Source organism: Neomonachus schauinslandi, chromosome 13 (assembly GCF_002201575.2).
Source record: "Neomonachus schauinslandi chromosome 13, ASM220157v2, whole genome shotgun sequence".
Classification (NCBI taxonomy): Eukaryota; Metazoa; Chordata; class Mammalia; order Carnivora; family Phocidae; genus Neomonachus; species Neomonachus schauinslandi.
Genome location: NC_058415.1, coordinates 8,648,519 through 8,720,206, shown reverse-complemented (window position 1 = coordinate 8,720,206; position 71,688 = coordinate 8,648,519). Strand labels below are relative to the sequence as shown.

The following is a 71,688-nucleotide window of genomic DNA, read 5'->3' as shown; positions in this document are numbered from 1 at the left end:
AAAACACACAATTAGCTTCCATGGTAGGGTTTTTTTTTTTTTTTTTTTTTGGTCCTTAGCCTCATCGCTTGAGGCCTGCAAGGATTTTATTGAGTCTTCCCACACCGGGGCGGGGGCGGGCGGGGGGTGGTCTGTGCTGATAATTAACAAGGAGAAACTAGGAAAAGAGGGGTAGAGCTCAGAGTGATGGGTTTTGGCTGGTTTCCTCCATGGCAAGCCAGAATAGAGCAAAGACCAAGAGCCTAAATGAGAGCACAGAGTTAGGTCTAAATGAGAGCCATCAAAATGAAGAAATCATTCTCTTGCCTCTCTGTTGATAAAGAAGATAACTATTACATGCCTACTTCCTAAGAATATGGAGAAGACTCATTAGTGGCTACAGTGTTGGCAGGAAGAATTCAGCAGCCCCTTTGCAATTGAGCACTGTCCCTGCCCCCCCACCCCCAGCCTGACCTTGGGGGATTTCAAGGTTTGACAGCTGATTTCTAGAATAAAGGCTGATCTTTTTGGTTCCACCTCCGAATGATAGGGAAGTCAGAACATCTCCAGAAAGACATGAAGAGTCAAAAAGGGACATATTCTCTTTCACCCACATCCTGATTGCACAGAGAACAGAGCCACCTCTCACCTAGAAACATGCAGAGACTATATTAGTAAGCCTGGCATGCAGGGTAGACCACAGAGATCCCTTCTGTGTATTTAAAATTAAGATGTCAGACAGAAGCTGGCACCTAGTTATCTGGCCACAAAGGAAGCTGAAAGTGAATAAGTGAATTAAAAGTAAAGATTCTCATTAGTAAGTGCCTTCTCTGGAAAAGGTCACTACATGAGCTCATGTGTCAGTCTGCAAAGGACCAGCGTGGGTTTTCCTCTGTAACCTTTTCCCAGGCACTTTGCTCAGGAAGTAGCATTTCGACATAGGCTTGCTTCTTCCCATGATCAATCTCTTCCAATCAGATGGAGCTAGGATCACGGTGACAAGGCTACGTGAAAAGGATGCTCCAGGTAGTAGGTAATATGAATTAGGCTCCCAAGAATGCTCTTTTTCATAGCTGCTTTCCTGGTCTAGTAATGTTACGTCTGAAAAAGAAGATCAACTTGATGATTCTTGGTTACAAATAAGCCAGTGTCTTTGTTTCAGAATTTTAGTTCAAGCGCAGAATTATAAAAACCCATTTTTTTTATTGCACTTTTACAGATTTATGATGACTTAGGTGTAGAGGGAAAATACTGACCAGGTCTGTAAATGCCTACACACTTAATAGAAACATATAGTGAATAATTAGAAAATGCCAAACCTGTCTAAAAGTTGCTTAGCCAAAAATTTGAAATAGGTAAAGCCTGTAATGATTATACAGAGGAAAGAGGTTCGATTTACTTTTATCCCCCCACTTAATTCAACTCTTGGCTATTGTAGCAATGACTGAACATTTGATGTATTTCTCTTTAACCTCAAACACGCTTGCATTTTCTTGGCCATCCCCTAGTTGAATGCACATAAATCGTATCTACTTGTGTTCGGTAAATATGTACATCACGTAGCCACTCAAGAATTTATGATGCTTCCGTGATTAATGCAAAATGCCAAAAGATTTTAATTGCTTTATATACCCAGTGCTTCAAGCTCACTCTAACAAAACCAATTAAGGCACTGGCATGACATTTGGCAGGACAGAATAAATAGATGTAACCTCAAACTGCATTCATTCCCAAATCGGTTTCAATCGTTAAGGGTGAGGGAAACTGTGCCAAAATGGGAGTACTACTGAGGATATTTAAAGCAAGAGGTACCGCTATCCTGCCTTAGACGTCAACCTCCTCACTTTATCAGGACAGTAGAAGACAGGCATCCACGAGAAGCGATAGCAAAGAGGAAGCAAGCAACTACCATGTGTGTTTGTGGGCCCAAAATCAAAGGGAAAAGCTGGAGAAGTCAGGATAGAGAATAATTCCCCCCCTTTTTTTTCTACTTGAATTAGCCTAAATAGCTTTAGCCTGAAGCCAGCTTGATGTACCAGCATAGGCAGAAACATGATCAGAGACAGACAACAAAGTGGTGACTTTCCTCAGTTCTTAGTCCAAGAACTGACCCAAATCGCACCATTACCCGAGGGAGAAGAGAATAAAAGGGAGGTATCAAGATAGTGAGTATTTGTCTCATTTAGGGATGGTCTTGACCTTTATAATTCAGCTCTTATATGGATGAAATAGGGGCGCCTGGGTGGCTCAGTCGTTAAGCATCTGCCTTCGGCTCAGGTCATGATCCCAGAGTCCTGGGATCGAGCCCCGCATCGGGCTCCCTGCTCCGCGGGAAGCCTGCTTCTCCCTCTCCCACTCCCCCTGCTTGTGTTCCTGCTCTCGCTATCTCTCTCTCTCTGTCAAATAAATAAATAAAAAATTTAAAAAAAAAAAATAGGAAACAGCAAGCTACGGGTCAGTGGCTAAAAGTGATCTTGACTAATACTTGGGAAGGAATAATAGCCAGGAATGCTTTCAGCGGACAGTAAGAGAAAACCCATCTAACACTGACTCAATTAGAATATGCTTTCTTCCCAAAAATGTCTGGAGGCAGGCAATGATTAGGATGAGTTCACCAGCTCAAATACAGCAGAGCCTGTGTCTCTGCTATTCTCTTGCTCTTTCTCTTAGGTCTGCGACCTCATGGTTGCAAGATGGCCACCCAAGTCCAGGCTAACAGTAAGGGAAAGGGGTTCCACTATCACTCACTGTGCCTTCATTCAGAAAATGAAACTATTCCCCAAGGCTATGGGCAGGGTTTTATTTACATGTAATTGGACAAAATTGTGTCACACGGCCACTTTCAGCTGCAAGTGTATGGGAAAATGAGTATTTGGGAAGTGGGAAAGGAAATTCTCCTTCTTGGAGAAGAGGAAAGGGTGAGGCCAGGGGCAAGACAGAAACAAAAAAATCAGAGCCTTTAAGGAGATCATCAGATTTTGAGGTAAGATCACTAGAGGTGAGAAGGAAACATTCTCTTCCCTTATTTCTGACACACAGGAAAATATTTTACTAAAGAGCCGAATATTTCACATCAGCTGATCCTAACAGGGTGAGCATAAAGGGTTTCCCTGCATTAACACAACCAAAAGCAGGACCCAGAAATGCCTGGAGCTTCATCAAACTTGACAGGCCAAACTATTCACAGGGCTTTTTAAATATTTTTATCAGGCTACTTATAGTCTTCTTTAGTATATTTTATCTACCAAACAACAAATAAGATAGGAAAATAAATGTAGCACTAAGACACAGTAAAAACCCTCATACTGAGAATGCATGGCCTGCTATCCAAAAATGCCAAAATAAATAAAACGTGTGACTAAAGATGGAAAGGCAAGACAATTGAAATTTACCACTTCCAAAAGCACCTCAGTGATAGAAAGTTTAGAGATGAAATGGGAAAACGCAGAAAAGAAAGTGTAAAACTTTTCTAAAAATTAATTGGGAAGATGGCCAGGTGATGGTGGGATTCTCTGTATGCTGAAGCAGAAATGGCCTCATTTTTTTCTAAGCGTATGAAAATCCACTTGGAGCAAAATATTTTGGCCAGGACCTTAATTACACAGTATGTTTTTCAAGCCAATGAGGCAAACATATACTACTTAGATTTTAATGGCTTTGATATCAAAGGGCTTTGAAGTCGAATATTTTTCATTTACACAACTAGCAAAGTTCTGAACTCTTTCTATCAACTAGACTCATTTGAGGTCTTTTAAACTTACAGATGCCTTGGCCCCCAATTCCTCAGAAATTCTGATTTAATCGGTCTGGGGTAGATTTCAGACATAGGCCTATTTTGTTTGTTTGCTTGTTTGTTTGTTTGTTTGTTTAAGGCTCCTGCATTGATTCCAAAGTGAAGCCAGAGTTAAGAAAAATTGGATCAAAAAATAATACTCAATGGCCTTGAGGGTAGAGTTAAGTCAGAGTGTACATGAACATGAATGAGTGAAAATTAGTATCATCTGTCCAAAATACAATTTGGAAAGGTGTCAGATGCTTAAACAAATTGACTCCCTTTCTAAAAATATATCCTAAAAAATGGGCAGAAAATCAAAGATTAATATACTGAAATGTTCACTGCAACATGAGTTATTATTGACAATATCCAATAATAGGTACAATTAAATAGTCTGACACATTTGTGCTAAATCATTTGCAACAAAAAACGTCAAAGGTAAGAATTCACTAATGAGGTGTATATAAAGGTAGGATAAAAGTGCACATATTATGGTGTGATTATATGAGAAATACACACACGCACAAAAAAACCCAAGAAAGTAAGTACACTAACATATTAACAGCAGAGTATTAACAGTCTCATGGTGGGATTACATTAGTAGTACTTATTTTTTTTATACTTTTCTGTATTTTTTCAAATAATCTATGGACACATGTTAATTTTACAACTGGGGGGAAAAACATTTCTTTCCAAAGCCTTTGGTTGTAGTATTTGTGGGGTCCCCATTTGGCTAGAATACCCAGATCTGATTACTGCCATATTCACTGAGTATAGGAGCTTCTGGTTTGAAGAAAAACCTCAGTCTTCATCATTAAATGATCAAATAAGTGGGAGAGGATATACTCAAAGCACTTTTTTAAAAAAGTTTCCATAGTTCCTGTATAAAATTAGCTTTTCTATTTTATGGAAAGTATAATTTAATCTTCAAAAATATAATTTTAAAGGAATAAAACTATACAGTCAGTATGCATAATGAGATTAGTCCAATTTTCTATCTCACTGTTGCCAAAGATATTAACCTCCTGGGAGAAATTTAACCATAACTGCTTCTTAATATGTTAAATATGTTTAGATAATCCAAGATCCAATAAATAACAGGAAAGCTGTGGATATTCTTTTATAAAGGTGTTCTCCCAGACCTGGATACTCTTATCTTTTTGCTTTCCTTCTTCTTAACATTTCTTTTTGTTCCCATGACCCTTTCCCCAAAAAAGAGAGGTAGTTGATTGCCCCTCTAAACTGAAATATTTATGAAACTTACACTTGCAATATTTGTAATATTCAGTTTTGTTTCATGGAAGCTCAGGGCTGAGGCAAGCACACTGCAGTGCTGGTTTCCAATTTCACATTTCCCCAGGGAAACAGCCGGCTTAATGTCATGGTTATTGAGTTAATTGCTATTTTGATGACTTGGGGTAATGACTTACATAACCCCCTAATTTAAGCCACTTCAGAAAATGTGCACAAGCTCTGCTGGGCGTGGACCGGAGTCCAGTCTGAGTCACTACGTTCTGGAGAGAGACAGCCGGTGCCCCGCTGGCTGACATGGTAGAAAAGGAAGCTGGCTCTGGTTAAAGGGTGAGGACCCCTCGCCACTTGCCTGTCAACCTTCCAGAAAAGGGATCCTTCTCAGGGGTTTGGGAGAGCCAGACTTGAGCTACGGTTCAAGCCATGAGACTTGAATATGCCAGAGGGAACGAGCATGGAGTTATCACTGGACACACAGAGGAATATTAGTTTATACGGATTAGGTTCAGCCAAATTAGTGCACAGAAGAAGCCAAACTAAAGAGGCCAGTAATAGGAGCTCCTGGGTGGCTCAGTCGGTCGGTTAAGCGTCTGCCTTCGGCTCAGGTCATGGTCCCGGGGTCCTGGGATCGAGCCCCGCATCGGGCTCCCTGCTCAGAGGGGAGTCGGCTTCTCCCTCTCCCCTTGCTCATGTTCAGTCTCTCGTTTGCTCACTCTCTCTCTCTCTCAAATAAATAAAATCTTTTAAAAATATAAATAAATAAATAAAGAGGCCAGTAACGATTAGAGAGGCTGCACTTGTAAGCGTTAAATGAGCTCAGGAAATCCTATAAAACAGGCTGTTGGACTACGGGTACTTCTCGCCACTCTATAACCTGGCACTGACACTGCTCCCCAGGACCCACCTGGGGTCCTATCTTTGCTTTCAAACAGTTGTCAGTTAACTCCCACTAACTCTGAAACAGCGAAGGGGTGGGCTGACTGGCAACACCCCAAGGGGTGATCCTCCTCAGGTCTATTTGCATGTTGGAGGGAGAAGTGAAGGCATGTGGAGAAGTCTGGACAAAAGATCCTACTTGATGCCTCGAAGGACTAGCGGTTTCCCTCCTTCCAGCCCCTCAGCAGCAGCTTCTGTGAAGGGGGCCTAGGACATCCCCGTTCCTCTGTCATCATCCTAGTGGTTGGGGGTGAAGTGGGGGCTGTAACAGAGAGAACTAAAGGGACCCTAGAGATCACTGGAGGCTCACTTAAATTCCAATGACAAATCAAGGCAGTAGGTCTTCCGTGAAAAGTCACTGAAGACTCATCTCAACCTTATAAGCGGTTTAGCCCAGCCCCATCTCGACTCTGCCAATACCCCAGAAATTAAGCAGCGATCTAAGACTTTGATCACTGAGAGACCATTAACCATGTTAGAATAACAAACAATTATTGAACATTTACTATGCTCCAATTTAAAACTTGAAAAGAACTTGGGTTATACCATCATCACCATCATCATCATCATCATCATCATCACCTCCCAGATACAGAATAACCTCACAAAGTGGAAGATTTTGTCCCAGCTGACAGAACAACAGGCGGATCCAAGGTCGATTCCAGGCAGCCCCATGACAGAGCTGTGTTTTGAATCACTCACTAGAGGAGGAAGAGGAGGAGGATAGGACGCAGAGGAAGAACAGTAATTGTGAGTCCGTCACACCCGAGGGCTGATTCTATGTCAGCTCTGTGCTAGGCACCTTTCATATACTACCTCTGCTTATCACAGCATCCGAAGATAGCCTTGTTTCATCTACTCCTATTTCACACATGAGAAAGCTAAGGTTCAAAGGGGTTAGATGTGGGGCGCCTGGGTGGCTCAATCGGTTAAGCGTATGACTCTTGATTTCAGCTCAGGTCATGATCTCAGGGTGGAGAGCTTGAGCCCTGCTCAGCGGGGAGTCTGCTTAAGATTCTTTCTCTCCCTCTCCCTCTGCCCCTTCCCTTCCCCCCACTTGCACAAGTGCTCTCTCTCTCTCTCTCCCTCAAAACAAATAAATAAAATAAATACAAAAACAAAAGGGTTAGATGATTTGTCTCTGGTCCCCTGGCAAGCATTAGAATCCAGCCAGCCAGGTGCCCCAGTGTCACTGGACCCAAAATTCTTTCTGGTACGAGGAAGAGGTGCTCACTGAGAGGTCTGGCTGGTACTTTGATTCTTGAGCATGTTCTAATTTCTAGGAGGATGAGGAAAGTTTGGATTTTGCTTTGTTTGATGTTTCATGTTATTTGGTTTGTTTCCCTGAAAAAGGCATGAAAAAGGGACAGGTAAGAGGGTCCTTGAGCATTATAACTTATCCTTGAAAAGAGATGCCTCAGCAGCCGAGAAAAAAGTGGATTAATGACTCTTTCTCGTGAACGAGTTTAATCACCAGGGAGCTCTAGAATCAAAAAACATTAAAAATGGTATATGCAAAATAATTGTTCTTCAGTAATATTATCTTTTCAAAGACTCTAAGTAGAAATTTTTTTCCCCAAAGCAAACACAATCCACAGCATGATTCCTGAATCTCAGAGGCCTGTGCGAGTCTATAACCCACCATATTATTTCCCTGGTATTTGATAAAAGTGAGAAGGAATGATGAAAATTTTGGCAGGCTTTATACAGGGTTGATCAATATTTTCTATTTTCCAGTTTATGTGCCACTACAATTCACCAACTGAGAGGATCAGTTAACGGGATATAGCATGAGAGAGACAGCCAAACAGACCCATACGTCAAGGCAAACGGAGAAGGAAAAATTAATGGGAAAAAGCTGGAAGAAGAAGGCTAAAAGCAGCACAGCATCAAGAAGCTCACAGAGCAGCTTGTGGACTGAGCACTACACATACAGAAGGGGGCGAAGCTAATGAGAAAGTTCCCTACATACACCCAGCCCTGGCCCAGCCTTATCAGTCTCGGTCTCCGTGGCACTGCCAACAATTCTCCCAGCTCTGAAAAGCACAGGTGTTGGGTGAGGAGACCCAGAAGAGAACCTTGGGACTAGGGCCAATTTCAACAAGCACTCCCTCCCCCCGAGATCTGCACTGATGGGCTGCAGGTGCCTGCTAGAGGTGATGGTGAAGCTTAGGCTCTAAGCTCCAGGGTCGCTGATGCTGCTGAAGTTCAGTGCCTTGCTTCCTGGGTCCCCTCTTACCCCTCTGAGGACTTGAGAGTTGACAGTAATGGAGCATAAGCTGTGCAGATCCAGGAACAAATTCACATCTTAGGCAGGGGGATTTCCAGCCCGTCCCTCCCTCTGAGCATGCTAGGGTGGTTAGGTGAGGAGCCTGAATCTGAGCCCACTGCTGGGTTTCTTCAATTAAGCAGAGCCTGGGGACAGTGTACATTTAAGAATATCAAAGCCAAAGCATCACACAACCAGGGGATCAGGAGACAGTCCTGAATCAAGGGTTAGAAATGTGGACATCTGGAATGGATAAAGAAGATGTGGTATATATATACAATGGAATATTATGCAGCCATCAAAAGGAATGAGATCTTGCCATTTGCAACGACGTGGATGGAACTGGAGGGTATTATGTTGAGCGAAATAAGTCAAACAGAGAAAGACATGTATCATATGATCTCACTGATATGAGGAATTCTTAATCGCAGGAAACAAACTGAGGGTTGCTGGAGTGGGGGGTGGGGTGGGAGGGATGGGCTGACTGGGTGATAGACACCGGGGAGGGTATGTGCTCTGGTAAGCGCTGTGAATTGTGCAAGACTGTTGAATCTCAGATCTGTACCTCTGAAACAAATAATGCAATTTATGTTAAGAAAGAAAAAAAAAGAAGAAGAAGAATGTAGCAGGAGGGGAAGAATGAAGGGGGGGAAATTGGAGCGGTAGACGAACCATGAAAGACGATGGACTCTGAAAAACAAACTGAGGGTTCTAGAGGGGAGGGGGGTGGGGGGATGGGTTAGCCTGGTGATGGGTATTGAGGAGGGCACGTTCTGCATGGAGCACTGGGTGTTATGCACAAACAATGAATCATGGAACACTACATCTAAAACTAATGATGTAATGTATGGGGATTAACATAAGAATTTTAAAAAAAATTAAAAAAAAAAAAAAAGAAATGTGGACATCTGAATTAAAAAGAAGCCAAGAGAACAATAAGTAGGGTTCCTGGGATGGAAAGGAGGTTAGGAGCCTTCACGAAGGATCTAGCTGCTGATACAGATGGGAGGCTAGGGAGACAGAGCTCCAGAAACAGCTCCTGGGCTTGCAAGGACCCGGCTGCATCTGCTACAGTCTCCTACACCTGATTCTTCCTCGTGAGTTTGCCCGTTCCATCTGCTTGTTTTCCCACACAATTTGGGTAAAAGTGGACATTTATTAAATTTGCTTCTGGAATACCTAGAGCCCTATCTAGTGCACAGCCCCCATCGACATGTAATAAACCAGTGACCCGAAGAAAGAGCACAGCTTCCTGTGAAGCTCCAGGTGACATCACCATGCAGACCAAGAAGGGCCACGGGATGAATGTTGGGTCTAGTGAAACACATCACACTTGATACGGGTTACCTCTAGGACAGGCAGGGAGGACTAGACGACCCGGTATCAAAAAGAACTTCTATTCCTATCTGCAATGTTTTATTTAAACGTGTTGTGAGGAGCACTGGGTGTTATACGGAACTAATAAATCGCTGAACACTACATCAAAAACTTATGGTATACTAGATGCTGGCTAACTAAACATAATAAAAAATAAAAAACCCTAAAATTTGGAGCTTAAAAGATTATGAATTTTGCATGGTAGAAATAAGTTATTATGCTTTTCTATGTTTTTTAATGTCTCAAAATAAAAAGAACCCCCCCCCAAAAAAGATGAGAGGTAGGACAGGAGGACAAAGGGGGTAGAAGAGAGGGGTGTAGAACTAGAGGGGAAATGGGGAAATAGTGGGGGCTCTGTAGGAGCGGAAGAGGAAGGGAAGAAACATTCATGGTAAAGGGCTCTGTGAGGCTAGTGAACCTCATGGTAAGCGGACACGGAAACCCAGCTCCATACAGCTGCTTGCACACACCCAAACTAAAGGAAGAATGAAGATTTTCTAGAAGCCCTGAATACAGAGAGACATTCTTAGAATCCAGGGAAAGACCCAAGGAAGTCCTTCTAGGAACAGCGCTACCCAAGGTCCCGAAGAGACTAAGAGTCCACAGGTAAATTCCACGGATGTTCACAGAATAATGGGGACCATCTGAACTCCCAACAGACATTCTCAATTCATTCCTATGGCACAGCATGGCCGTGTATCTCTGGCTTTAGAATAGAAGCCAATGAGAGAGGAGAATTCATTTGACACTTACATTCTGGGTCAATTTGTCAGGAAATTGGCCTTTTCTATGATGGAGTACCTATCTTGCATTTACATTTCTGAAACAGAAATACAGGCAGTAAACACGCCACCTGGTGACAGCCTACCTGTTTTGCTAGATGCACAAAAATCTATTCCCTTTTGGTATATGAAAGAAGCTGGGTCTTTTTTTTTTTTTTTTCCCTAAGACTTCAACATCCACTGCTAAAACTAGCAGCTTAAAAAATTTTCAGTGTTGGAGAGAAGAATACATTCCAAACATGTATTGACTGTTTCATTAACTGAATACTGGTAATGCAGGAGGATTCATAACTGCAGGCAAAACACATCCTCTCATTAATCCCAGCTGCTTAATTAAATCAATTCAAAGGTTCTAATTTTATTGTGTCTTTTCAAATACTTGCATGCATTTATTAGGATCGGGAGATTTTAGACAGCTAAAGTCACATTTGGCTGAATTTCCTCAGAAGAACTAGTCTTTTACTACAAAAGGGATTGTCTGAGACAATCCACTGACAGATTCCCTCCCCGTACTTTTTAAGGCTGTCAGAGAACAAAGCAATCATTCACAGTGGGAATGATTTCTGTAGGCCATATAGGATATAAAGAAAAAAGGTCAGGCTCTTTTCTTGACACTCACACTTCAGTCCCTGGAGAAGGTGGAATTGTATCACAGCATCTGGCCTGCACAAAACTATCACAATTTAAGAAAATGCATTTACGAATCCCTTCCTGGAACAGAAGCTAATTCAAATAAGAAACACAATAAGAAATCTACACAAGGTCAACGAGGGAATGTCAGAACCCAGAGGTCATTCAAGGCAGGACTTCAGTGAATTTGTGGTTGTTTCAGGCATTGGAAATGTTTTCTTTCTGGGAGGGAGAAAGGCAAAATTGAACAAGGTGAGTGGTAGATTACCGGGAAGTGCTTGCATATGTGTTTGCCTAGTTTGAATGTGAACACCAGTGTCTCCCCTATAATCAATAGATGACTTTTTGTCCCTTCCTCCCCAGAAAGAAAAATTCTTGACCATGAAAAAACAGGGACACCTGGAAAAGATACTTTAAAAGAGAAAAACTTGCCAAATATTACCACTACTACATTATTTGACCCATGTAATGTTCTATTTTTCTCTCCTTATGAAAAGGCATGATTATATTTTTTAAAATGCTATAGGAGATGCACTTGTTCCATCTTGAGGTATGCATGTATTTGGACCCCCAATCTCATAGTCAGTGGGGGGCCCCAGAAGGTCATAAGTCCTCTAGGGGGCTTATGATTTCACAGTCATATCTCCTGCTGATTCTCAGTTTCTGCTGAATTCCTCCCCACACTCAGGTCTCACCCCCACACCACACCACTGGTCTCTTTACTCATCACCAGTCCATTTAAACAGCTTCTTCTAATTTTCCCAAAGCGTTGCTTATTCATGGCATGTTGGTACATATCACATTTTATGCAAGGTCTGAAACCATGGTGGAAATTTCATCACAGCACGACACATGCCCCAATAATATAAAACATAATAGCTTATTCTGTGCTGCTTAGTTCAGTGAAAAGTGACACGAAATTACATGCAAATTCTGATTTTATTAACATTACCCATGATGAAAAAAGGAGGAAACCTACAAAAGTGTTAACAGTGGTCACCTTAAAGAAATAAATTTATTCATTTTTTTCTTCCCCCAAATTTCTAGATCTTCTTTGATGCACTTGCACCTCTACATTCAACCTTCTCTTCTGGCCCCCATAGCTTTGAGCTTCCTTTTCCTATCTGTAAAGAAACATCATCTCTGCCCCAGCTTACTGACCCATTTCAAGTCTTTGGCTCTGCACCCACCATTTGCAGAGAAGAATCACATTCCAGGAACTTATGAGAGATGACCTCCAACTCTTTGCTGCTCAATAGTTTGCAAAAGTTCAGATGGAGAACTGCGTGGAGGTTCTTTCTTTTCCTTTATACAATTAAACATTGGCAAAATGCCAACAATGAGGGACGTTCAATAAAGCAGTCCTATATGATTCAGTGGCAGTCACTGTGGGGCATCTGAGGAAATTCATCATCAGAGTTCAGAATAGCCTCTTTATGAGTACCTTCAAGAATACTTTTAATTCTGTTCCCAGAGCCAGAGACAAGGGAGCTCTTCCTAAGAAACTGCGTATTTTTTTAAGCAGTGACAGAAATCGCCTTTAAAAAAAAATTAAAGAGAGAGAACGCGCGCGTGCACGCGCACACACACACACACTAGTGGTGTGGAGAGGAGCAGAGGGAGAGGGAGAGAATCTTAAGCAGACTCCCTGCTGAACATGGAGCCCCACATGGGGTTCGATCCCAGGACCCCGAGATCATGACCTGAGCCAAAATCAAGAGCCAGACGCTTAACCAACTGAGACACCCAGGGACCCCAGAAACTTCATTTTTTAAAAATCATGTAATGACAACAGATTTTCCTCTTTGCCCTGCTCGCTAGGAAGCCCAGAGCCAAATTTCCCTTCTGCGGACACATATTTTCTATGCCTAACTTTATGCTATTTTTCTTTCTCTTCAGTCTTTATTATATTTTGCATCCTTATTTCTCAAATTGTCTTGAAGTTTTTATAAAACAGGACAACTCTAAGAAAGGCACTTTGCTTTAACGTTACAGAGGAACACAAACTTGGCAAGTGCCCAGGGAATGATAGCAGCTTATGATCAGAATTTCCTTTTACTCTTCAGTAAAAAAAAAAAAAAAAAGCCAACATCTTCTTTGGCAAAACAATGCTGACAAAAGAAATGAAGGACATTTCTTTGACCTTCAGTATTTTCTCTAACAATCCTGGGCTGCTTTCCGTCAGAAAGCTGGATCCCTTTAAGAAGTTCTGAGCTAGCAAAATGCTTCATTTAAATACATTCCAATAGCTTGTCTCTGTGGTTTGTCCCAGGAAAACGTGTGTGCAGGAGAGGGCCTGGTTGCCTGTCTTATATCACTATAAGCAGGCATTAATGTTTGCTTTTTAGGAAAAGAGTGTGGGTAAGGGAGAATTAGAGGAATTTTTGTTCCAGGTTCCTCCCGCACAGAGCAGTAACAGGTACTAACAGGGCTTGGCTGTGGATAAGTCAATATAAGATGACAAACCTGTAAATCCATGGCAACCTCCAGCCGTATAAAGGTTACTGTGTGATTGTCATAACGCCTTCATTACTCAGAGGTCCCTGGGACTCGGTATGAAGTAAGAGGAAAGAACACCCTGAAGGGGGCGCCTGGGTGGCTCAGTTGGTTAAGCGACTGCCTTCGGCTCAGGTCATGATCCTGGAGTCCCGGGATCGAGTCCCGCATCGGGCTCCCTGCTCGGCAGGGAGTCTGCTTCTCCCTCTGACCCTCCCCCCTCTCATGTGCTCTCTCATTCTCTCTCAAATAAATAAATAAAATATTAAAAAAAAAAAAAAAAGAACACCCTGAAGGGTTCAGTGTTAGATAGAAAGATGTCTGCTTTCATGTTTAAAACATCCCATGCAGTACAAACCAAAGCTTGCATGTTTTCCTCCTGAAATACTTTCTAGAACGACTCCCATCCCTTTTTGCTTAATACAACTGTACCTTCTCACAAAGCTGTTCTATGTAGCCTCTGTTGTGACCAATGCCCTTCTCCACAAAACTAAGACCTCAAGGATGCCTGTATTACCTGGGCAACATAGTTAAATGGAGTATGTTCTTACCATATGCCTGAAATCTTCCAAAGCTCTTTACTAAAGATCTCACAACTCCTCACCGCCAACCTTCAAAGGTGGTCTATCCCCATTTTCATGTTGAGGCTGAGACCATGAGTAACTTGTCCAGAGTCACACAGCTACCAGATGACAGAAATGGATTCCGAGCCAATATACACTCTGAAACATAACTTGATTGGATTCTGCTTGTCCGGAAGCACAGCAAGTCTAAATACTGGCGAGAATGTGAAGAAAATGGAACCCTTATAAGCAATCTACAGATTTGGTGCAATCCCTATCAAAATAGCAATAGCATTTTTCACACAACTAGAACCAATAATACTAAGATTTGTATGGAACCACAAAAGACCCCAAATAGCCAAAGCAATCTTGAGAAAGAAGAACCAACCTAGAATTACCACGATTACAGATTTTAAGATAATACTACAAAGCTCTAGTATCAAAACAGTATGGGACTGGCACAAAAACAGACACACAGATCAGTGGAACAGAATAAAGAGCCCAGAAATAAACTCAAAATTACAGGGTCAATTAATCTACAACAAAGTAGGCAAGAATAGGCAATGAGGAAAAGACAGTCTCTTCAACAAACGGTGCTGGGAAAACTGGACAGTTACCTGCAAAAAATGAAAATGAACTACTTTATATACCATACAAAAAAACCCCTCAAAATGGATTAAAGACCTAAACTTGAGACCGGAGACCATAAAACTCTTAGAAGAAAACAAAGGCAGTCATCTTCTTGACATTAGCCTTAGCAACATTTTTCTAGGTATGTCTCCTCAGGCAAGGGAAACAAGAACAAAAACAAACTATTGGGACTCCATCAAAATAAAAAGCTTTTGTACACCAAGGGAAACCATCAACAAAACAGAAAGGCAAACTACTGAATGGGAGAAGATATTTGCAAATGATATTTCTGATAAGGGTTAATATCCAAAATATAAAAAGAATTTAAGCAACTAATACCAAAAAAACAAATAATCTGATTAAGAATGGGCAGAGGATATGAAGAGACATATTTCCATAGAAGACATACAGATGACCAACAGACACGTGAAAAGATGCTCAACATCACTCATCATCAGGGAAATGCAGATCCAAACCACAATGAGGCATCACCTTGTATCTGTCAGAATGGCTAGAATCAAAAAGGCAAGAAATAGCAAGTGTTGGTGAGGACGGGTAGAAAAAGGAACACTTGTGCACTGTTGGTGGGGATGTGAATTGGTGCAGCCACCGGGGAAAACAGTATGGAGGTTCCTCAAAAAATTAAAAATAGAAACACCATATGATCTAATAACTCTGCTGAGTATTTACCCAAAGAAAACAAAAAAAACTAATTCAAAAAATATATAGACACCCATATGTTTATTGCAGCAATATTTACAGTAGCCAAATTATGGAAGCAACCCAGTGTCCATCAGTAGATGAATGGATAAAGAGGCAGTGCACACACACACGCACGCACACATGCACACACGCACGCACGCACACGCACACATGCACGCACGCACGCGCACACAGATGCACGCGCACATGCACACACGCACATAATGGAATATTACTCAGTCATAAAGAGGAAGGAGAGAATGCCATTTGCAAAAACATGGATGGCCCTCTAAGAGGGCGTTTTGGGACTAGAAGAGCACATTTTGGTTGTCACAATGACTGGAGGTGTGTTGCTGGCCTTTAGTGGGAAGGACCAGGAATCCCAGACAAAGCAAAGCAGGTGACACATACTAGACATCAAGAAAAATGGCCCACATGATTCAAACATCCAAAGATATTCCACCAGACATTAAGGGCTTCTCCCCCGTTTATAATGATCTGAGCCTAGATCCTGGTTCTATTTTATATATAAGCACAACGTACCTGGGTGCTTTCAACAAACACCGCAATTTCTAGAAATGCAGCTACCGTGAGCGGTACAGAGAAGACCATTGTTTATGTGGTTTAGAACATTACTAATTTTGGCTCACCATTTCAAAACATCATATCCCTAAGAGCTATGCCCCTTGGGATAGGAGTCTCCAACTCATATCTAGCAGCTGGCAGATGTGCTCACCTGCCCATGCAGATGCTAAAGGGGCAGTGCCCACGCTAGTGTGTTGGTCCCCATCACAGAGGAGAGCTCCCTGCTCTGAAATCCCATGTTGCTCAGACAAGGGCCATTCTCTCTTTCCCAGAAGCTAGAGCTTCTGCGTATGCAACATCAGACTGCCGCATTGTATCTTCTGCTCTGGTTGGGACATATTGCTTTATTACAAGTTGTTTTTCTTTCCTTTTTCCTTTATGTTACGCTTAGGACATTATTCCAATGATATTTTGTGGGTTATATGCATGGATGTGATATTATCTATGATTTTCACTGCAGGATAGGGAAGGGGCATTTCAAGATTCTGCATAAAGAGAGCAACTGAGAGTGTTGAGAATCACTCCCCTCTCCCACCAAACAGAGTGCAGACTCCTGTCTGGGCCACACAGATCTTCAGGTGGAGGGAGGGAAGGCCTCAGTGTTATCTCAGGTGAGGGTACCCTGTGCAACGAGCAACTAGGGATCCCAACCAGCATCTCACTGAATTCATCCACTCAAGCCATTTGCTCAAGGCCAGATCCCTTGCTTTTGGAAACAAGTTTCCAGTATATCTTTGTATCCCCAGTACTTTTTTTTTTATTATGATTACGTGATGTTACTCACCATACATTACATCATTAGTTTTTGATGTAGTGTTCCATGATTCATTGTTTGCGTACAACACCCAGTGCTCCATGCAGAACGTGCCCTCCTCGATACCCATCACCAGGCTAACCCATCCCGCCACCCCCCTCCCCTCTAGAACCCTCAGTTTGTTTCTCAGAGTCCATCGTCTCTCATGGTTCGTCTCTCCCTCCAATTTACCCCCCTTCATTTTTCCCTTCCTACTTTTTTTTTTTTTTAACATATAATGTATTATTTGTTCCAGGGGTACAGATCTGTGACTCAACAGTCTTGCACAATTCACAGCGCTCACCATAGCACATCCCCTCCCCAATGTCCATCACCCAGGCACCCCATGCCTCCCAGCCCCCCCCACTCCAGCAACCCTCAGTTTGTTTCCTGAGATTAAGAATTCCTCGTATCAGTGAGGTCATAGGATACATGTCCTTCTCTGATTGGCTTATGAAATACAGTAAGATCTTGGTCCCCTTTCTCCCCGCAGGTCACCAAAGACCACCAGGAGGGTCACTAAAGTCCTTATGACATGAAGAGGATATGAAGAGACATATTTCCATAGAAAATGGAAACTCAAAAGTCCTTATACCAATGGACACTCAAAGTCCTTCATTTCCCATCCCCTTCCTTATAATTTAAAATTCTGACTATCAATACACTGTCACAGCGAGACCCTCACTGGATACTCCATGAAAACCACTGACAATCACTTATATGTACATTCTCTCTTTGGAGCCAGATGAAAGGCTGTAAGAGAGGTAGGGCGAAAATTGTCTTCTTACTACAGCTAAACAGAGTGAGGCTCAAGGACACCGAGCTCAGGAGTAACAGAGCCCAGATGCAAACCGCAGTTTCTGAATCCAAATGTCAGCACAGATCGCATCACATTCAAGTGATAAAAATGAAAAATGTTCGAAGCCATCCCAGGGTCAAAAAAGTCCCTTCCACAACTCCTTGGAAAATGTATCCTTGGGTTCTTAAACAAGGAAATAGAGTCACCCTCTAGACAAGCAGAGAGGATATTATTTACATTCTGGGTATATCTTATCACCAGCAGGGTCCAGAAATCCTTCTAACACACACACACACACAATCTCCTACCGGTTACTCACTCAGCCACTTATTAATGGAACATGTCCAGGCAACTTAAAATTTTACCTAGGGGCTGCAAATTTCACATTGGAGTTATCAAACACGACTGCTTATTGTCTCCCATGTTCCTGAACTCAAAGGTCCTATGGAGCCTGGGGAAGAACAAAAAGTTTCAAGAGTGCCACTTTTTAGTGTGTTGTTCCCCATCACAGAGGAGAGCTCCCTGCTCTGAAATCCCATGTTGCTCGGACAAGGGCTGTTCTCTCTTTCCCATATCAAGCATGGGCACCTCACCATTTCTCTGTGCGGGACACCTCTGCCCTCCTAGAGAGCTGGCCAGGTACTGGAGGAAGGGCTCTCCTGCACACCGCTCAGAGCTAACTCAGATCTGTGAGCACATGCAGCTCCATGAGTGAGAATGGCTGTGGGCTTCTGGGCCCCGGAAACTGGTGCTCAGGACCATGAACCGGAGCATCTCCAGGCTGCAGGCATAGGACAGACGTGCACCCCCAGTGCCTATCCATCAGAGCTCATACCTTAAGAATGGGGTATGTTGCCTTTCATCTGTATCACTGAACGAGTAGCACAGATCACATTCAGTGGTTAAAACTACACACAGCTGTAGCCTACGGTTAACTTCTTTCCATGGAGCCATTTTAGTGCAAGACAGGTGTGTCTTGTGTCCAGTCCCAGACTCTTCGATGCCAAGTTACACAAGGATTCCAGTATAAAGTGTCACGTCTAGGAGAGGCCCATGCTACGTGTTCCAAAGGACAGAACTTTATGAAGGCTTCAAATGTGTTGGGTCTGAGTTCTGATTCCAGTAGGAATTTCAGGAGGTTACAGGAGGTGTAATCACAGGGTATAGATTATCCTCATTAACCACCTAAGGGCCCTTCAAATGTGTACATGTTGCAGCCTCCTAGTTGTGTGGGTTCCATAGTTGTGACCCCCCCAAATTATAGGAATGTCAATGCAGTTGAAGAGACTGGATGGAGTCCTAAAAGTTTAAGAATACCAGAAGGAAGGAAAAGTTACATGGTGAACACATAGGAATGCTTTTATGATCCTCAACCTTCTCGGGTATGACATGTACATAATGGCAAAATTTTCATATACTCCCTCCCATGTGATACTACCAACCAGGGTCAAAGGTAAGCTGTGAGATAACACATGACTGTAGCAGGGCGTTCTGAGTAGGAAGAGGGGGTGATGAGCTCACAGAGATGGGTGGGGGGCAGGAGGTTCCAAGTGTCCAGCCTAAGGGGCCTAGCCTGTGGAAAGAAAGACAGTGGCAATTTCTCAACAAGTGTCATATGTACAACAGGGAAAGCTGAGAGGATGAATTTGGCAGTCCAGTTACAAATAAATGCCACAAACCAATGCAAATAAAGAAAAGATTCCCACCACACCCCCAGGAAGATTTTTTTTTTTTTTAATTAAACAAGGGAGTATTTGGGGCAAAAACCACAAAGAGCCCTTCAAAAATCCAGATCACCACATGAAAAGGCAGAGTCAGCTTGCTGCTGAGGTTGTAAACCCAGCACGCACACTTGCCAGGTCTAGACGCAGGACAGGTATTTATAGCTGAGCAAGATTTAAATGGCCAGTAACATTTCCTTCCAGAGACAGTTTGGTGATTAAGAAAATCAAGATGCTAACGGAACAGCTACTCTACCTGACAGGGAACAGACCTGTTAGCGGAAATAAACAAAGTACTGCCATTTCACATCAGAGTCCAAGGAAATGGGAAGAGAATTGACCCGACTGGTAAATAGTTCCTGCTTTCACCTTCAATTTCCAAATAATCCTTGTTGCAATATTTCCGATAATTCCTCCAGCGAATCTTCCCCTGAAGTGGACTTGATTTCAGGAAACACTACGAGAGCCACAAGGCACAGTTCCATTTCTCTTCATAGTCTATGAATTATCTCCCGTGGGCAGAACCTGCTGAGATTTCTTGAGAGAGCCATTCAGGAGGCAGGCGGAGATCAGATCAACGGGGCGGAGTGAAAAAAAAGGAAAAGCAGCAACTTGATTGGCTGTGATTAAAATTTCCTGGCAAAGACAGAAAACAGGACTTTACTTGCCACAAATTATAACTCCTGGTTTGTTTGTTTTTTCTCCTTCAAGTTATTAAGAGAATTTCTCACTGCTGCACTCTGCCACAAGATCCTAATCAAAACAACACAGGGAGATAGAATGTTTTCGTTTCTCTTTCCAATGACTCTCCCCTAAGACTCCGGGTTTTGCCTGCCAATGATAACACAGATACTACTTGGTATCTCTCGTTTTGTTCTGTTGTTTTGCTTTTGTCTGGCTCAAAAAAAAAAAAAGTTCATGGCCACCGGGGAGAAAAGAAGGAGAAACTATAAAAATGTTCAGTGTGCCTTTTTAAAGCCTGTGATGTAGAGTTCCTCAAGAGACCTACTTAAGTGGAGGCATCTCGCCACCTTTAGTGTGGATGCCCATCTTTCTGTATGTGAGATTTTTAACTCAAACAACCTGGGGACACTCACTTTAACTCAGAACGCTGATCTGTTCGCGAGCTCCTCCAGACTGCTGCAGGGGGATTATCCTCCTGAGCGTGGGTCCGCAGTCTCCTCCGGGGTGTAATGATGTCATGTTTGCCGAGTGCTTTGAAACTTCTCAGAAGAAAGGCAGTGCACAAAGTCAAGACATTCTTCACACACTATGTAAGACAGAGCCTTCGTTTTTTCTGTTTCATATTTAGAAAACTGCCCCTCTAGCCAGGCTATGCTATAAAAGGAAGAGAAGATCTTCCATGACCTTCCCAGATTTTCTCTTGAGTGTTCTGAATAGTCTTTATGCCAACCAGCCCTCTCTCCCTCGCCTCTTTGTTCTTTCTTGGCATCTTTGGCAAAGCCAAGAGAGCAATGAAGAAATGTAAAGAGACAAAACTAAACCACCCTCTGTCCTCTCTGCAGTCACTTCTTCCCAGAAAGTTGCCTCTCCAGAGTTCACCAAGAGAACCGAAAGAACCAGATCAAAAGATCTGTTCGTATATTCATTCCAATTCCATTTCACAAACATGGCAGGCCTTCTAAGTATTTAAACCATAATTTTTACCCTTCAAGGTGCTAACTTCTGATGACAGGAAAGGAGTAAGTTTTGATTGCAGAGAAGGGCGTTGGTGATACTGGGGTGTTCGTGTTAAGAAGGTGAAAGGTGAGATTAGATCTAGTGCAAATCTTGGGTATGCCTCTTCTCCCAAACCCCCTTATCCCAATTCCGGTACTATCCGCCTCTCCATCTCTATCTATAAAAGACCTCTGATCTTTGCTTCCAAATGGCCTTCCATTATCTTCTTCCCAAAGCAAAGCCAAGTCAATTTAGGAACAAGCTCTGACTGGGGTCATTAGCCATCCATCATCCTTCCATTTGGGTCAGTAACCAAGAGCCACCCCTCACCTCCAGAAGGAAGCCCCTCCCAAAGGGTGAAGCTTTATATTTCCTTCACGTGCGAGAATTGTCCATCCAGAAAAACCATCAGACCCAGCCCAGAAAACTGCTGTAATAAACACACCTCTGGAGAGAGTTCCATTTCTCCTGGATCAGGGGAAATAATTCTTCAGATCTCAAAAGAGAATTCTAATTTCTAGGAGGTGCTAATTCTAGTCCCACCGTGGTTAGCACAACTGCAACCTGTGCTTTGGGATCCTATCAGATGATCAGCTGAAATCACTATTCATTTTGTTCAAAAACATACTTTCTCTCCCACACAATTTATTCGAGGGTTCCCTTAAGATTTCAGCGGAAGATCCAGCTTCTGCTGGAAGTGCTTCTCCAATTACAATGGAGTCCCCTTAACTCTTGGATCTGTCTACCCATTTATTCCCGACTTCTGACTCCAGGAATCATTAAGTGGTCTTTCCTCTCTTAGATGGCAAACTCTGTCATGCCTCATAATTGAGTGGGCACTCGATAAATGAATGCTATAGTGCTCTGAGGAATAATACACTTCCTGTTGGCAGCAAATCCGGGAGAAACTTCCTTGGAAGAAAGCACTGTCAATTACCACTTAACAAGCCTGAATTTTGGCTCCCAGAGAAAAAGCAAGCCAAACAGTAACAACTCACCCCCTACGGTAGCCACATTGCTATCTGGCCCCTGTCCTCCAGTCACCTGGCAAGTGGCTGGCCCCATAGCAGGTCCTGTTGGTAGACTGACTCATAAAAGCAGGAGAATGGTGATACATAATCCATCACTGATATAGGTAGACGCCAGCTAGGTGCCTGACCGTCTGGCTCTGCGGAGCTTCTGACCTCCTGTGGTCCTCGGCTCTCTTACAGCTGGCGCATCTAGCTGCGATGAGAGATGTCAGGCCGGGAGCAGGATGCACAGAGAGGACGGGGAGGCCGTTCCGGAACACTGGCAGGGGATTCACCTCTTTCTTCTGCTGCAGCCACCCCAACTTCCCCGTCTCCCCGAGGGTGAAGCTTCTTCCAACTCGACTACACAGCCTTCCTTCTACGCTACCCTGGGCCAGGCTAGAGCTCCACGCTTGACACCAAGTGATTCACAATTAGAATGCCAGTCACCCAGGAAGTTCACGCCCAGGCCCCATTTCCAAACTTTGTCATCGAATTGGTCTAGAGTCCAACTTCAGTGTGGATATTCTGGAAAGCTCTCCAGGGGATCTGAATGTGCAGGCAGGGCGCAGGCCCGCTGACCTCCTTCATTCCAACCCCTCCGCCCGGACCTGCAATCTGGTCTTTTACAGGGAGTGCTGCTGATAACAACAACAATCAATATCACGTTTAATAATAGTACCTCACAATTCCTGAGCATTTATTCTAGGCCAGGCACTGTTCTAAGTGCTTTACTCCTACGAATGCGCTGAATTCTCATAAGAAGTGAGTGCATTTGGCATTCTTACGTTTCAGGTGAAAACACTGAGGCATAAGGAGAGGTTAAACCATTTGCCTAAAACTTCACAGCTAGTAGGTGGCAGTAGGAACCCAGGAAGACTGTCTCCAGCACCTTCTCTGTTAACCATTAACCTACACTGCCTCTCTGTATTGAATGCACAAAGGTTTTCAGCTACCACAGGGGTGCCCTCTGGATCCTGTATGGATATAATCATCTCCTCAGATAACCGTATTTCTGAATACACATATCTGCTCCCACTATCCCCTTAGCAAAAGCCTACAGAACACAGAACAGGCCCCTACAACAAAGAATGAAGGCAAAAGCCTTCTATGGCTTACTAACTGCTCGTGGGATAAAAATCCAAACAACATACAAATACACCTTCCTCGACGGGACTGGGCCACCCCTCTGGTATCTCCTCCCACCTTCACCCACTCTCCCTTCCAACGACTCCGAAGGACTAGCAGTCTTTCCATCCACCATAGAACCCTTGAGAACCAGGACTGCCCCCTCCACACTCTAGATATGGTTGCTATCGGCATTCGTACTGCTCATGAGTGTGTTTCTGAAACGATTTAGAGATGCAAAGGCAAAACCTCCCCAAAGAGCCAGGTTGGAAGGAAGCACATTCATTTAGAAACTCAGCCCTTCAAGGGTGCGACCAGCAGTCTAACATGAGTTTAAACCATACCTGTACCAAGAAAACATTGGATACATCAACTCTGCACCTTCACAAAACCAAAAGCTTAAAAATGGAATTATCATGATGAAATGATATACGCTTACGTCCATCAAAATCCTAAAGGAGAACACGGGCAGCAACCTCTTCGACGTCAGCCGAAGCAACTTCTTCCTAGAAACATCGCCAAAGGCAAGGGAGGCAAGGGCAAAAATGAACTATTGGGACCTCATCAAGATAAAAAGCTTTTTGCACAGCAAAAGAAACAGTCCACAAAACCAAAAGACAACCGACAGAATGGGAGAAGATATTTGCAAATGACATATCAGACAAAGGGCTAGTATCCAAAATCTATAAAGAACTCATCAAACTCAACACCCAAAGAACAAAGAATCCAATCAAGAAATGGGCAGAAGACATGAACAGACATTTTTCCAAAGAAGACATCCAAATGGCCAACAGACACATGAAAAAGTGCTCAATATCGCTCGGCATCAGGGAAATCCAAATCAAAACCTCAATGAGATACCACCTCACACCAGTCAGAATGGCTAAAATGAACAAGTCAGGAAACGACAGATGTTGGCGGGGATGCGGAGAAAGGGGAACCCTCCTACACTGTTGGTGGGAATGCAAGCTGGTGCAGCCACTCTGGAAAACTGTATGGAGGTTCCTCAAACAGTTGAAAATAGAGCTACCATATGATCCAGCAACTGCACTACTGGGTATTTACCCCAAAGATACAAAAGTAGGGATCCGAAGGGGTACGTGCACCCCGATGTTTATAGCAGCAATGTCCACAATAGCCAAACTGTGGAAAGAGCCAAGATGTCCATCAACAGATGAATGGAAAGAAGACATGGTATATATATACAATGGAATATTATGCAGCCATCAAAAGGAATGAGATCTTGCCATTTGCAACGACGTGGATGGAACTGGAGGGTATTATGTTGAGTGAAATAAGTCAAACAGAGAAAGACATGTATCATATGATCTCACTGATATGAGGAATTCTTAATTGCAGGAAACAAACTGAGGGTTGCTGGAGTGGGGGGTGGGGTGGGAAGGATGGGGTGACTGTGTGATAGACACTGGGGAGGGTATGTGCTCTGGTAAGCGCTGTGAATTGTGCAAGACTGTTGAATCTCAGATCTGTACCTCTGAAACAAATAATGCAATATATGTTAAGGAAAAAAAAAAGAAGAAGAAGAAGGTAGCGGGAGGGGAAGAATGAAGCGGGGGAAATCGGAGGGGTAGATGAACCATGAGAGACGATGGACTCTGAAAAACAAACTGAGGGTTCTGGAGGGGAGGGGGGTGAGTGGATATGTTAGCCTGGTGATGGGTATTGAGGAGGGCACATTCTGCATGGAGCACTGGGTGTTATGCACAAACAATGAATCATGGAACACTTCATCTAAGACTAATGATGTAATGTATGGGGATTAACATAAGAATAAAAAAAAATTAAAACTCAAAAAAAAAAAAAAAAAGAAATGATATACGCTTACGGACCTTGCTGCATTACTCATAACTTGCAGATTAAAATTCTTACGTCCTATTAAGCACTTACACTTAGCTGGCTCAGTAGGTGCCACAAAGCCCCCATTTCCTTAGAAACTCCCACTGTTAGAGTGTTTTAAACACTACAGCACTACATTCCAAGACCTCCTATAAATTGCCGTTACGGCGAATGAGAACAATCCAGTTTGGGGCCAGAATCTTAGGAATTAGTTCTCAAGAGTTCCTGGAAAATAGGGGCGCCTGGGTGGCTCAGTCGTTAAGCATCTGCCTTCGGCTCAGGTCATGATCCCAGGGTCCTGGGATCGAGCCCCACATCGGGCTCTCTGCTCGGCGGGGAGCCTGCTTCTCCCTCTGCCACTCCCCCTGCTTGTGTTCCCTCTCTCGCTGTGTCTCTCTCTGTCAAATAAATAAATAAAATCTTTAAAAAAAAAAAAAAAAAGAGTTCCTGGAAAATAAAGTGAAACTGGTCCAGCACTTCATTCCTTCACTGAAAAACGGGTAAAGCAAAACCCAACACTTTGCAAAATACAGGCCACCCATGAGTGCACAATGCAACCGGACTGGGGATGTCCTATATTGGTCTACTTCAATTAAAATGTAAACTACTTGTGGTTCGCTCTCCTTTTCCCAGGTCTATAAATCTCCCCACTACCCTCTGATCCCGCATTCGCATCTGTTTTTCTACTGGATAAGACCCAGTTTGTGCTTTCTTTGTTCAGAGAGAGAACATCTTTCTATTGGGCCACCTAAGTTCCAAATCACGTCCCCTGACCTTACTCATTAGGTGCTACACATTACAGAATCACTTGACTTCTCAGTCTAGCTCAGGATGTCTCAACCACGGCCCCAGTGACGTTTTAGACCAGACAGATCATTCTTTGTTGTAGGGGCCTGTTCTGTGTTCTGTAAGCTTTTGGTTTAACAGCAGCCCTGGGCTCTACCCCCTGCATGTCAGTCGTACCTGTCCCGGGAGGGGTCTCCAGACATTGCCAAACATTGCCCAAGGGCAGGATCACTCCCAGTCGGAACCACTGGTCTAGCCTCACACACAACCCATTTTGGAGTTTCACTCCCGCTGTAAACGCTTTCCCGTGTTTGGCCACGTTTTTTTTTTTTCCTTTCTGAAATTGTTCAAAAGCAGCCTGCAAAAACAGTCTTTGGCCTTGGGATTTCTAAGGTGGTTTTCTCAGAATGTAACCCTCAGTAGGGGCTCGTTTGTATTGAGTCCATATCGAGCATTTGATTTCGGTTGAGGTCGGGGCGCGGAGTTGAGAACTTGGCCACGACTCACAAGAAAGCAGCTGTTAGGACAGGCCTTCCTAGTACCTGCATTCCTTTTGTGAATCGCCTCCGGGAGGGGAGGGGCATGTTACTTCCGCTGGAAGATCACACATGGAGTTTTGCCTAACACCTTAGAGTAAGCACCCTACATCCCCCAAGGGGCCACCTCTCCCAGTCAGTTACTTGTTAGTAACAGAAAACTCAATCCAAACTGACATACCCAACAAGGAGAATTTATTGGCTCAGGTAAGTGAGAAGGCCTACAGAACCAGCACTTGCAGGAGAAGCCGACCTCCAGGTGGGCTGAAGGTCAAGTTTGGGTGCCATCTCTCTGAGTCTCTCAGCGTCTACTTCTCTAGGACTCCGTTGGTCTTCAAATCGGCTTCTGTCGTTGTGGTTCAATCACCGTACGAGTTCTGGTCCAAGGTCCATATAGCACATTGCTTCCAAGAGGATGCCTTTCTAATGAAGCAGAAGTCCTGAGCGTCATTGTAACCGGACAGACCTGAGTCATAGGCTTAGGGCTGAAGCATCCCATCCATGTGGCCAGGACAAGGCCCCGGGCCGATGGGTTGAGGCCCTCAAATCAGTCACAGAGGCTGAGGGAGGAAAGTTATGCTGGTGGGTTTAGAACGGTGCTTCTCAAAGTGTGTTCCCTCAGCAGTGGCATTAGCATTACCTGGGCACTTGTTATAAATACAGATCTTCAGGCCCCACCCCAGATTTGCTGAATCAGGACCTCTGGGGTGGGGCCCAGCCATCCCTGTTTGAATAAGGCCTCCAGGTGCTTTGGATGGAAGCTGAATTCTGTGACTGCTGGTTGAGACCCCATCAGGCCCTCCCCACGGAGCCTGGAGTGGGGTGAACCTGATGCACTTCACTGGGCTGTCACACCATCAAAAAAGGATACAGCGGAGGCCTCAGAAGTTACAAAAGCCTTTAAAAGGGGAAAGTTCATTTCACGTCTTCCCGTGGCACGGCTGCGGGGTAGAAAATGCAGTAATCAGAGCTTCAAACTAGCAACTGGTCTGACGATTACAGGGCTTGAGGCAAAGGAAACATCCAACATGGCGTTTGCATTTTCTGTGGGTCCTACCCCACTCACCCCGAAGAAACTGGACAAATACACGTATGCATATTTGAGAAAAGTAAAGCTACTTGGCCATTCAAACCGCATGGAAGAAGACATTCTCTAAGAAAGTTTCTTAATCATGGCTCATCCTAGGAATCAACTGGAGTAAGATTATGTACACAGCCCCTTGGGACAGACACGAGACCCACTGAGTTAGGATCTCCAAGGGAGGAGCTGAGAACCTGCACTTTTTGCAGACACTGCCAGGGAGCTTTATGGATTATGGGTGTTTCTCGAAAACACTGTTCTAAGAGATACATCCAAAGAACTGGGGAGAAAAATCTCAGGAAAGAATTATATGAATATTTCTCAGCTCAAATAACAGTTTCTTTCTCTTATTTACCTGTTCCCCTCACTACCAGAGCCCCCTAATTGTTTTTCCTCTCGACTTACCTGCTTCCCAACTCCATCAGTCTCCATACCACTGCCAGAGGGAACGTTCTAGAACGCACTGGCTATCAGGGCCCCAGTCAAAACTCATCACAACCGTGGCTTCCTCCAGGGAAGAGAACTAGATGCGTTCCCAGGGAAGGACTCAGCTGGGTGTTACTGCCAATATTCTATTACTGGGAGGCAGCAGTGGACTCATAGATAGATATATATATAGATATATATATATATATATTTACAGAAGTAAATTAGCAAATAAAGAGAGCCATAACTGTACTAATTATAGCAATGTCAATACAATTCTGGGCCCTGAGGATAAAACTAAATACATTTTTTTAAAGTAAAGAAATAGAATATGTCAATATCTCCGGGTATTCAGAGTATGCTTTTAAAAATTCTTTTTCGGGATGCCTGGGTGGCTCAGTCAGTTAAGCATCTGCCTTCAGCTCAGGTCATGATCCCAGAGTCCTGGGATCGAATACTGCATTGGGATCCTTGCTCAGCAGAGAGCCTGTTTCTCCCTCTGCCTGCAACCCGCCCCCCCCGTTTGTGTTCTCTTTCTAATAAATAAAATCTTTAAAAATTCTTTTTCTCTGCATTTTATAATTAGTCCTTTGTGAATCACATAACTTAATAAATTTTTTAAAATTAAAAAAAAGAGTCCATCACCAGTCCTCGCCATGGCCTACAGGATGAAGGCAGTGTCGCTATGACATACAGATCTCCACATAATCCAATCCCCACCTCTCCTCCTTAGCCTTCTTCCCCACCATTAGCCTACTTGAAACTCACACTTGAAACATTCTGCATCTCTTGCATTTCCTTGAATACTTGATACTCTCTTGCCTCTGTTCTCTCTGCTCACGGCTGCTTTTCCTTCCCCATTCACCCAGTGCATCAGCCAGGTTAATGCCACATCAGGCTGAGGTAACAAAATCCCAGTAGATGAACACAACACAGATTTATTTTGCACTCACTCTGTGTTAAGAGGCTACAAGCCGTTTTGTTTTTTTTTTTTATTCTCCAAAGACCCAGGTAGTAAATATTTTAGGCCTTGTGAGCAACATATGGTTTCTGCTACATATTTTTCTTCTTTGTTTTGTTCATTTGTTGTTTTTTGGGGTGGGGTTTGTGTGTGTGTGTGTGTGCGCGTGCAATCTTTTAAAAAACGTAAAAACCATTCTTATATTCACAGGCCATCCAAAAACAGGCCACTGGCCATTGGCTGACCTCTACTCTATATGACCATTGCCAGATACATGTAGACAGCAGAGAATTACTCATGTAGTCATTCACACTGGGTTCATGAAGCAATCAGATCTTGCACATTTCTTGTCATTAGACAGCAGACAAAAAGCGAGGCTCTTATTCAAGTAATTAAATGCTCCAGTCTGCAAATGGCACCCTGCGACTTCTCACAAATAACTGCCCCAAATTCGTCCTTCAGTCCCACCCAACCATGAAGGGGCCGGAAAGTGCAACCCTACCATGTGCCCAGCAGTAATAAGAACTGACATTACTTGGTCAAAATGATGACTCTACTCAGCTCAGAGTCAACTGTCCTGGAAAGCGTTTTCTGACGCCATAATTCCCCAGCCAGATTAACTACCCTTCCCCTATAATCTTATAGCACCTTGAACATCCCTTGGGCTGTGCTGTTTCTCTGCCTCCCCCCCCACCCCGTTCCTGAGCTTCCTCTTGTTGGCATCTCCCTATGCCCACTGCATAGCACAGTGCCGACCTCCCAGGGATGCTCAAAGCATGTTGCCTCAACAAAGAAATAAAAGTGGTGGACTGTGGGAGTGAATGGTTGCCTCTGCATCTACCTGAAGGCTTCTACATCTAGCATTGTCAACCCTTCTGAAACCAGTTGGTTCAACCACACCTGTCTCCACTCATGATAAATTTCTCATTTTGGTTATTTGGTTATTTGGTTATTTTCTGTATTCATTAGGTCCATTTCTTCTTATAACTGTTTTCTTTTATCAATGCTTTGCACAGAGCTGGTCCCTGAGGCCACAGAGCACTCGGACTCTATGTGGCTTAGTTTTGTTTTTAGTTTACAGGTCAGAGGGCAGGCACAGAGAGGCACAGTGATTTTCCTAAGTTACACAGCCAATCAGAGGTCCAGCTAAAAGTTATGCTTCGATTAAACAATAAAGCTACCAGATTGAACACAAAGCCTCAGCTAAGTTCACCAACAATTTATTTATATCCCTAGGAGAGGCAGAAAGCATAGTACATGTTCATCAACTGTAAATCTATTATACCATACCAGGGTTTAGCTTGTAGTACCCAGGTTTTTATCTCTGAGAAAAATATTAAACACAAGCCACATGGACTGTTTATCAACACTGTGCTTTTTCATATTGATTCCACTCATCCCTCTACCACCTTTCCTCGTCTGTAAAGTGACACAGCTCATTTTCAGATGGTCTTTCAGAATCCTGAGAATATTGAAGACGATGTGCCCTGGAGGTTTTACCATCGCACCTTAAAGCCCGTTAGGTGAACAACACCTGCATGCATTTTCACTACTAAACGGCGTAAGACAAATCTGAATTCAATTTCACATGCAACATGTGCATGGCTGCTGCAGTTGGTATCAAATGTACAATCACAGAGCAGGCAAAACGGTGTTCGAAATGAGCTCTAGTCTAACACTCCACCCACATACACAGCGTGAAGCCCCTTAATGCTTATCAGTCACAATCCTGATAACCTCTGGCCCCACCAAAGTGTATCCTGATCTGCAATTTTCCTTTTCTTGCCATCTCCTGGATACAGTAAGTTCCTAATAAATATCCCCTCTGATGGCTAGCCTTGACAAATGCCTAGAAGAACCAGGGCAAAGAGAATACAGCTAAGCAGTGCCCACCACGTCTCCGATCACCAGTAGAACACCGCTAGAACGTGGTCCTACTGAAACCTGCAAAGTTTGGGCCATTCGATATGAAAATTAAAAAAAGAGAGAAAAAGGAAAAGAATAACTTTTTTAAAAATAGGTAAACCGTTTATTGAAGAAGGAGAAACAGCTCAGTGTGCCCTTCAACTCTTGTTAAGTGCTAAATAGACCACAGGAGACAATGCACCTCAACGAAGGGAAAGTGTGCAAGAAAACTGAAGTAAACACACACACACACAAAACAAATTATAGGCTCAGGTCCTGCCAGGCACAAAACAAGAATCAATCCTTAATAGGAATCTTGCCTCTACTTCCTTTTTTCCTTAAGCCTTATAATTAACTGTTACAAAGTGTATCAAGAAGAACAAACCTAGGTTCCCCTCCCCCCAAACAAGAAAAGGTTAAGCTTTTAATTACAGGCCCTCAAACTATCATTTTGTGCAATTAGCAATTAACTATAATGGTCGATGAGAGAATGCAGGGCTGCACTAGCAATTTCCCTCCTCCCAGGCTGGGTTATTTTAGTCCCGTTCTATGACAGAGAACCAACCACAAACGCACGCACCCTCACAAACACTCTCTCATTTAAAAGCACATGTAATTTTTAGCGAAGACGGCACCTCGGCGTGCGATTGAGACAGGCACCCGAACCCCTCCTCAGAGCAGCCCGAACGTTTCGAGCCTGTCCACTCCATCACTTTCAGGTGGAGGGAGGAGGCCTGAGGAAGACGCTACCTACCAGCCTTACAGTACCAGCCTGTCTGGGGCGCAGGAGAGGGTGGCTGAGAGAGAGAGACAGAGATGCTTGTGGCCTTTGGCAGCCGCAGGTCCCCCCGGGCCGCCGGCCCCGTTAGCGGGCGGGCGGTGGCAACGGCGGCTGTCGTTTGCATCAACGCTCGCTGCCGCTGCTCCTCGCGGCCGCTGCATTTGCAGTCGGCGGCCACCGGGACCGTACGGTAATGACTGTAGGGAGCGCGCCGCTGCGGCGGCGGCGGCGGCGGCAGGTTCCCTAGATCAGGAAATTAGGGCAGGCACCGGGGATTGGAGGCGAGGGCGGCGCGCGAGCCAACCAGCGGCCGCCCCGGGCCCCCGTGAGCCCCCGGCGGACGCGCGGAGCAGCCGGGCCCCAGGAGCAGTCCGGCTGGCAGCGGCGGCCACGGCCACGTCCACGGCCACTCACGCACGCACACACACTCGCACACCCCCTGCGCAGGCACCTGGCTGCCCAGAGCTTGTAAGAGCAGCGCGTCGAGGGGAAAGGAGGGCTGAAGCCGCCGCTCCCCCCACCCCCCACCCCCGCACACACACCCCTCGCTGACCACTCCCCCTCCTGCCCCCTCCTCGCTGCTCACCCCGCGCTCCTGCAGCCGCCAGTGTGGGTGCTCCGCGGCCGGCTCCGCTCTCTTCTGCCTTCTCCTCTGCTCTCGGCTCCCCACCCCCTCCCCTCCCGAACCCTCCCCTCCTCTTCCCTCCCCTCCTCTGCAGCGCCTGCATTATTTTCTGCCCGCAGGCTCGGCTTGCACTGCTGCTGCAGCCCGGGGAGGCGGGTGGGTTGGCTGGTGGGGAGGAGATTGTGCAAGTTGTAGGGGAGGGGGTGCCCTCTTCTTCCCCGCTCCCTTTCCCCCTTTCTAACTCCTTTCCCTCCTCGTCCCCCTCCCCCCTCCCCCCTCCCCGCCCCCACCTCCTACCTCCTTTGCGAAGGGCTGGTAACTTGTTGTGCGGAGCGAGCGAGCGGCGGCGGCGGCGGCGGCACCGGCACCATCCAGGCGGGCACCATGGGCACGTCCGCGCGCTGGGCGCTCTGGCTGCTGCTCGCGCTGTGCTGGGCGCCCCGGGAAAGCCGCGCCACCGGAGCGGGTGAGTGAGGACGCGCCCCTCCGCCGGCTGCCCGGACCCAGCCGGGGCGCCAGGGGGCCCCGAGGCGCGGGTCTCCTTTTGCCCACCCCCCTCCTAGGAGGCGCCTCTCCGCTCTGCTCGCCTCTTTCCCTCCCAACCCTGGTGGCGCCTCTGAGCTGACTGTCAGCGCCGCGGCTACGGGGAGCCGGGCTTGGGGGACAGTGGGATTTGGGGTGTCCTAAAGCCTTGCCTGAACTAGTCTTCATTCCCTTACACTCTGTCCCCCAAAGTCACTGTTTTGCCTCGTTTTTCACCCCGCTTGGCCGGGGCTGGGGAGTGTGGGCTTCTGAGCCACTGAACAATGGTTCTGTCTGCTCTGCCAGGCGGAGTGTTAGGAAGGAGGCAGAGGGCCGGGTCGGGCCGAGCGGTGCGCGGGAGCCCGGGGCACGCTCCCGGGACTTGAGGGAGGGTGGGAGTGCTCGGTGGGCGAGGGTGGGCGCCTCCGGGGACGCGTGGCGCCGGGTGCGGGTCCCGGCAGCGAGTCCCTGGTGGCGGTGAGCGGGCGCACGTTCGATGGGCGGCAGCCGGAGGCTCCAGGGAGCCACTACCAGTGCGCAGCCTGCGCACCCGGACTGCGACTGCCCAGGCGCCCGGTGGTCTCTCTGGAGTACGGGTTAGAGGACGAGTGCGGTTTCAAATAGTACTCCCCACTGGGTGTTTCACCCCTTCTCCCTCCCCACCCCTCCCCCCGCCCCCACGCGCCGTGTTTGTAAACCTCTCGGGTCTCCAGTGTGGCTGAGCGGGGGAGGGGAGCGCAACGAAGACTTAATCAGGTTAGTTTGCTGATCTTAGTTCCCGGTGAGATTTCCTCGAGAGGAATTGAGTCCTAATCTAGTGACTGTGTAATTAGCCTTCATTCCAAACAATAGATCAAAGGGAGTAGCGCGAGAGCTGCTGTGTGACGCTGGGGACTACCGTCGAGTGCCCAGGGTCTGCCGCACTGGGCCCGGGAGCCCTGTCCTCAGTCACTCTCCCAGTTGGAGCCGCACAACTTTCCTGGGCAGAGGACAGGAAGCCCTTCTAAGGATTCGGTCAGAGTCCCGGCGCGTCCCTGAAGGGATCTTGGACGTTACTCAGAGGGGCTTGATGGCCAGCTCCAGGGAAGTGGGACAGAACGCTGCCCGCGGCCTGAGTACCCGTTCCAGAGTCCCTAGCTCCTGCCGCCGGGTGGCTTAGGAGGCCCGCCTGCCTGCAGTCACGTGTCTCCCGAAGTGAGCCAACTTTAAAGTGTGTGGTCAAGCAGCCTCTCGGGCCATACTTGGGGGTTTGAAGCCTCCCAGTGCCCCCTGTCCTTTGGCTCCGACTGTCCCGAGCAAGCGAGCGTGTGAAGCTGGGACGGGCTTTTCTGCCCTCTGCGATTGGCTGGCCGCCCGATCACGTTTGGGTTGGTCACATGTCTCCGCGAACTCAGAATATAGCAGCCTGAGAAGTATTATCTGTAAGGAAACGTGTAACACCCGACAGGCTCCTTCGCGCTGTTCTCTCAAAAGCTTTCCCCCCGACCTGGACCCCTTGAAAAAGGCGAGTCGTGGAGACAACCTCTGATGTGTAACAAACCTCAGAGCCTGGAAAAGGCCTGCCTACAAGAATTTTCAGACTGGAACATTAATCATTAATGGATGAGCAATACTAACTTATTAAATGATTTCTCAGAATAGCACCATGACTTGCATTATACTCTTCCTAACATTTCAAAAGACTAAGGTACACCAGAAACTATTGATAACCTTCCCGGAGGTGAGAGAAAGATTCATTTTTGCTGCATGTTCTCTCCGTATCCTTTTGATTTAACATGTAATGACTTTCCCTTAGAGGTTAACTTTATCGGATAGAATGCTGGGAATGCCCTTGAACTGTTGAAATGAGTTAGTGGAAGCCATCTGTTGGCCTTGTATTAGGTAGGTGCGGGTCCCTTTGGCTCCCCTCTGTCACGTGTGAAATATATGACATGCCATGAATAGTGAAAAACAGAAGCCCATGCAAGACTTAAATTCTTCAAAGGAAAGGCGGCGCATCATTTTTCAACTGGATAGAATCTGGGGTTGGCTGGCGAGGTATTGATCTTAAGCCAACCCAGACTGACTCCTCTCTGAAGTTCAAAGCCCCAGGGTATGTGGGTTGACTTTCTGGTCCTGGTTTGGTATACATCCCTTCTTCCCAGCCCCTCCCCCCAAAACCCGCTCGTGGCACTGGTCTAAAATACTCGAGGACGGGGCAGGGATGTTCTAAGATCCTGACCGGAAACTTCAACCAGGCTAACAAGATAAGTTGAAATTCAGTAGGAGTATACCTGATTGCAAATCCCTGGGAATTCTAGTACATTTTCCTCCAGCCTAGGTAGTCAAAATTAGGGTGTGGGATACCACATATTCATTAAAGCCAAAGCCTAGAAAAACCAAGGTTTTAGGAGGGCTATTCAGATACGGCTAGCAGCTAGCAAAAGAGGAGACAGAAGCTTCTCTGACTGTGGGAGTAGGCTGATGAAGCTAGCAGTACGAGAGACCCGGAGGGAGAGGAGAAAATAAGCTTGACTTCCATCCCGTAGCACCAAGGGAAAGTGTGACAGCGAACCCAATCCGCGTTCAGGCCAAAGAACGAGCATGTGAGCCCAGATCCTTTAAAGGAGGATCACCAGGCAAGTGACCGCTTCCTGAAGTCTGAGCACCTCCCTTCCATGAATCGGCCTGTTGCTCCCTTCATGTGACATTTAGCTAGAATGTCCGTCCTGTGTTGTTTTGATTCTCTGCTTTTACTGCTTATGTCCCCAGATTCCTCATGCATGTATAAACGCCAGGCTCAGTAGCACAGCCCAATATTAAGACTTTACCATGATCAACTGCATGTTGAAGCACTAAGCATTGCTAGTAAGGTTAATTAGAGCAGTCTCCATGCTTCAAAGAAGTGAAGTGCTGATTTAAGTGTTTCTGCCTTTCATAAAATTGAATAACCATAACTTTGATTTCACAGTTTTACTACCATTTTAGAAGCGATGAAAAGTAGCTACAAGCCCCTTCGATTCCAGAAGTATCAAACTGGTAAGACTTCACAAGAACTCCCAGAGTAGAACATGGCCATAATCAAGGGAACAGGTAGCTCCCAGGCACATGGTTTTGGGTTTTGATCCAAAGGCCGAAAGACTCAGAGCACAGCATAGACATACAAATAACTCATGTTAAAAATCTAGATCGTTTTCTATTTCTTACAGAATGTGAATGAAGCTGTCCTTTTTGGTAGAAGGAAGAATGATCGAGGATAGGCAGTTACCTCTTTGACTTCAAGTTAATTAAATTTACTTTGGGTACTGACTGTTCTTTGGAAAGCCACGTTCCTATACTAGCCTATGAGAAATCAAATGCCTCCAAAGGCTATGATAAGGTCTGCAATGATGTTTATGATAAATGTACCTGCCTTAGGAGCGCTGCTCAGGGTAGACTGCTCTCCAGATGGTTAGTCAATAGACTCAAAATTGCTTAGTATGTTCCCTTCTACTATAAGTTCATCCCAAGAGAGTTCTTAGGGCACAGCATGGAGACTACTTCCAAGATCAAGTGTCCAAAAGTACCTTCTGCAGAGGTGATGGATGAGATGTACCTGTTGAGCAGAAGTGGTCCAGGGACAATTTTTTGTGCCCAGCTAAAGAATTTTTAGCTAATAAATTTGAGGACTGATAGCTTTTTAACTTTCAGGCTGAGTGTGACTTAGCTTGAGCAGAATCTTACTTGATGATTTCACTCTGTATTTTTCAACCTGAATCGGTGTCTCTTTGCTAAGCTGTTCTGTTGGCTTAGCAATAAAAACTCTTAGCGTGGTTAATGCCACCTAGTTAGATACACTAGCCATGCTGCAGGAACTAAATCAGATGGCAGGTGATACCGTAAAGTTAGCATGCTTTCTCCTTCATGTGATGTGTCCTAGGAAAGCTCGGGCCTGCTGGTTATTCGGGGGCTCTAAGTTAAGCAAGAGCTTGCCTCCTGGGTACCACGAGATTAAAAAGGACAGATTATGCAAAAAAAAAAAGTGGGGGGTTTCTTAATGTTTGCTTGCAGAGCCTTTGACTACTTTGTATTTTAGAAATGCTCCTGGGTGGGTGGAATGGAGGAAGGATACGCATGCTCTTGCATTTAAGAGGTAACTTTGAAGGCAGAGACTTTAAGATGGGACCACTGGCTGGAGTGGTTGATCTTGCCACCAACTTGGGGCTTCTGGGTTGGGCCTACTGGCTAGGAGCCTTTATGCATATAGATGTGGTTTTGGGGGGCCGGGGCAGGGTGGAGCTTGCGATTTGCCAAGCAAGGGAGATGATAAAACCTTAGTGATAGACAACATTTGCAAATTACTTCCCGTGTTTACATGTTATAACCTAATACTTCCCCTAAACACAACATTCACAAATTACTTCCCGTGTTATAACTTAATTCTTTTCCCCCCAAACACAATGAGGTAATAGGGTTCCTATTTTATAGACTGCCTCTAATCTTTCATTTTCCTAAGAAGCCTTCCCAAGATCTGAGTTATTAACTGATCTGTAGGTTAACGAAGTAGGTGGTAGACTGATGTCAACATTTCTTGTACTTCTGCTTAAAACCACTTGATATCCATCTACTGAGCACCTACCATGTGCCATTTGGCACCACCAGGCATTGGGGGGGGCGGGGCGTGGACACAGTAACTAGGGGGTTGGTCCTTTCTTTTACGGCATTTGGTCTAGTGGGGAAGTCAAATCAAGAAATCAATGCGCCAAAGATAGCCTGGCACAGAAGCTCTGGAGAGGAGTGAGCAGATCCAACACTGAAGCCTTAATCATAAAAGAGGCAGATAGCAGTTGAAGGTTGCCTCAGTTCCCACCTGCTACCTCTGTTACACAATGTTTCCCAACTGTCACCAAGAACTTAGACTCTAACGTGACAAAGCCAGATGCTACTATTCCATCGCCACAGATGACCTTACAAAAGTGTTCGGATTCGAGCCAACGATGGGTTGCTATCAACATTCCCAAAGAGCACAAAAGCATATCCCAAGTGAAATCCAGGTCCCACACGTCAAATTTCTAACTCTACCAGTTAGCTGCTTCTGCTGTTCCCTGTGTACCGGAACCTCGGTCCTCACAGGAAAATGAGGCCGACACACCCACACGGACACACTCACTCTGACAGATCAGTATGGGAAAGCACACCGTTTTTAAATGATCGGGTGGCATGAGGATGATGTGCGAGCACCCCCACAGGCATAGGGAACAGTGGACTTTGTAACGTAGAGTCTTCCAAAGTTTCTAGCTGGTCAAACAACTGGTCACACGCTTCAAGTTCAGAAACGCTGGAAAGAATGCCTTGGAAAAAGTCTGTAGTTCAAACCAGCTTTATTAGTGAATTAATAAATCAGTTGAGTCATCCAGGAATACTCACTAGTGCCCAAAGACTCTTGAGACATCAGGAACCTGGTCCCAAGTTACAAAGATAAATTCCACGCCCTGCCTTACGGGGGATCTCCACTTGTAGAGATGGAAACGGGCAGCTAGGGCAAGCATCTCTCAAGGGGAGACATCTGTGCCAACTCCAGGAGAGAAGTACACAGGAATGACAGGAGCAAAGCAGGCCTGGGGAAGTGGGTGGGTCCCTGGGGGCACTCTGAGCAGATGGCTGGTGGGCACCAATAGGGAAAAGTTGGGGGAAGTCGGTGGGGAACTAGACTCAGCCCTGGGTAGGGCCAGTGAGAAGCCCAGAAGTGATCCCATCCTTGGCCCTTCAGGCCATTCTAGGTTGCCTGAATCACCGTCTTGATTTGGATAGAGAATGTGGCAGTCTGGAGACAGGAACAGGAAACAAATTTAGATCAAGTGACGGTTGAGAGTCTGGACAGGGCCAGGGCTTGATGACAAAACGTCAGGGGAGAAGAACCCGGGCTCTCTATGAGACCAAGGGTTTAGAGGAAGGGATGGAGCCCCTCAAGCATAGGGGCTTCTGGTGAAGACAAGACAGATTTTAGAAGAACCTCTTTATCGTGCATGCGTGTTAAGGCGTCGAGATACATTTTACCCACCTAATGGGTACAGAGGCTTCGCCTCATGTTATCACCATAAGGTCTGTTGTAAGCGTGGCATTTACCAGCCATGCCCATCTGGTGATGGGCATGCAGGCTTATGGGGGCCAGGACTATGTACTCTAACCCTGAAAATGACCTAGTCACTTCCATTGTGGGTAGAACCTTACACCTCCTAACCTTCGGGCAGTGCTTTCCAAGTATGGTCAGAGACCAGCAGCGGTCAGTACCATCCGGGAACTTGGAAAGGCAAGCTTGGGCCCCACTCTGCTCCTGCTGAATCTGAAATTCTGGGAGGAGGGGCCCAGCACAGGTTCTAACAAGCATTGTGGGGATTCGGATGCAAATGAGAACAGGAGCACCACTGACCTAGCAGTCTTCTACCCACAGAAACTAATAACTTCCCAATATGCTCCGACTTGACCAAGGTGCCCTAGACTAGAAAGCCAAGCCCTGTAGTCCTAGGAAAAACCTTGCTGAGGATACTCAGGTGGCTTTTTTTTTTTTAATGAAAACGGGCAGGGAGGGAAGACAGCCTTGTCTTTCAATAATAAGACTGTATTAGGATAGTATCATCTTGACAGCTGAAACTACCTAATTCTGGAATGATTTAAACGGACTCTACTACCCAAGTCACCAAAAGCAACAGAATATTCTAGCGGGAAGTAGCCCTGCGTTAGGTGCTCTAGGTTGTGTGCATGATCAGCGGTGTGGTATCTGGAGCCAGACCGCCCGGGTTCAAATTCTCATTCTGTGCAGGCTGATCTTGGGCAAGTACTATGCTCCCTTATCTATACTCCTCTTTCCTGATACATAAAAGGGGAACAGTAGTGCTCAGAGTGTAGGATTTAGAATTTAGGTGAATTAAAAGACTGAAGTCTTAGCGCCGTGTTTGGCCAACAATTGTAAGAACTTATTTACCCTTGATTCTTAAGATCACCTGCACCCAATGTCCGTGGAAAAACTGATAACTGAACTGTAAGATTCACTTATTTCAGTGAGTCAGAAGGATTAGCCAAAGTGTTTAACAGCTTCTGGTTGGTTCTTCCAAGTGCTTTAGAGGCTGACGTGAGGGCCAGAGCTCAGCCTTTGTGCCGACAGCTCCGGCCGTCTTCCTTCCTCCCTCCCACTCACTAACCTCCTCTCCAGAGAGAAAAACCACTCTGCTGACTCGCAAGTCTGCTGGTCCTAAAATGAGTTTTAGCCTATGAATAGAAAGATTGGCATTAAAGAAGCAGCAGAAGTGAGCCTGACTAAAAATAAATGCCCTTGGCGGCCCCGAAGTGGCAAACCAAGTGGACTGAAGAAATTCCTGTAGATAACAGCCGGGTGCTCCAGCAACAAGGACAGGGCAAGCCACTGGACTCCTCGGGCCTGCCAGTCCTGGAGGAGTGGCAGCCCGAGTCTCTCTGTGCAAGTTCAAGTTCAGGTCTGCACCTGATACCCGGAAACCTCTCTCTGGGAAATGCGTAGCCCATGTGGAAGGCTGGGTATTTACTGGAAGGTCTATGCAGTTCTCCACAGAAGCTTCCATATTGTTCTTCCTTGTTAACCCTTGCGGGGACAGTCCGACATCAGCAGGCTGACTTCTCTGTGCATGTAAACCGCTGAGTTTCTTGGAGCCAGTGACCTGCCAACATGGCTGGGCAGCAATGCTCACTCCTTAGGTAAGCAAGGCTCCTGGGACAAGGCACCTTGTCGTCAGTTTGCAGGGTCTGATGCCCGCCCCCCGCCCCAAGCAAGTGACAGAATTAGCAAGTCAGCCTCTGACACTTCCGGGCCTTCATTCAATACCAATGCAAATAGCTGTGATGAGGTACATATATGACTAGGTGCAAGGGACTTCCAACCCCCTGACCCAGAGGGGCAGGGATATTCATTCTAAGTATTAGAGCTGAAAAGAAAATGCAGATCGAGGCCAACAGTTTGGTTTCTTAAAGCAATAGAAAGAACCCTTCTCAAATGCTCACACAAAACTCTAGTATCGAAAAAGAAAGCCTTCCTGGTTAAACAGACAAAATACCCAAGTTTCCCCACTGTCACTTTCCCCCTCAACTTTAACCACCCTTTTGGCACTAAGGCATTCCTATGAAACCCTGTGGCTCTGAGAAACCTGCTAAAAATAACACTTTCTCCCAACTGTTCACCTTTCTGAGTAGATGGATCTGGGGAAACAGGCTGCCTAGAGCTTCTACTTCTGGGGTCATTTCTTGAGGCCTTGGTGGTCTTAGCTTAGTCTAAGAATTAAAAGCACCTTCGGGCAGGGAGCAGGCGCCTAGGTGGTGCAGTCGGTTGAGCATCCGACTCTTGGTTTCAGCTCAGGTTGCAATCTCAGGGTCATGAGATGAGCCCCGCGTTGGGCTCCGCGCTCAGGGCAGAGTCTGCTTAGAACTCTCTCTCCCTCCTCCCTCCCCTCCCGCTCTCTCTCTCAAAAAAAATTTTGAAAAAAAAAAAAATCAATAAAAGCACCTCGGGTAGAGATGATTTCAAGCTCAACCTGTTCCCTTTATGAAAGTAGAAGCTGAACCTGAGACTTAACTGTCATGGATGAAAATAGACTATGGGTCCACAGTCCTGTAATCCCCCAAAGCTGTGGAAACCAAAAGCTTCTTAACTTGTTTGGTGCTTTCAGTTCTCCTGGAGCTCTGTACGGCAGCATTCCCAGCTGAGCGCCGGAGGTGTGAGGGAGAATCTTTTTGAATCTTGGACAGAAGACCCACAGTGCTGCAGTCTGGCTGAGGTCCCAGCACCAGATTCAGGGCCCGGGGGCCCTGGCCACTCTGCACCAGGAGCATTTTCTGCCCAGGAGCAATCTCTCATAACAGAGTGCTTAGATAACAAGAAACTGAGGCACGGCCATAAGGCTTATAGTCTTTACTCACCTCTCTTTAAAGAGAGGGTCCTTTAGAAAGGCAGCTGGACAGCCTTAGCCCCCACCACCCCCACCCCGCTCCTCTCATAAAGGAGCAGCAACATTCAGTACCTTTCTCCCCTTCTAACCCCCATCACCCCGGTAATGCAGAGTCATGTGTGTGTCCCGGTAAAAACACAGCTTTAGGATAATCGGGCAGAAGCTTTAGGACAATCCGGCAGAAGTGGAAATACCTCAGATAAGAAGAGGTAGAAATTAAACTCCTTTTGGTCCTAAGGTATTGGAATAAACACTAAGAAAATGCTTTTCTCTGTCCTGAGTCTGCTCAGTATCGACTCTTGAAGCAATGCTGCTGGGATTTTAGTATCATTTATTACTGCTGATCGTTCCGTTTGCTACAACTATGTTCAGAGACCCTGTTGGAGGTGCTGGTGAGCTGAATGCCAGCCTTATTTTACCTGTGTCCCTGTATTTGATCCCAGGCCAGCTTGAGCATCTAGGAAATCTGTAGCTTCAAAAGTCATTTTTCAGATCTTCAGGACCTAACCCTGAAGTTGGAAAACCATTATTTAACACCTACTTTTATGTCCAAGTCTGATTATATGTCCAAGTCTGATTATATGCCTACCTTTTTGACAGTCTAGGTATCAGTGTCTGAATTTTTGTCTCTTTTTCACTGAACAACCTTTGGTACCGAAAACCTTTAAAAATAATTCAGAGCCTCCTACCTGCAGCCTGACTGTTCTTTCCAACTAGATTTCTATTGATGTTGTCTGACGACAAATTGTGCACTTGCTACTTTTCAAATGAAGTACTCTAAGTAGATTCTTACAACTCCCACAGCCCTCAAAGGCCATGGGGATAGGGAACTGAAGCCAGGGGCTCCTGGAGCAGATTGCCCCAGCACTGAGAACACAGAGAAGCTCTTGGGATTACAGTGATGGGAGGGGGGAGGCAGCTGCTCTTCCTATTCGGTTGAACAGTATAAAAACCAGCCCCTGACCTATCCCACCAACAACCTCTTCCCTTCTCAATCCCTGATACCTTACGCCCAGTACGATACTTTGGAATGAACGAATGGCATGATATAGAGGTAGGAAATGCCACCAAATCCTACTGCATTGTATCTGGGTCCCAGCTTAACTGGACTCTTGGGAGCAGAGTGGTACACGCCGTTCACGAATACATTGAGGACCTGAGAATGTCACCACACCCATACGGTAAACCTAACTGGGGCGGAATTCTAACCTCCCTGGGAATTAGCCACAAAGCATAGGCTGACCCCGGAGAGTGGGGAGTAGCTATAGCCAGGAGGCAAAGGGAGTATTGTGCGCCCAGCACAAGAGTTCCAGCCTGCGCTTGTCCCTGGAGCATCTGTTCTTCAACCAGCACGCCGCAGCTGTAAATGCAGGAAGGTGGCAGGAAGTTGGAAGGCTTTCTGCTTGGAAGGCCTCCCTGAGTAATCCGCAGGAGCTATAGGGCACCCCTGGTTGTCCCGAATATTTGCAGTCTATTTCTATTAAACAACCAGATCCTCGCCTTGTAGCTCAAAGAAATCCACGTGCTCATGGTAGGAAACCCCTGAACGTCCTCTGTCCCGTGCCAGGCAAAAAAAAAAAAAAAAAAAAACAGATGAAATTAAGTGCTCTACTTGCAAGGATTAGTTCATACCACCATGTGAATTAAATGTCCATACGTCGAGCATAGGAACACGGAGAGTCAGAGGAACAAAATCCAGGTCTGTGGCTCTCCCTCACTTTGTTTTTCTCCCCTCGCTAAGAACGATCTGCCTTTACCTCTCAACTGTACCTTCTTGATTTTTATCTTCGAGGCGTTTTGTAAGCATGTCTTTTTCTAATGAGATCTCAAATTCTAAGACGAGGGGGCATACATTAAACTCTCTCTGCTGCCCCCTCCTTGCTACCCTTTCTAAATCTCCCTTAGTTTACTTGTAATGGGAGCATCATTCATGAATAACCGTAAAGAATATGGCCAAGAAATGCCATTAAAGGATTAGGATTTGGCTGTGTGATTGTAGCTACACAAGTGAGTTAAACAAACGAGGGAAATGAGTCCAGGGGCAGGTGACTCCGACCCAACTCCCCGTGGCCTCTGGGCAATCTAGGTTCCTTCTATCATGGTCTGGCTCCGTTCGCCCAAGCTCACTATTCCAGCCACCATGCCCAATTTTCAGGAGCCAGAAAGGAATAAAAGAAAGGAAAATGGGTCCCTGTCCCTTTGAGGATATTTCCCAGAAGTTTTATGTACCATTTCTATTTATATTCCGTAGCCAGACCTTAGCCCCATCCATGGCTGTGCCTCACTGCAAGAGAGGCTGGGAAATCTAGTCTTCTCCAGATGGTGTTTGCCCAGCTAAGAACTCAATTACTGTCCGTCACTGCCCCAGTGCCCACCCAGCCCTGGCGACTAGAATGTTCTACGCTGCTATGTCTGCAGCTGTCCCTGTGAGAGGGACCGTATCCATGGGTTTTGGGTAACTTGCATCTCTAACTTCCCATGCTTGTATCCCAGCTTAGCTAAGTGCTCCCTCCTGATTTTAGGAAGAAAAGCCAAATGTGAACCCTCCCAATTCCAGTGCACAAATGGCCGCTGTATTACGTTGCTGTGGAAATGTGACGGGGACGAAGACTGCACTGACGGCAGTGACGAAAGGAACTGTGGTGAGTAAGGAGCCCAACGGTGTCCCCGGCCACCTCATGAGGATGCATGCACATCACTGAATGGGATGCTCTTATCTTAGCTTCTCAAATGTATCGGGATTCTGAAAATAGAATCCACTCGTAAAAATTGCTTTGAACCAGGGTCCCAAGAGTCTACACATCCTGGTCCAGAGGAATCTGGTTGAATGTTTGACACGGGGCTATCAGCCTGAGTGGGGAATGCTGAAAATCAAATGGGGGTCCTTTCAAATGACAGGACCTGGTTTATCGTAGGTCAAACATTTGGTATAGGAAGCTAGGAGAAGGGACAGGAGGACCAGAAGTAGAGACAGACAGAAGCTTGCTTAGAACAGACTTTCTTTTTGTAATTCTCAAATAACTCTGATCCCCCCAAAAAGAAAGTAAGTCATGTATAGTAAGAAATCCCCTAAGGTTTCGGTGGATTAATAAACTCGTGACATAGAAACTACAGGCCAGTGCAGATCACAGATAAGGATTTTTAAAAAGTCTCTGCCCATAATAGATGCTAATTCTAAAGTGTTAGGGCAGAAGACAGTCTTTCCCCAAGAGAATGGGGATAGACCGTCATACCCACTGATCAGTGTCTATCAAAAGATCATTGTGAGAAATGCCTCATGCTGAGCCAGAACTACATGTCAAGGTGGTGTTTAAGTTACCTTGAATACATGCTGAAGTTTACTTTTTGATCCCTTTGTTCTATGTTGTAAAAATCCTGAAACAAGACTGTGTGCGGAAGTCGGTGACAACATTGTCGTTTGCCTTTTCAAGGATGTTCTATAAAGATGTCCGCTCTACAAACTAGAAATACAGAAGAAAAATAGAAGCTAAGTGTAGATAGCATCAATTGCCATCTTGTTATGTCCTTACCTGCTTCTTCATGTGCTATTACAAAAATGGCAGAGCGTAAGCATCACGGCACCTGGTCTTATGCTTCAGCTTGCCCAGCAATATCATGGGTGTTTGCAATGGCAAAACCCATTGTTCTTCTAAAGTAACTATTCTCTTCATGTTTCAGAAGCCTTCTTTGACCATCTGACTAACTTAGTAGCAGCTAACCTGGGTCATTGTAGGGGTGACCGCTGGCTTTTCCTAAAATAGCCTCCACATAAATAACTTCTAGACACACGGCAGGAGGGTTTGGAAGAGTTAAGGGGGTAGATGTATGTACTCAGAATCACACGAGGTGGGAAAAATTAAATATATTCTTGGCCAGCATTGCTCTCTGCCTCCTGGGTATGAAGGTAGAGAAGGAAAGTGGGAACACAGCTCAGGGAGGTTCTGCATGTTTATTTTGAGATGTTCCTCCCTGGAAGGGAAAAGCCTGCACAATTGCTTAAAACTCATAAAGCCACTTAGTATTTTTCCTGTCCAACGTCTTGATATTGAACTGGGCTGCAATCTCAGCAGAGCTGTTTCTTTCAAGCATGTCAACCAGCATTTTTAGTCAACTGCCCCTGGGAATCCACAAGCCATGTGCTTCCATCAGCCCCAGGAACTCAAGTCTTTTACAAGTGTGAGGCTGACCGGATTAATGAGTAACTTAGACCCTCTGCGCGGGTAACTGGTACATCTCTTCCCCTGTGGCACACCTACATTTCTATCCATCTCTTAAGGCCCAATTCAAATAGCCTTTCTTGACCCTCCCAGTCTGCGTTCAGAATGGAGAGAGATGAACTCTAGCAAGTTTTGATCCCTAGTTATCGTTTGCTTGGACACTTCGTAGTACAGCCAGTCTTGCCTGTGCCTGTAACATTTTATACATCTTCAGACAACGTGGTCTCTTTACAACTACTCCCTGCTTCCTCTTCCTGAGGACCACTGCAGGTTGAATTACAGCAAACTAACTCTGCAGACGCTCTCGTACATTCCGACGTGCTCAGGAGCGCACAGGCCTTGGATATTGCTTTAACCATTAACACTGGGGTCTGAGTATTTCGATGATTTTTAGAAACAGGTGCGAATCTAAGAGTTTAACATGGCCTTTCTTGTTTCCTTGGCTACACAATTCATGGACATGAGTTATCCCTTTCGGATCATTAGGATCCCTCACCACATCTTGAATTCTCAGAATGGACTGTAGTCATTCTATTTCCCTGGTGCACCATGTCCGAGGCTAAACTAGGGGGGCCCTCTACTTCAGTGTCCTCTCCACCCTGTGAGTTGTCCCTAGTTCAGACCCCAGACTTGAAGCAATCCCTTTCAAATTCTTAGCAAACTGTCAGCTTTTAGCTGATGTACCATTCCAGAATATTCGTTAGAGAAGAAGAGGCACATGAGCTAGGAAGAATACAGCTTGGGAAGGAGAAGCCTAGAATACCCTATGTGGCTGCTTATGGAGACCCTTCCTACTCTTTCTGGTGGGTAAGGTGACCAAGCTGCCCAGTTGGCTTAAGAGAGTCCAGGTTTATGCCTCTCTTCCTGGTATAGTTCTCAGTGTCCCCATTCTGCTGAGATTGTCCCAGTTTGGACAAGTTGCATGATCACCAGAATTAGAAGCAGAATTGATACCTTTCTAAGGCGATTTTTTACTCTAGTCCTCAGTTGGGGACATTGGCAGCTTTCACAGCATCTTCTATGACTTTTAGCTGCGGTTACTCCATCTCTTGGATTCTAAGTGTCACCTCGTTTATGAGCGGGGTTTAAGCTTTCTCTGTTTCTTACTGGCTGGGTTCCTCTGCCCCAGCAGACCTGTAGGAGTGACAATATTCAGTCCTGGGGCTTGTCCTCCCAACTCCGCACTAAACCCCATGCGCTGTTAAGAGATGCCCCCAGAACAGTTGTATTATATGATCCAGTCATGGGATGGAATGTTTGGCTCTCAAACCTTAGGAAGCACTTGAAGGACTTGGAAGAAACGCATGAAGAGAATAAAACTAGTACTGAATAAAACTCAACAACATAAAACAGGCAAGAAGTTAATTGTAAGGTATCCCTGGGTTGTAGGGTAAGGAGCAACCCCGGTCTTACCATGACTTCCATATCCCCCAACTCTCTCAAATGAGCACCTTGCTCCCCTGGAGGGAAAAAAAAACAGATTTTTCTAGTGTTCTCCTGGATATTAGCAGTCGAGCGCTGACTCCGTTCCATCGTTAGAATAAAATGTGTCAACAGGCAGTTTCACCCCCAATGGGAATATCAGCTCTCAGGTGCCTACAACTTTAACCCTGCCAATAAACTCTTGTAGTAAAGAAGACGTGTGCCGAGTCTGACTTTGTGTGCAACAATGGCCAGTGTGTCCCCAGCCGGTGGCAATGTGACGGGGATCCCGACTGTGAAGACGGCTCTGATGAAAACCCGGAACAGTGCCGTGAGTGACTTGCTTTGGACTGTAACTTTCCCAGGCTGTTTTGTGTCTCATAGCTCTAAGTACTATTTCATCCAAAACTTGGTTGTTTCCCTTGGCCTACCTTGATGTGTAGGCCAGTGGACTCCAAGGTCAGTCAAGTCATTAACAAGTTGATGAGTGTCCATTAAAGAATGTTGTCCCTAGTCTAACAAGACTGACGTTCTCTTGGGTAGCTTCACTATTGAATATTTAAGACCGAAGCCAGCCGATTTGATTAAGAACTCCTTGACTAGGTGCATAGATTTCAAATATTTGGTAATCATGACTCCGAGCAGATGGTACTCTGGTCCTGGAAGCTAAGTCGAGATAGGAGGGTTCCCCCTTTGGGCTCAGGATAAGCTTTTATAACATAAGCTTTTAGATGTACAGCTTCTGTTATAAAAAACAAAACAAAAACAAAAAACAAAACCTATTACTGAAGGGGTAAATTAGCTAGAGCTAGGGTGACATTGTGATTTCTTAACAAACCTGTTACCTGAGGCTTTTAAGTAGGGTAAAGCTTACAGCTTATTCTTAAATAAGAAAAATTTCACAGGTATGCCAATGTATATACGTGTCCTTAGGTGGATATCCGGGAAAAGGTCTGTGACATCACAGAGGAGAAGGATTTGGGATAGGTAAATTAGGATCATTTGAATGTCGTGGTGAAGAAAGTCTTGGAGTTTATTTCAAAGCAGTAGAGACCTGTTGAAACACGAAAAGTGCAAATCTAACAGGACCCAAGTTTAGGTCTCGGATAGGGTGACAAAATGCAGTGAAGCGGAAAGGAAGATAAATGCATCAGTTTCAGTTTTCAAGGCAAGGAATCAGGGGAGCGATAAGAACATTGGTCATGGCAGGTAAATCGCCCCAGGGAAAGCCAGGTTCCACAGAGACGCGGCCCTGAGTGTTAGTAGAGGGTGGCCCAGCGAGGTCAACAATCAGGAGGGGTCCCCGTTGTGGCAAAGCCCACGTAGGTCGCGAAGAAACCTATAAAGGAACCTAGTCAGCAGAAGACTTCCCAGGTGTTAGGTCATCCAGCCTTTAAAGAAGTGGGAATTAGGTGACCTTATCTGGTATCTGACAGATAACAAAAAAAAAAAAAAAAAAAGGAGCCACACAAAAAAAGGTCAAGGAGCAGGCCAGCCAATAAGCCTAACTGCGCCAAGTAAAACAGAAGCCAGAGCTGAGCACGCCACGGAACCTTGAAGGAGTAACACGGTCAAGGCTCTCGGGGCCCTGCCGGGCAGCACCGACTCCTGTGGCTTCTCAGCCGTGGAGCTGGTGAACCATCTCCCCAGGCTTCAACTAGTCAGTCGAATCTCACCCCTTCGCCAGGCCACCGGGTGACAGGCGAGCCCACACGCAGGCAGCTCAGGGGCAGCAGCTTGGCTCGGAGGCGTGGGGGAGGCTCTTTTGAGACTGTATATCGTCAACAGATATGAGAACATGCCGCATAAATGAAATCAGCTGTGGCGCCCGTTCCACTCAGTGTATCCCAGTGTCCTGGAGGTGCGATGGTGAAAATGATTGTGACAGTGGTGAAGATGAAGAAAACTGCGGTAAGAAGATCAGTGTTGAGTGGCTTTGTCCCCAAGACCCTTTTGCTCAAAGAAGGGTGGGCAGGGGGAGAAGCTTCCAGGAGCGTGAAGATGCAGTTCCATTGACTGGCGTTTCAGTGACTTCGCTCTCTGCGCAGCTACTTGGCCTTCATTACTGCCCTAAAACTGACAGAAGTCCCCGTGGTGACTGACCACTGCCCGCTTCGGTGTTTGTCCTAGGCAGATAGAAGTGAGAAGGTAAGTCACTCAGGACACCGCCATCCAGAAGGAGCTCAGTGAGGCCACGACGGTGTGGGCGTCTGTGTGTTAGGACAGGGGTGCACGGGCCTGCCTCACCTGGGCTCAGTACAACCAGCAGGGGACTAGGGCCAGCAAGCTCATTCCTAGGTCTCAAGTGGGTCTGCTTTTTGGAATAAATGCCTTGAGTAGCATACGAGCCGCTTGAGTTAGCCTCTGACCTCGATTCTCTTTGAGGCTGTCCAAAGGTTAACCTGGCACAGAAGCGTTACCTATCATCTTGCCAGCACAGACCCAAAGAAAACCCTACCCAGCCGATGGTACTTTTGTCTCTTCTCAAGGTTCCTGCCTGTAAAAATGAGCTCTGTTTCCTATGCTTTCATGTTTCTGTTCCTGGAAAATGTGTAATAAAGTGCTGCGCGTTCCAGGCGAGGCCCTGGGAAATATCTGGGTTGAACAAACATTGCTGTGAGCACTCTTTCAAGCTACCGCCCTTTTATAGGGCCCCGAGAGCGACAGCTCCCAAGGCTGACAGGCATGGGCCTCCTGAGGCAGCAGAGTACTAGTGAGCTGAGCGTGCTTGCGGTCCAAACGCCAGTCTTGCATGGAGAAGTCGACTTCTGAGGTCAATACCACTGCACCTAGTCCAATGAGTTTCGGTGTTCAATCTTAGAATTGAGCTTTATGTATTGGTAAGCCCCAGGGCTGCCAAGTGTTTCCCTCCTAAATCTAGACTTTGCTTCCCAAGAGAGTCGTGGTCTCTACCCTAATTACCACCAAACTGTGACCTTGATTCATTCGGCAGGAATTTGAGTCCAAGTACAAACTGGCTAGTCTGCCTGGTTTATCATCATTAGCATACCAGGCGGCTAAGATTGAGATTGATTCTAGCCCTAGCAGTGACTTTTTAACACTTGAAAATATTTAAGGCCTGTTATTCCTGATCCTCATTTGAAGGACCAACAGAGAAGGAGCCATGTATGGTAGCATAAATAATGGCTGATTTTTGTTCATAGTGTGATAATGCTTATTATGAGTCTATGTTAATCTGTGTACCTGATACATGGTAGTCTCAGCTGATGATCTGAACTGATTTTAGAGAAAACTGTCTGTCTATGTAGAGATAGCTCAGTCTTTGCCATTCAAAATGAAATCCCCCGGTCAGGTTTAAGTTCTTGATCGCTGTCCCTTTAGGAATCTGTTGTGGTTCTCACCTCAGATTAACTTCTAAGTCTTCAACTGTTCTCTTGGTCCTTTCTTTCCGTTCTCATTCAAGTGTCCCTGCATCTTGTCCATATAGTTAGATGCTTGCTAGTACGCCAGGAACTTGGATATGGATAGAATTCCACGATAGCTTTTAAGTGAAGCTTGGAGAGCTAGGGTCCGCGATCCGAGATCCCGCGCATTGCATTGTGGGACGCGAGTCTGGAAGGCACGACGAGTCCCGCATGCACTCAGCGAGGCCTGCTCTCCCCCCCCCCCGCCCCCCCGCCCCGCAGGCAACATCACGTGCAGCCCCGACGAGTTCACCTGCTCCAGCGGCCGCTGCATCTCCAGGAATTTCGTCTGCAACGGCCAGGACGACTGCAGCGACGGCAGCGACGAGCTGGACTGCGCGCCCCCGACGTGCGGTGCGCACGAGTTCCAGTGCAGCACCTCGTCCTGCATCCCCCTCAGCTGGGTGTGCGACGACGATGCCGACTGCTCCGACCAGTCGGACGAGTCCCTGGAGCAGTGCGGCCGCCAGCCGGTGATGCACACCAAGTGCCCGGCCAGCGAGACCCAGTGCGGCTCCGGCGAGTGCATCCACAAGAAGTGGCGCTGCGACGGGGACCCCGACTGCAAAGATGGTAGCGACGAAGTCAACTGTCGTAAGTAGCCTTCTTATCGGTCCGGCCTGCTCCGCGCCCGCCCCGCGCGTCCGCCTGGACGGCTTGGCTGACCCTCCCCTGTCCTTGCCGCCCCCTCCCCCGCCCCCTCCTGCAGCTTCGCGAACCTGCCGCCCTGACCAGTTTGAGTGTGAGGACGGGAGCTGCATCCACGGCAGCAGGCAGTGCAACGGTATCCGGGACTGTGTGGACGGCTCCGATGAGGTCAACTGCAAAAATGGTGAGGGGCTCCTCCTGGGGGTGAGTCAGAGGACTGCCTGGAGCAGCCCCACCAATGGACTCCTCGCTTTTGTGTTTCTCTTTGTAGTCAATCAGTGCTTAGGCCCTGGCAAGTTCAAGTGCAGAAGTGGGGAGTGCATAGATATCGGTAAAGTATGTAACCAGGAGCAGGACTGCAGGGACTGGAGTGACGAGCCCCTGAAGGAATGTCGTAAGTGGAGGAGTTGCGTGAGCCCAGAGTCGGGAAGGGTCATGACATCGCCCCTAACTAATGCAGTGTGCACCCTGCGCAGTCCCTGCTCACACTACTTTTAAGGAACCGAGTTCAGTTGCTGGGCTTCAGAGTGGCATTTTTAAGCCTTAGAAGTTGGAGCAGTGACAAACTAGTTCATAGCTTTACCTCCTTAAAGATAACCGATCAGCAATAGAGACACTTGACTTAGTACTATTTAGCCAGCTGGTAACCTGCCAAGGAGATTGGGTTTACTCTTCCCCCAAACCCTCCGAGATGCGTATCTTGAAGACAGATTATTAGACCTTAGGAAAGTCACGGGTTTGACCAGACTAACTAGATAAGTTATTGCAAAAAGCCCAGAGTTTAAATGTTAATTGGGGCAAATATCAATTTGGAATAAGGTGTGGGGTAACCCTGGTCCCTTTCTATTTCAGATGTAAACGAATGCTTGGTTAATAATGGTGGCTGTTCTCACATCTGCAAAGACCTCGTTATAGGCTACGAATGTGACTGCGCAGCTGGGTTTGAACTGATAGATAAGAAAATCTGTGGAGGTGAGTCCAGGAGGGAGCCTCAGCCCTTGTGCAGGGAGGGTGGGGGGGCGGGGAGAGATAGGAAAGGACAGTATCTTGCTCTAAGTCATCTAGGCACAAAAGACTAATCCTAATTTCCCTCCTAGATATTGATGAATGCCAAAATCCGGGAATCTGCAGCCAAATTTGTATCAACTTAAAAGGCGGTTACAAGTGTGAATGTAGTCGGGGCTATCAGATGGATCTTGCCACTGGCGTGTGCAAGGCAGTAGGTAAATGGACTTGGACTGGTGTTGCTCTGGTACCTTTGGGAGTAAGTGCTTACCAAGGGTACAGCCAATGACCCCAAGAGTCAACTAAATTATGGAATTAAAGTAGTACAGCTCTTCCTCGACTTATGATGGGGTCACAATAAACCATTGTAAGTTGAAAATATCCCAAGTCAAAAATGCACTTAATATACGTAACCTACCAACTATCATTGCTTAGCCAAGCCTGCCTTCAATATGCTCAGAACTCTTATGTCAGCTTATAGTTGGGCAACATCATCTAACACAAGCCCAGGAAGTGTTGAATGTCGCATGTAACATATCGAGTACCGTACTGAAAGTGAAAAGCAGAACGGCTGTATGGGTATACATGGGCGTCAGCGCATCGGCTGTTCACATCCTCGTGATCACGGGGCTGACCAGGAGCTGCGACTCACTGCTACCACCCAGCATCGTGGGAGAACATCACAAGAGAGGATGGTAGCACATATCACTGACCTGGGAAAAGATCCCAACTCTAAATTCCAAGTGTGGTTTCTACTGGACGCAAACTGCTTTTTTACCATCATAAAGCTGAAAAATCCTAGGTCGAACCATCCTGAGTCCGGGACTGTCTCTTCTTGAGATCAGTGCTACTTAACTCCCAGTGCAATATCACAGGTTAAACAAAAGAGCGTTTCCCTAGACACCTGCCTTGGTCAGTTTCTTTTGCATAGGATACCGTGAATACCTACCAGGTGCAGTCACTTCCTGCTTCCAAAACTTGAATGCAATCCCAGTAAGTAACTTAGTCAACAGCTGCTTAGAAACTGTTCTGGGCTGGTCAGCCACCCTACTGTTGAGTGTTGTGACCCCAGGACTGCCTTCTTGAACAGTGGGAAGTGTTTACAGTTCCCGGGGGCACGGACTGCAGCAAGCATCCTCCTCAGGTGTTTGGGGGTGCCTTTACTTTTTAAGTGCTCCTCCTTTGGGAGGAGGAGACTTAGAAGGACCTTGCCTTCTTAACGTGAAACTAAATAAACCTGACTGCTATCTTGCAGGCAAAGAGCCAAGTCTGATCTTCACGAATCGAAGAGACATCCGGAAGATTGGCTTGGAGAGGAAGGAATATATCCAGCTGGTTGAACAGCTAAGAAACACTGTAGCTCTTGATGCGGACATCACTGCTCAGAAACTGTTCTGGGCTGATCTCAGCCAGAAGGCCATCTTCAGGTAACTTCAGTTCCCTGCTTAGGGTCTCAGCCTAAGTCCTTGGTCTTTGGGAAGGTTTGGAGGAGTTTCTAGCGCCACTCTAGCATCTACTTAGCTGGGACTCTTAAATCTGGACACTGATTGATTCTTCAACTAGTAAGTTACTATCAGCTCCTCACTGGAGACTAACAATTGTGTACGAAGGAAAAGGAGGCTGTAGCTATAGGATTATCACAAAGGGCATCTTAGTTTCTCCTCTTGTCACCCCATTCTTTCTAGTTAATTGACAGCTTTTCACAGTGGCTACCAATAGAAATGGTAGTGACAGCGTTTTCTTAAGGGGAACTCTAGAAACTCAGATGGTATCTCCTGCAACCAACACCTTCACTTAGAAATGGGTCAGTCTTGCTTATCGAGTACATACCAGCAGCTAAATAATGGACATTCTTAGTTAGTATCAGTAAGAAGCATAGTTAAATGATCTGAGTGGTGAGCTCCGGTGTTACTCGAGTTTCTTCTCAACAAAGGTGTGGACCATTTTGTAAACAGAAAGTCCATTCTCCAGGCTCTGATGGTGTCAAACTCTTAAATTTCTTGTGACCTATTCTGTTTCAGTGCCTCAATTGATGACAAGGTTGGTAGACATGTTAAAATGATCGACAATGTCTATAATCCCGCGGCCATTGCTGTTGATTGGGTGTACAAGACCATCTACTGGACTGATGTGGCTTCTAAGACTATTTCAGTAGCTACCCTTGATGGAACCAAGAGGAAGTTCCTGTTTAACTCTGACTTGCGGGAGCCTGCCTCCATAGCTGTGGACCCACTGTCTGGGTTTGTAGTCTGTTTTTTCTAGCCTTTTGGGTGCTATCTGCATATGCCAGGAGCTTTCCTCCTGGCTGAAACAGTACTGAAATCCCAAGACTTACAGCTCCCCACAACAGAGAATTATCCAGTTCAAGAGGTCAGTGGTATCACGGTTGAGTAAGTCGCTTTCTTCCCAGGCCCTCCCTGGCAGTATGAGCACTGACTGACGTTAACGTGTTTGACTTGATGTGCACACAGAACCTGTATCTGAACCCTTATGGCCACCCAGCATCTGTGCAAGTTATTTTTAATGTTTGTCTGAATGCTCTGTCAGGTTAGCTCCGGATGACCAAACCTAAGTACTAACACGAGTTGTGAGGATTTTTTGGTAGCCATATTTCCTCAAAGCTTTCATCTAAATGTCCAAGTTGTCTGAAAGTCCAGTTGAAATAAACGGACCTCTCTAGCAACATTTCACCAAGAGGTTGCCCTAAATCGGTGCTAAATAATATAGAAAAGCATCTTAGGAAGTTGACTAAGCCTCTAGTAATGACCCCTGACCCCCGGGAATCCTCGCGAGAACAGTCAGCCAAGCCCCTCCGATAAAGCTTAACATATATTCGTCTTTCACTCCTCTGAAAGAATTGGCCTTTTGTAAAGGAAATATATAACCTGTGCCTGGGGGTTGAAATACAATTATCACACTTATATAGATTAATATAGTTCATAATAAGCTAAGCCTAGATTCTTAGTGTTAACTTTTGTTTACCCGGAACGTAATTTAGACCGTTACCTCTTACTGTTGGTCTCCAGAGTTTTCTAGTCATTCTTTACATGTGTATCCAAAACTACAAGTTTATCCCTTCTAAACCACTGAGGCTTCTTTCTCATTTAACTCTTCCTAGCTTTGTGTACTGGTCAGACTGGGGAGAACCAGCTAAAATAGAAAAAGCAGGAATGAATGGATTTGATAGGCGGGCCCTGGTGACAGTGGACATCCAATGGCCTAATGGAATTACACTCGGTATGTCTGTCCTTCCTTCCTTGGCCACCAATCCAACGGTCCCCGCAGCTTTCGCTTTCCTCCGTAGTTTATTCTGGACTACAGCAGACAGCTCCCATGGTTCCTTCGATAGCAGGAATTTTGGATGAGAGTAACTGAGCAATGCAAATCCAATGGTGGGGCCTTAACATATTAGATGCTCTGTCGTTACTAGCTTTTCTGTCCATTTGGGCCTAATATGGGACATAAATTCAGTGCATCTTGGGCCTTAGGAACTCTCACCCAACAGGGAAGAACAACATGCTCGCCTCTCTTAACACTCCTATAATGTGAATAACATATCTTAAGTCAGCTCCTTTGAGAATCCTAGGTCCTCCTTTAATCCCCCAGAGTGAGTGTGGGTACAGACCCCGCATGCTGCCTCGCAAGGCTTGTGGCACCCCTTTAGGAACCCATGCTGGAGAAGGAGCCATGAGAATAGAATATCGGATTCCCTGGATCTTTTCAGTGGAAACCAGGGCCGTGATGGCGTCTCATGAGCTGACAATTCTTTTCCTCCCCAGACCTTATCAAGAGTCGTCTCTACTGGCTTGACTCCAAGTTGCACATGCTGTCCAGTGTGGACTTGAATGGCCAAGATCGCAGGATTGTCCTCAAGTCTCTGGAGTTCCTAGCTCATCCTCTCGCGCTGACCATATTTGAGGTGAGATGTGTGTGTCACCTCTAAGTGTGGACCTCTGACTTACTAGAGCGCCTCAGGGGAGAAAGGACAGAACAGGAATGGGGCAAGGAGGGATGGGCAGAGGAGCATGACCCGAGAAACTGCTTTCACGTCAGACATGGGACAAATTCGATGCTCATTTCCTATAGCACTTGAAGAAGCCTGAACTTGCATCTCCAACAGTGTAACATCTAACCTCCCAGACCAGTGTTCAATAAATTTGCGCCATTAAATTGCCAGAAAATAACGATGACCTTAGATACAGACTTGTCTTCATCCTAGGTGTTCCTGCTAATTTGAGGGTTCTGTTTTAGGATCGTGTCTACTGGATAGATGGGGAAAATGAAGCAGTCTACGGGGCCAATAAATTCACTGGGTCAGAGCTGGCCACTCTGGTCAACAACCTTAATGATGCCCAAGACATCATTGTCTATCACGAACTTGTCCAGCCATCAGGTAACGGGAACAAGCACAGCCCTCCATCTGGAAGGCCCCTGTAAGGACAGCAGTGTGGTGTAGTACCTGCTTGGTTATCAGTGGCTCTTTAACAACTCAACTTGCTCTAAAATGGAACTTTCCCCTCCAGTCCCCTGCCTCAAACACGTCCAACATGGTGTTTTTTGTTTTGATTTCTGACCTCCTAGTGAAGGAGCTTTCAGAACTTCAGCTCTTCCCTTTCTTTCCCACCCTCAGCATTCAGGCTTTTGTTCCAGGCTTTTCCATACCTCCCGGCCTTCAGTGCCTTGTGCTAAGACTCTTGCACTGTCCTCCAAAGTAGCTTTTATGCCACCAACTTTTCCTACCTCCCCATCATGACATAGCTTCTATGCAGATCCTCAAACACATCTATCTGGTCACACCAGCTCCTACTCAAAATATTTGACTGTTTCTGTCTAAATGAAACCCTTCAACCTCCCTCTAGCTGGGTTCTGTAAGGCAGAGTGAAGACCAAGGAGGACATGCTCATCTCCTTCCCCTGAATCTTCGCTCTAAGCTTCGGGCCTGTAATGGGTGCCTCCTGCCCCCACCTGCTTCCTCACCACCCACCCGTTCCAGGCATAATCCGTATGCCACTTTCAAGAACTTTCTTTGGATCTGTGGTAGCCTTAGAGCATACTGCCTGTCCTTGTATTTCTTCTTCATCATATTGAACTTGAAGGTTGGACAGAGGAGACAAGTGTAATCTCCCTGGGAACAAAGACTCATGTCTCCAGTATCTAGAATCGGGCTTTAGGTATAGCAGGGACCACAGGACCTCTTTTAAAGGACTTTTGTCTCTGAATAGGTAAAAACTGGTGTGAAGAAGACATGCCGAACGGAGGCTGTGAATACTTGTGCCTGCCAGCGCCACAAATTAATGATCACTCTCCAAAATACACCTGTTCCTGTCCCAATGGGTACAATCTGGAGGAGAACGGCCGGGAGTGCCACAGTAAGGCTTTTGACTTTTCAACCACCAGCAGGACCTAACAACAGGCAGCCGAATAAGACACTAGCCGTAAACCTAGCCCGGATGTTCAGAATTCTGCTTTCACCGATTCTTGGAAGAGATTTGAGAGTGTATCTGCTGCCCAGTGCATGCCAGGTTGCTCATGTCATTCCTTCACAACTGACTTCTCACTCACTGCCGCAGTGGGTGAGTCTATAGGTGACCACAGTGTGAACGGGACTATCCTGATGTGTCCCAGTTAATCCCGCGAGAGCACTGAGCTAGCCAACTTGCAGACAACTGAAGTCTTAATGTTTTCCTCCAGAGAGACAGGCCACAGTTACGGGAAACCTTATGGCCCCAGAGGGCGACACCGTCCTAAACTCACACTTACACCCACCTTATTTTCATCTTCTGTTCTTAGCTTTTGATTGAGTGGCAAATTAAATTCTCACATTGTGAGCAAGGAGCTCCTATTGTGAGGTTTTTATCAGCTTAATACGGAGTCCCTGCAGGGACTAGCTTGGTTTACCGAGAACATCATTGCAAGGCAATCTGACAGTAAGACTAGTATGTCTGATACTCTGTCCTCGAGAGCATTTCTGGTAACTTCCAGGACGGTACCAAGAGGGCTAAATGTGAACATGTATCTTTTTGAATTGTCAGATCACAAATGCTGACTGTTCTGGCCCAAGTCTCGTGTGTCTCTGGTTTTGCGTGAAGACTTCCTTTCGGCTTTGACCCGGCAACTTAGCTCAGCGGTGACTTGTCTATTTCCCGTGGGGTTAAAACAACCTTTCGAGGGGTTTGTCTGGATGAAACAGCTAGCCGCTCTGGAACCTTGGCCTTAACCAGGTTCTTGGTCTTTATAATTCAGGTTCTGCAGTTCCTGTGACTTACAGTGAGACAAAAGGTATCCACACAACAGAAATTGCACCAACTAGTGGACTAGTTCCTAGAGGTACTGGGCCCAGTACTGTGCACTGTGAATCTCGACTAACAGCCACACTCTTTGTATTTATTGCTTCCATAATTCATGCAGACCCTGTAACCACTAGTTCTGCCCCTCGCTGGTAACCTACATTTCAGCTCCAAAGCCTGAAAGCCTGCAACTCTTCGCCTGACCCAACTTATGAAGGTTTCTACTAGACAACTCTTAGTGAAATAGCTATTCGAGCGTGTGACTTTCCAATCTTTCTAGACTAGTTGTGCCTGGAATGCAGTGCAGTAGGTACTGACCCGCAGTGATGGATGCCAGAGCATGAGGTGCTCCGCCCGATGGGTCCGTTTCTCAGTCTGAATTCACATCCATCTAAATTGATTCCTTTCATTCTTCTGTAGGGATCAATGTGACCACAGCAGTATCAGAGGCCACCGTCCCCCCGAAAGGCACCTCAGCTGCCTGGGCCATCCTTCCTCTCTGTAAGTACCTTCCCCACACATCTGGATAAACTTGTTAGACGCCCACCAGGTGGGCATTTCGAATCCATCTAGAGACACCCCTCCCACCGTCACAGTACTCGTGACCCTGATTACGTTCGCTCCATCCCCAGCCTGGTACACTGAGTTGAGTCCATACCTTTCTCTTTGATGGTATCCTTGGCACTGTGAGCAGCAGTCATACACACTCAACTATTACATGAAAGGTGCCCATTGCGCTCTACCTCAGGGGTGTTAGTCTGGCTAAATACATTCCTTTAGGTAAAGAGCACTGTTTTCTTCCCCTTGGAAAGGTGTAGAATGCTTCATACAGAGGAGACATGCAAATGCTTAAATGCTTTCTTGAGGAGTTGTAGGACTTGTAGAGGGTAAATTAGAAATAGGTAAGAATCCTCAAACTCAGGGGGAAGAACCTCGAACAATTACTGGGTGTGGGGATTCTGAGTCCCTATGTGTGCTATAATGGTCACTTTGTCCTGGAACACTGAAGTCCAAACTTAGCAAACACACCTGGGGGACCACTTGAAAAGCTCTCCAGAAAACTCTGAAATTTTCATTCAGTTGGCCTGCACCGGGGCCCAGAACTCTCCACTTGCCCAAATGGATGTGCTGAGCTTAACACCAGTCCACAGAATAATACTTGATCACTGGTCTGAACTTGTTTCAAGCTCCTGGCCCATTTATAGTCTAACATCTAGTTATGCTAGCTTCCCACAACATGAAATTTTTATTAACGTCAAGTCTCATGGGTTCCTGAACATGACCTCTTTTTGTATGTTTTGAGACTAGACCCTGCTTAGTCACCTTCTCACTTTTTCTCAGTGCTCTTGGCAATGGCAGCGGTAGGTGGCTACTTGATGTGGCGGAATTGGCAGCACAAGAACATGAAAAGCATGAACTTTGACAATCCTGTGTACTTGAAGACTACCGAAGAGGACCTGTCAATAGACATTGGTAGACACAGTGCTTCTGTTGGACACACGTACCCAGCAGTAAGTCAGCTTTGGGTCTTGCTACACCCTGGCTTGCAGTAGGACTTTCTGGAAAGGAGACCACTAACTCAAGCTATGGCTGCTTGGGCTAGGAAGAGCCATTAGGATCACAGAGCCACCAAATAGATCTACTGCGCCTGGAGATTAGACAGTCTAGCCTGTCAGAACACATGCCAGTCAGTTGATAAGCATCTGTCCCAGAAAGAATGACAAGTAAGTCAACCGAAGGTCATCACTACACTACTGGAGATATTTTTGGTTATAGAAACTAGATGTGAATAGTAGCACGAAGCAAGGGGCTCCTATTTGAATTGCCAAGTCAGCTGTCTCCCGGACACTTAAAAGTTTGCACATCCTATACAAGGGAACAGGGGAGTTGGCTTAAAGTCAGCATATTGAGCAAGATTCCTTTAGCCATCATTACCAAATGCTTGAAAGTGGCCTATCCTGCCGACTGCAGCTAGCTTCCTTTCAGCAGGGGAGCTAGTCCCCTGTTCTTCAGTTGAAACCCAACTGGAGTATTTGGCCTTCACTTAGGGAACAGTCTGAACCAAAAAAAAGGGGCTCAGCGCTCCCTCTCAAGCTCTCTGGTGAAACAAAGAACGGTGGTCCATTCATGGCCCGCATGTGTCTTTTCCCCATTTTTCTCCAGGATTTACGATCATTCAGTGGAGTGGCGGCATCAGCTCCACTGTTTTCTCTCTCTCCCAAGTAGACACCATTGAATTCAAGTGAAAATGCACCAGTGACACAACTCAGTACTGCGTTAGATCTGACTTCCCTTCCATGTCCCTTCGGTCTCTGGATGACACACTCAAAAGCAAGGTCCATCGGAGAGACTGGAGTGAGTACCACCACTGAGTGATCACCATGCTCATCCTGTACTTTTTCTCTTCCACAGATATCGGTTGTAAGCACAGACGATGACCTAGCTTGACTTCAGAGACGAGTCTTTACCTCTGAGGTCTAAAACCAATAACCCTCCACTTCGGAACGGTAACCGAGCCACAATCGGAAGTCTTTCTTCCTCCAGTCTGGAAGAACGTCAAGATATCTTTACATGGATCAAGCTTGTATACTTGACCGTTTTTATATTACTTTTGTAAATATTCCTGTCCACATTCTACTTCAGCTTCGGATGTGGTTACCAAGTGTCTAACCCTTGAGTTTCTAGACAGTATTGCCACATCTGGCCAGAGATGCACTTTCCCTAGAAAGCCATATTCCAGCAAGGACACCCACTTGTGCTATAGTGTATTCCATCTGTACATACATTGTATAGGCCATCTGTAAATATCCCAGAGAACAATCACTATTCTTAAGCACTTTGAAAATATTTCTATGTAAATTATTGTAAACTTTTTCAATGGTTGGGACGATGGCAATAGGATAAAACGGGTTCCTAAGATGAAATTGCCAAAAAAATTTGTAAACTAATTTTGTACGTATGAATGAAATCTTTGCCCTCGGTGGAGGTCTGCAAAGACTGAGTGTTCAAACTACCGTACATTTTTTTTCAAGTGCTGAAACCATTAAACCAAGCAGCTTACCCATGGTTTGTGCCTATTCCTCTAGGATAAACCTCTATCAGCAGCCTGAGTAGTATCAAGCATTCTAACTAAATATATGAGCTAGATGATACAGATCTTGATGTTGTGTAACCAGGCCTGTAAATTGGCTAGTTTCTCTCACAACCAAGTACTGAAAGAACAAGGTACCACTTACTCTTCACTCCCGAGATAGTTATTTTGTAAAAGAAGCTAGCTTAGCCTGTACCTAAAATTCCTCTTGTTTAGAGGCAAGTTCCTTTTCTGACTAATTTGTTTCCTGATCTAGAAACCTATGCTAAGATTTCTAGCGGTTCCGCTTCTTCATACTTAAGTCTCTGTTTTCCATGTTCTGTCCTAATATGTAGCTCCAGGACAAGTGCCCTCTTGTCCTTGAGCTTGTCCTTGAGCAAAGCGTGTCCGTCTTTTATAAGTCTACACCATCTACCATGAAGAGAGCTAGAGAGGTAACGGGTAGCACCGTTCTTGAACACTCTAAGGCAGTGGTTCTCAGTAGGGTTAACCTCTCCATCCCCTGGGAACTTGTTAAAAAGGCCCCTTCCCAGATCTGCTGAGTGAGGAACTTGGGGGGTGGGGTCCAGGAACGTGTTTTCACAAGCCCTTCGGGTGATTCTGATGTCAACTACAGTTTGAAAACCACTGTTCCAGCGGGACTTCATGGAGAATCTATCTTCTCATTTTGCGGTCTGGCTGGCAGAAGATCCTTCTGTGGACAACGTCTGAAATTTTTAGTATGAAGAACAGATAAGGAATTTGGGCAGAACAAATAGGAGCACAGGGCTTTAAATAAGTTTTCCATCAGATTGGCCATTACTGCCTTTTTCTAAAGTCTCAAGATGTGAGCAAACAAGGGAAGACGTGAGGTTTGGAGCCCTGGGAAGATGCTCTAATTCCAAAGGGAGGTGGAGAGTCTGCTGTAGATGTGATTCCTCTTGGGACACACTGACCAGTGCAGGAGCAAGAGGATGAAGAGATGTTCTGAGTAGCTAAATGGATGGGTGGATGACGCCTATTCTACTTGCTCATGGAATAAAAGTAAGGCGGCTGACACCTTGCTTGTGGCTCAGGTGGAGACCAACGATCTTAGATGAAGTTGCTTCTGCCATATTGTTTCATAGATACCCTGTTGTGATTTTGGTCAAATGGATGAAAGTGAAAGAATAGGCGTGGGCTTTTGTGTGTGTGTTGGGGGTGGGGGATGTATGCAAGTCTGGCATATAGAAGGAAGAGGCTATAGCTGTGAAGGAAGGACTCTGTGTTGTACATCTGTTGCTCCCTCTTCAAAAAGTCATTCCACTAAACAGGATGTGGTCTGCTGACAGAGTATCTGGAGTGCCCGTGTGATAAGTAGGTTAGCGTTCATCGTATCTCAACCCTGAAGGCCATTTGGTTGACCGGGACTTTGACCCTGCTATGATATAAACCCACCTATTTCTTTTTTTAATTGGAGCAATACAAAATTCCTACCTAGGAAGGTTGAAGATAGCAGTGTGTTCTCCCATTACAAGGACTGTATAGTATTAATTAACGTCAAGGCCCAAAGCCATAGTTTTTAAGAATAAAATCAAGCATTATTCTCTAACATCTTCTCTTAGATTCCAATTCCTACTATGTTCTTTTAAGTTCTAGGTCCCACTACTCCAATCTTCAAAGAGTATAAAGTATTTCCTTCTTTTCCCCTTGCCCTACCTTAAGTAGCCAAGGACAGAAACCCACCTGAAGAGTTGAAAAAAATGAAGTAACTAGATCTTTCTACTGAAATAAAAATAGTTAACATAGCTAGTCAATTCAGCTTGTACTAATAGTTCATGAGGACCTAAATAAAACCTTGGGCTTTAGTATCCAAATAAGAACTGTAAGAATCCTACATGACGCATACTGGTGTAAATTTGCTATATCTGTAGAGTTTACTAAAGAAGATGATAATTAGTTAAGAGGTAAAATAGGAAGCTTATCTAACACTAAAAGAGAGTGTTTGGAGTTAAATGTGTCACACAAAGTCACTGAACGTGGGTCCTCCAGAGACTTTAGGAATTGCTACCCAGATTGATAAGCGATGAGTAAACAAATATGTAGCATCTGGTAAAGAAATCCAGCCAAGTCCCTGAGTCCAAATTCTCAAGTGACCTTTATAAGCTATCTATTTGGCAAGAAAGAATCCCAGTTGTTCAACCAGCTCCCTGAAGACATTCTTATAGCTAAATTAGAGCCATGGCATCATCTTCAAGCCTACGGTGTTCTATTCTTGACAAACACAAGGCAAAAGAGAAAGAGAGAGAGAGAAGCTTCAACTTTGGCACTTCTGTTCCTTGTATCTTTGGAAGTCAGATACCCTTCTATAAAAGAAAAGAAAAAGAAGAAGAAAAAAATGAGAAGACAGGCTTTAAATAGCAAAACTATAGGACATTTAAAGAACTAACTCTTTAGTTTAATACTGAGAAATGGGAGAACTAAAGTATACCTTTTAACTATCCTCACCCCCAAAGCAAAAGATTCTGGTGGAGTTTTCTTTGTCATGTAGTGTAACTAGAGGAATTTCCTAGAATTCTTACCTAGTGAAGTAGTTTATTCTTTTGAACCCAAACGGAAGCTGGAATCCTTGATTTTAGCAGCAGGGAAACCTGCAAGAAGCATATGCACTTTTGCTGTGATAACTTAGGTCCAAGAATTTAGAATACAACCTGCTAATCTTGATCACTGAGTTTGAGCTCCTCAGCTTCATCATCAAGTATCGAGCCTGCCTCTTTGGAAAAATTGGGAATTCTATGTTCATGTTTCTGCCATACCATGGACCTAAACTGTGGAGATTCAGGAATACATAGAAGTAGAAAAAGCCTTCAAATATACCTTGTTTCCAAATATAGGCAACTTTTGTGCATACACCATCCTTGTCTGCTTTCATAGATCAAAAGCTGAATCAGAGTTAGCAGTGGGGGTCCACAGGTATTAAGGAACAGAGGACAGCGGTGTCTCAACTCTCTATTTTATCTCCCAAATCCGTTGAGCATTTCCAAGCCTGGCTCATTCAAGAAACAGGGATGAAGTGGACCACTGACTGATAGTGCCCCTGTAAACCTACCACCCAGGGTCGTAGAAGCCAGCGTCAAACAGGCTGAAGGTGGGGTACGGGCTCTGCAGGGGACCCTGGGCACATCAATAGTTTTCTTTTTCATTGCGCTTAAGGGGAAAGTTAGATTGTCAGCAAGGAAGTTCCCAAGCACGGACTCTGGTGTCAGTCTTGATGTGGTCGCTTGGGCAAGCTACTAATCCCCTTGGTGAATGGACAAGATGGGGACTGTGTTGTGCCATGGCGAGGGTTAAGGAGAATGCAGAGAAGGGCTCAGCACGGTGTCTGGCATTTAGTGGGTACAAGGCAGGTGTTACCGCTGGAGATCATTCTCGACGCTATGCCTCTCTTTGTGTTCATTGTGGTACGATCTAGAAACTGGTATGTGACTTTACCAGTCAGAGTTACAGTAACTTAACTCATTATTGAGCATAACATGCATTAGGCCTTGTCCCAAGGGTTTTCCACTACACCTGCCTGATGAGATCTATGTGTGACACTCAGGTAGTGATATCACCTTTATATAGTTAAAAAAAAAAAAAAAAAGCTTCAAGGGTTACATGATTTAAACCCTAGACATGTAGCTGGTGTGTTTCTACCCCAACCTTTTGACTTTACTGCCTGGAACATGGAAACAAGTATTTGGTGGCCTGCACAGTCTTTGCATGGCAGCTAAAGCACTTTGAATCTCCCTAAACTTCTTAGTAGTTTAATAATGTGCTAAATAAATGCTGGCATGTATTTTATTTGATCTTCACAACAACCCAAATAGGTAGGTGTCTTCATTTTATAGATGTGGAAACTGAGACCACAGATAACATGGGGATTCCAAACCCTATGAGTTTACTGCCATCCCCTCTCAGAAAAGGAGGCAGAGCTGTGTAAAGGTTAAGCTGGACATCACACTGCATATTTGCGGAGTCCCTTTACTACTGATGGTAGGGTCCTTCAGCAGTTTCCCGGTGTCTCAGATGCCTTTAATGGCTAGCATCCAATATGGCGGCATACCAAGAGACTAACACTCGCACTACGTTAAGTCAGCGCGGAAGAACGTTGTTATGTGCCCATGCCTCAAGATGTCAGAAGTTCCAGAATTACTTTCCTTGTGAAGTAGAGGTAGGTTACTGGATTGCAAACTAAAAGACAAAGATCCCCTGAAGGAATTTATGGACATGCAACATCCCTCCTGTGTATGAAGATAATTGGGGAAAACAAGCTGTATCAAAACCAATTGTTCATCGTAAGGCTCTCATAAGGAAAGACATGCCCAAGAAGACAGGGAGAACTGTGACTTGGGTCAAGTGACTGATGGATCTTAGGTATTCTGGAATCAACCCCTGCTTATCTCATTATCACAGACATGCGCGGGGGGGAAGAATTCTTCGCACAAAATGACTGGCTTTGAGAAAACTATCTGGCCCCTTTTAAAATGTCACTCAATACCAAAATGTGACTTAAGAGCATGTAATGGTCCAGGAGTCCAGAGCGTACAACCACATTACTGTCCTCAGGATCTTCAGAATTCTAGAAATACATGTTGGAATGCATCCAGTCCTGCTGACCTATAGATAAGCAGTTTTCTTTCATTAATGAACTGTACATGTAACTTAAATAAAAGTTTATTTTTGAGATGACTGTCATAAGCCTTTCCTTTTTCTACACAACTTTTCAAAAAGCTTTTCCTCAAATCCTTCTCCTCTTTGCAACTGAATCACGGAAGATGGCTCGGTCACCCCTTCGTGGAAAACAGCTCAGGTCACCTAGATCTGGACTCATCAAGCTTAAAGGATGGGAGATGTCCCCTTTCTTGCCATCCTTAGAAGTACAGTTAGTGTCTCCCTAGAGGTAGCCATAACATCACCCTCTCACACTCCTCCTTCCCACTCTTCCCATGGAAGAAATGAAAATCAAAGCTATCACTACCAGGCAATGTGAGGGTGACAGAGTCTAACACATGCTTCCTGGCCAAAGGGAGGAAGCCCCAGGGTGGCAGGACAAGACAGGCCTCGACAAGCAAGTAAAATCATTTTGATACTTTCCCCTCATCAGTTCTTCCATGGTTTGTGTTGAAATTCATGTAGAAGAAGCCTAACTGTTTGTGGGCCTTAGAGATATTCCATCTGAAACTTGTCCAAGCAGGAGCCCCCACTTGTTGGAATCACGTTGTGTGCTAACCTTTGAGATTGGTGCAGGGAATCCACAAAAGTAGTGGGAGGAAAGTAAGTTGAGCGAAAAAGAAATTGCAAAGAAAAAAAAAAGAAAAGAAAAATCTTTGAAAGATCAAGAGTGAGTCCTTCATGAATGCAATGCTTCGCTTCATGAGTGAAATGATGAGTCAATACCCGCTGTGCAGTGATAGGAAGGCAGTGAGTTTGGATGTGTCCCCCCACTTCTTCATTAGCTGGAGCCACAGGTAAGCTGCTTACCATCCAAGCCCTGTCCTCCAATGAAATTAGAACACCCACCTGCACAGGGTTCTCATAAGAGAGAGAAGCAAGACCCACAAAGTGTTTCGCTCAAATAACTCCTGTCTTCCTCTCTAGTGCAAAAAGTCATGCTTCATTTCTTATTAAAAAAAAAAAAAAGTTAAAATGTTTCACTTATGTCTTCTTGGAGATCTGATTCTGGTCTGTGCGCTCACATTAAATCCCATCTGTGAGCATTCCTTCTCAGGTGTCCCCTCAAAATGCTAGGATTTGGTGATCTGTTTTTACTCCAAGGAATGAAGAGGAATCCTCCCACACCTGTAAACTTTGCAGAAAGCCTTGTGTGTGTGACCCTCTGCTGATTCAAAGGCACAGGTTCAAGGTCAAGTTCACCAGTTATACAGAGAGGTCTGTTTAATCAGTGGGAGAGGAAGACGCTGAACTTTATACCACTCCAGAAGGTCAGGTTAGCATGCTCTTTGGATTCGACATGCTCAGCAAATGTGACGGGTCCATAATCTAGGAAATGGAGAGTGCTAAATTTTGGTTCTGAACATCTAACCTAATGTTGTAGTTACTCTTCAAAGGCATTTCGGCTACCTGTTGATTGAGGACAGACCGTATTTCTAAACCCAGAGTCCTTTAGTTTTCTTAAATTCGCCCATTTACATGTGAAGTTTGCTAAGGATTAGTTTTTTGAAGGCAAAAGCAAATTTGCCTTTTGGTCTGACCCCAAAGGAATAGCCCCATGATTTCCTGAGTCGAGCTTATAAATGCAGGAGGATGACTTTAGGTAACAAGTTAACAATCAGCATTCCTTCTCAGGCACTGGTGCTCATTCTAGCTGGGCGTTGGGCACAAAACAGACATTTAGTATGTCAGATAGTGATAAGAGCTACAAAGAAAAACAGAACAAGAGTAGGGGATAAAGAATGATAGAATGTGCTGTTTTAGGTGCAGTGATCAAGGAAGCTCTCCAAGGAAGTGACTTGAGCAGAGAACCTGGACTAGAAAGTGTGGGAGTGAGCCCACTGAGGACACAGCCAAGGTGGAAGTCTGGGGCAGGAACATGCTTGATTCTTCCACCACAAAGCAAGGCAGCCACATAGTTGGGAGCAGCCGTGGCAGAGAAGGAGGAGAGAAGAGTAAAGACCTAGTGACGTAGACATCAAGGGCCATGGTTGGGATTTAGGATTTTACGTAATGGGTTTGGGAGCAGCAGAATGACTTCCCATCTTAAAAGGAACATGCTGACTGCTTTGATGACAAGAGACTGCAGGGATGCAAGGGCGAAAACAGGGAGATAAATCAACTGACTATGGCAGAAGGGCAGGTAGATGGCCATGGCTTGGGCTGGGCTGGTGGGGAGGCAAGACAGCTGTACTCCACATCTGGCCTGTCATGTCAGGCAGGTACATGCCCAAGCTTCCCCCAGGAGTGGCCAATGGGTCATGATAGACAGTCACCTCATTCAGGAGAACCCAGCAGGTTCCTATCTCAGCTGTGCTCTCCGTCTGCAGGGTATCAGTTCGGCTGCTCCCAGACTGGGCACAGGTGACAGGCCCAAGCCCAGCACTGGGGCAAAAACTCAACAAGGCTACATGGAAACCAGGGAGAAAGCCATGCTTCTCCTCCCTAACAAAGGAAGTCTGAATCTAGAAGAAAAGAAGAGCCTGGACCGTAATTCCCAGTCCACACAAGTGCAAGCCTTTCACCCATTCAAAGGGAGTTCTTTCCTACATTCAAGGTAGAGCCTGTCTAGGTATACATCTCGGCAGAGTCATTCTGGTACAGAGCTCGGAGCTAGCTCTAAAGTAATGTCTTCTAGAGGCATGTTTTCCTCAGGTGGCACCATATACATACACACTCACACACACACACACACACACAATGGCTTTAGACAGGATCAAGCCTCTTCCCTCTATCCAACCACTTTATCTTTTCCATATTACCTGCCTTCTCCTTAAAGGCATTAGAGAATTATCCAAACCACTTTCCCTAAGAAATTTTAGGGTCCTGGATTAGAAGAGACACCAAAGTCACAGAGTCTGGTACTTGTCTGATTAAGATGGTCACAGGCCCCAGTTGGGGAAGCAGAAAATGCCTGAAGTTACCCAGCAAGGAGACCCCTATTCATCAACAACACCCCAAGTCCCCCACAGAGTAACAATCACTCTCTTAAGAAGGCTCGAAATTCAGCAACAGCTTGTGAGCCTTTAGTATAGAAAACAAAAGAGAACACTGTTTTGCAAAGTAAGAGCCGCCTAGAACTTAAAAATTGAGGAAAGGGCTTTTTTTTTTTTTTTTTTTTTTTAATGTATTAAGAAGTGAGGTAAGGTTCTGAAGGGCACCCATGCATGTCACAGAATGGAAGCCAAGTATTAACAAACAGCTTTGAAACAGAAAAAGCAGCCTCTTCTCAGACATCAGCCCCAGTACCTGTTTCCATTCAGGAAAGAAAAGCAAGCTTCTGTATCTGGGGATCTGGGAGCCTCCCGAGAGGAGGCTGAGAAAAGAGGCTACGTGCATTTCCCCTCGCTTCTCCCTCCCCTGCAGCAGGCACTGTGTTTCAGCCCTCTGTGAACTGTCTCCATGAGGAGGCAGATAAGATTTCAATGGGCCTCATTAATAGAGCCAGTTTGCCAAAAGTGGTACGCCAGTTAGCACAGAAACCCACGTTCTCTCAGAAATCCAAAGAAACTGGGCTGGAAAAGGAACACTTAAAACCCAAACTTACTGTAGCTCCTTTTGCCCTGGCAGGAGGGCTGCCAATGCCCCTGGAAGGGACATTTCTATATTGCCCCAAGAGAAGGAAAACCTTTGGATTTGCCGAGAGAGTGCCGGGCTGAGTTTGGGGAGTGGGCTACAGATGGTTGAATGGCGCCACACCCCAATGAGAGAGGGCTCGGGTCGGGGGTTGAGAAGTGCTGGGAAGGAGCAAGGCGGCGCACAGTGGACACAGGAACATGTCATATGAGACTGCGGACCGGTCACATTCTCTGTACCTCCAAATTTCTTTCCTCTCCAGACCTTTGGTCAAGTGTATAGCACCCCATCTCTTGGTATGACTGGCTTTTGATGAAAGTCCCATAAAGGAGCTCAGTCCTAGGTCTGGGCTTGACATGGCACATCAAGGAAGGGACTTACCAAACAATTCAGTAACTCAACTGAACTAACTCAGTAGCTGCAAGAGCTTAGACCCACAGAGTGTAAGCTCTCAGAACTCTTCTCCGGGGACAGTGGACTTTCTGCAGGATGGAGAATGCCAGTTCCAGCCCATACTATCTGGCACTTAGGGGGCAGAGTGACTCCATTTGATGTCACGAATTATTAAATTTATTAGGTGAGGTCAGGTGGCTTTTTAGATATTATGCACCCAGCATTTTGCTAGTTAGTCAGTGTAGAGAATTTATTATAGCAATGGCCTGTAGGGCTTGGAGTATTTCAAACTATGGAATCATCTTTCCAAAGTACAAATATGACAGTGTCACTCCCCATCTTAGATGAGTTCATTTTGCCCACTGCACAAAAGCCAAGGTCCTTAGACTAAGGCTCAAGACCACTATGACCTGATTCCTGCTACTCAGTTCTCCTATATCCTGCCTCCCTGAGCCCAGACTCCATGCTCTGCTAATGCTCAACTGTTGGTAATTCCCCCTCAAACACTGCCCCACCCCCAACCTCACACACAGGGCTGCTTCCTACACAAAGCTGTTCCTTTGCCCATGCTCTTTTCTCTGCTCTCAGTGTCTTCTCAGCTTTCTTGCTTGACTCTTACTCTTTTGCCAAAATTTCTTCAGCTATCATCTCCTCCCGGAAGGCTTCCCTGTTGCCCCAATTTGAGTCATGTGTCTCTTGCCTATCCAGAATTCTATAACATGTACATCATTATATTGAGATTACTTTTTATGTGTGTAGCTTCCTGACTGAATGAAATACAACTTCTTTAATGCAAGAATTGAGTCTCAGTAAATTTTGTGGGCGCCCCCCCCCACACACACACACCATGTAGAGCACAAAGTGAAGCACTTTTTAAGGCTCAAATACTACTTGTTAAACTACATTGAGCCCATGAATGCAAGCAGTATTTTGTTAGCAGGCAAACACCCTCAATTGCACATTGTCTCTTGAAAGAAGTTCCCTTAAGAACTCATTTGTCGATTTTAATGATGTCCCACAACCCACACAAGTTTGAGGTCCTTTCGTGAATTTACGTTCAGGGAGCACAGAGCTCTTTGGCATACATACTATCATAGCAAACCTTACGTCCTTGATATTTTCAAACAGCAAAAAATCATTGAGTGTTCCATCAGGGAACATAGCAATTTAACTTGCCAGTTAATACCATTTCAAGACCCTCTATGGCTGTCCTAACAAGAAACTCAGAGAGCATACTTAGAGCCAAAGGTACCATCTTTGAAATAAACACACAACCAGCTAAGGGAATTGCACTCAATGAAGTAACCCTCATCTAGGTTCCTATGTACTGTTGAGACTATTTAAAAATTATCCTGTAACTTGAAAAGCACACCTGTTAACTTCATTTTTGTATTCAGAATTGATTTGCAAACTAAGTACCTTACAAAGCATGGCTAC

The 71,688-nt window shown here is 45.6% G+C and overlaps 1 protein-coding gene across 3 annotated transcripts; it reads left to right on the top strand.

The window, feature by feature from the left end:
* The first annotated feature begins 32,039 nt into the window (after positions 1–32,039).
* On the top strand, positions 32,040–61,580 carry VLDLR (very low density lipoprotein receptor). Of its 3 annotated transcripts, XM_044920832.1 has the most exons (19): positions 32,040–32,530; positions 44,039–44,158; positions 47,364–47,486; positions 48,944–49,066; positions 50,803–51,174; positions 51,290–51,412; positions 51,500–51,622; positions 52,081–52,200; positions 52,326–52,451; positions 53,489–53,660; positions 54,255–54,473; positions 55,352–55,470; positions 56,013–56,152; positions 56,485–56,626; positions 57,456–57,602; positions 58,477–58,560; positions 58,941–59,021; positions 59,862–60,031; positions 60,933–61,580. In XM_044920832.1, exons 1-19 carry the CDS (start codon positions 32,449–32,451, stop codon positions 60,966–60,968), a joined length of 2,622 nt encoding a protein of 873 aa, XP_044776767.1. In that variant the 5' UTR covers positions 32,040–32,448; the 3' UTR covers positions 60,969–61,580. The 3 variants fall into 3 exon arrangements, with proteins under 3 accessions (XP_044776767.1, XP_021549984.1, XP_021549985.1); XM_021694309.2 differs by lacking the exon at positions 58,477–58,560 and having other exon boundaries at positions 60,933–61,574; XM_021694310.2 differs by lacking the exons at positions 51,500–51,622; positions 58,477–58,560 and having other exon boundaries at positions 60,933–61,574.
* Positions 61,581–71,688: the final 10,108 nt, after the last annotated feature.

Bases quoted from the DNA above. Each gene is read 5' to 3' on its own strand.
- VLDLR (XM_044920832.1), top strand. From the start codon at position 32,449: ATGGGCACGTCCGCGCGCTGGGCGCTCTGGCTGCTGCTCGCGCTGTGC. The intron at 32,531-44,038 runs GTGAGTGAGGAC...TCCTGATTTTAG, and splicing joins AAGCCGCGCCACCGGAGCGG to GAAGAAAAGCCAAATGTGAA. The intron at 53,661-54,254 runs GTAACTTCAGTT...ATTCTGTTTCAG, and splicing joins AGCCAGAAGGCCATCTTCAG to TGCCTCAATTGATGACAAGG.